Source organism: Adiantum capillus-veneris, chromosome 11 (genome assembly GCF_014529385.1).
Source record: "Adiantum capillus-veneris isolate H3 chromosome 11, ASM1452938v2, whole genome shotgun sequence".
NCBI lineage: Eukaryota > Viridiplantae > Streptophyta > Polypodiopsida > Polypodiales > Pteridaceae > Adiantum > Adiantum capillus-veneris.
In genome coordinates this window covers 46765534-46837622 of record NC_140941.1, presented here as the reverse complement: position 1 = coordinate 46837622, position 72089 = coordinate 46765534, and the positions used below count along the sequence as shown (strand labels likewise).

Sequence of the window (72089 nt, the reverse complement as noted above, 5' to 3'; positions counted from 1 at the left end):
AATGACCAAAACAAAATTATTTAACTTATTATCAAACAATCTAAAATATGGTAGACCTAGAGTGCTCTTACACATCAACAAACAAAAAAGTCCAAATTTCTTCTCATTAACTTTGATAAACATACATCTGTGAACACTTTACAAGGAGTAGTGTGGTCATAGTTCTTACATCCATTCCATGACATGGTATGCTCCTGGGGTGACCTGTCACATAAAAATATCTTTGGTAGGAGTGCCCTCATGTTAGGAAAGAGTGTGTTGCTGCTGATGAAAAGTTTTTGCATTGTCCTACTAGGGATCTCTTCATGTCAGCATAATGATTTTTGGTGTAGTGGGAGCCACATTGCCGCTGAGGAGAGCTTTGTGCCACCGTAAAAGCTTCATGTTATGCCAGTTCCTTGAGCCGTTCTTGCAAACAACGCCACTCAACTGGCATAGCAAGAGGTCACCTTGTAACAAAAACATGTATGAATTCAACATTTGCAAGCTATATAATGAAGACACTTGTTAAGTATATGTTGTACAAATTTGCAAGTATTTCTATCTAGCTGGGAATAAACAATATAAAAATATACATTAGGATGAGACTACCATCCCTAATAAGCATGGATTTGAAGCACCTACCTGTAAGATGTAACAAAGAAGACTGTTTTAGAGGAAAAGTGGTGACACTTGGCCTCTCTAACCTGCAGCCTTTCACTATTTGTGCATAAAAGAAACCTTTGTGCCAAGCACTACAAAACAAGTAGAGGCAACACCTTAGACTTCAAAGTTTATGATAAGAAGAACACAATCAAAAGTAAGAAGTATATTGTTACCTTGTATAAAGGGGTGTTTTATTCAAATATGTGATGGTATTGGCAAAGATATTGAAGAATCGTCAACATTCATCTCACCGATGCTACGATGTTCTTGGGATGACCTCTGCTCACCCTCACGTGCGGCCTTCGATGCAAACGTTGCGAACAAGCAAATATGTATGCATACGATTTGTGATGTCCTTGAGCACCATGGTAGTTGTTGCATGAGGAAGCAAAGGATGAAAAGAGAGAGGGGGGAGGGAGAGAGAGGAACATGGGAGAAGACAAGGGGGTAGTGGGGGAGAGAGAGAGAGAGAGTGGAGAAGGAGGAGAGAAGGGGGCAGGGAGGGAGAGGGAGGAACATGGGAGGAGAGAAGGGGACAGTGGGAGAGAGGGAGAGAGGGGAGGAGGAGGAGAGAAGGGGCAGGGAGGGAGAGGAGAGGGAGAAAGGAGGGAGGAGGAAGAGAGAAGAAAGGTTTTTTTTTTTGGGGGGAGTTTTTTTTTTTGAAAAATTGGACTTTTAGTGCTTGTAAGTTTTAAAAAATGTCAAAAAATACTTTTTTGATATGGATATATGTTGGGGGGAGTTTTAAGTCAAAAATAAGTAAAAATAACTTTTTTTTTTAAAAGTCAAATTTTGGCTCTTAGTGATCCACGTTTTTTATGATGTGGCCACACCTCTTTACTCCCTTCACTTTCAAAAAGCTAGAGAGAGAAGGTGACCTCTTAGGTCCACATCCTACATGTGTCTTAAAAAAAGGCTAGAAAAGCCTACTCAAAACTAGCTTCTTGAATGCCCTTGTTCCCTTAACCCTACACACCATTAGCCTTAATCCCTAAAAATTAGGATTCCTTACAAGGCCCATGCAAGGTTCATATTTCTCCTAATGCTCTCACTCACTTCATTCAAACCCCTTGCTCTATGTGCTTGGAAGTGTAGTTTTCTAAACTTGATGATGGCTACCTCACGTGCTTCTTCGAAGGTAGATGGGAATTTTAGCTCTACTTTAGCCTTTAAAAGTGGATACAAGCCAACCATGAATCTCTCTTTTTTTAGAAAGTTAGGTGCACCACCATGATTTTCTAATGTAGCCTCCCACCTACCCCATAGATTGACAAAGGTTGTTTCATAAGAGGGATAGTCTTCAAGTGATACCTGCTTATGTCCAATAAGACATTTCCATAGTCCTTCAGAAGTATCACCTTGCCCGAACTTGGAGAGGAAGCTTGCTCGCAGTCTCTCCCAGTTGGACTTAATTTGGGGTTGCAAGGTCTCATACCATGCTTTAGCTTCTGCTTTTAGAACCAACGGGAACGCTCGTAGCTTTACTTCCTCTTCATCTCTCCCGGATATGAGATGTGCCATCTCCAAGTTGTCAAGAAACTCTTGCGCATCTTCCACACTTCTTGCATAGAACGTTGGAAAAGAACTTGACATTTTTTTTAGACTTTTTGAAATTTCTTTTTTTAAAAGAAACTTTTCTCTTACGGGCCGCACAAGATTGTTGACACTATAAATCTGATTACATTAAAATGAAGATGTACACATCCATTGTTAATTCGTACTTTATCATAGGTAGAATAAATGGATTAATTGAAGCATTGATTTCATTGAGGCGAGTGGATCCAAATATCCTCCTTATGATAGATTGAAACCTGAACTTAGTTGCAATGATTATATGAATGGATTGCCAAGCAATAGGCCTAAAAGGTTCATTGTTTTGATTGTGATTCATGTGCTACTCCTCGTTGTTGGTTTGAAGACCTCGTTCCTTCATATGGCCCTTGAGCACCCCTTCACCACTCCTTGTTCCTGCCTTTAAAACAAAATGAAAATGTGAACATCAAAAGAAGTTTCATAATTGATGATTGGAAGTATAATTGGATTGGGTGATGCCAGTATTTCTCTAAGTCTTTCTGCACCAAACATAAAAACAATGCGTTGCTGGAAAAAGACTTTTCTATCTATGTGAACATTTACTCTAATGTGTTGTGCAAAATGAAATGGATGGATGGTAACTCCATTGTTCATCACTAAAAAATTGAAGGTAACTTGGAAATATGTTCCTCCGTGGGGGCACCACTTTTATGAGGGCGAGCTTTTTGAAATGGGGCCTCTAAACCCAAACCAATGGGCCTACCCTCACAAAATGTTTGTAAAGAGGTACGCACACTACTTGGGGCACCACCTTCTTTTGGGAGTGGAGAAGGAAACCAATCAAAATAACATTTGCACTCACCCACTCAAGCAACACACTTTGAGAACCCTTACTCTATGTACACTTTGGACACTTGACACCATCAACGATTATGCAACCCAATGTCGTGCATCAAATATAAATATGCAATTTGTGAAATAGCATTCACCTTCTCCCCATAAGAATACCCATGATACATCCAAACTCCTCTTCTCTCTAGGACTCATCAAAAAATCATGCACACAAGACCTGCCTCTCAAAAAACACACAAGAGAATCACCTACATCGAACTAACACACTTTGCATAGAGAGCTCATCTCCATCTATGCAAGGCCGTGACACAAATAAAATCACCATGAGAGGTAACCACATGCATATGTAATGAAGCAAAAGAGAGTTGGAGTGAGAAATTCATTTAGACCAATTGAATAAGTGTGGAGAAACAAACCAATGGTAAATTGAGAATAGAACACTTGCTTGATTTCTTGCACACCTTTTAAGGGGAGGACAGACGCTGGCTAACCATCACGAATTGCGACACTTGAAAGTTTTGAAGATGATTTAATGATCACTAACATAACCATGAGAGAGATCATGATGTATTTACAAGTTATTGAGGTGCTACAAATGATGTTATTGGGTTGATGGAGTAAGAGATTGTAGAATAGAAAGAGTGGAGGATAGAGTTGCACTTCCTCCAAAGAGGAGGGTTAGGAGGGAGGATGTGAAAGAGGGAGAATTGGAGATTTCTCTACTATTGTTCAAGAAACAACATGAAGTTGAAAATATAGGTGTGTGTCATTGAGTCTCTCCAAGGGGGCTATTTATAGTTGTATAGGAGTGGGATTATGCTACACTTAATTAGGGTGAGTGATTAGCCCTAATTAAGTGTCCTTTGACCACTCATTGAATATTGGACATAAAAGGGACTATTTTTTCACCAAAAATATCATTTTAGACCGTGAAGGCTCCATAGGGGTGCATAATGTAGGTGGGCCCCACCATGAGGCCCTACGGGTGGCTCCTGCGGGGTATCTCAACTTGTCTGTCTTGGCATTTAGAAAGCATATTTAGGTTGGTCCCATCACATGCAAGTGATCTTGAACACTCATTGCTCTTCTAGAAGATGAGTAGGGGAAAAATAAGATCTCACTCTTTTGATTTACTTGGTTTACAGTTCCCTTTTGCTGCGAATCTGACAGATTTACACTATTTTGACCATAAATTTTTACCTATAGCTCGGAATGGCATGCTTCAAAAGGTAAATTTGACCTTCTCAACATGTTTGATATGAATTTGGACTATTCTTCATGCCCATGCACCAAGGAATTCGGTTTGGAAGGTCCACACTAGGCTAGGGAACCTTTTGCTTCCAAGTCTTCTTGTATGGGTCCTTTGCTTGTATGCATCCAAGGGGAATCATGCTTTTTCAAAAGGCTATGATGCTTAAACAAATAGAGGAGGGCCCAATATTATTTGCTTGTGAAAAGAATATACAATTGGAGTCTTTTTGAAAGGAGAAAAACTATATGTATATTCTTAAGAGATATTGGGCCACCTATGTAGGGGGCATAGAAGACTTGTAGAGATGGACCATAATCTTTGGTAAAGACAAGTGGAGAGTTGATTTCCATGGTAATTTATCTATATGGGATGGAAGATGGATATATTACTTTTCTATTGCTAATTCACAAGAGGTAAGAAAGTTTGGGGGTAGATAGTTGGTTATTGTATGCTTACTTTTATTTACAAAGCAAAAAAGAAAAGGGTGGTAATATAAATATATGACTAAGGTGACATTTTTGGGAAGAGTACAATGTACGTGTCGCCACAAAGGTTAAACGAAAAGGGGGAATTTACTCTAGATAACTTAATAGCGTAGAAAAATATATACACATATGAGGAAGAGGACGTTGAGTAGGCTGAAAAATGTTGCAAAAAGATGGTTACCATTTTATGCCACTCACTAGCATACCATGTATGTAAGTGTTAACCAACTAGCTTTGTATGCTATTTAGAACCCAAGACATGCTAACTAGCATACTCCATATGCTAACTCGCATAGTCAATATGCTAACCAACATAGTCCATATGCTAACTAGCAAAAGTCTATAGCTCAGTATGTTATTGATCAACATATACATGTTACTAAGCACTAGAGATGCAATGCAAAAAATGCATAATTTATGGTACAAGTATTTGATTGATCACCTAAGGCTCGTCTAGGAGGTGCACTAGGTGTTGTATGTACCTTTTCCTCCCCATCCTCTTTCAACAAACATCCTTCTTGTTCGTTGAAATGTGAGTCTACACTTTACAAAATGTGTAGAAAAATTCCTCAAATTTCATCTGTGATATGGCTATGATGGTGTTTCTTGTGACATGCAACCAATGAAAACAATCAACCATCAACATCGGGCTTCGCCTGTCGTGATCTTGCCTTGTGCAAGGTGCGACGATTGACATTTTGGACCCTGGCAATTTTTGCAATAGGCATGTTTTCCTTTGAATTCAACATTATCTGCAATGCTGCATTTCTTCAAAAACAAATCCTCATTGGAACCCGGCTGCTTGACGGTAGCCAGTGTGCTGCGGACATTGGAGACAATTGCAATTTGTACAGTAGCCTCCTCCTCGAAAGACTCATCATGGATTGCCTGAACATGCGGATGTTGAGCAACAAGATTCCAGATTTCCCACTTTGCTTCTGTACTAAAACCTTTAGTCCTACTCTTGAAAGATCTCACAATCTCGGAGGAGATTTTCTTTTTCTCCTCATCGTTGAGGGCATGATGTTGTCGCTCAAATTTCATTTGATTCTGCTCCCGTTGTTTCCTCTTTCTTACTCTCTCATATTCCCTGATTACAGAAAGAGCTGGATCTTGGGAGTGGTAATTCATTGCCTGTAGTGGCTCTCTTCTGCTTTTTCCTGAGAACTGTAGACGTGCATAATATGTTACGTACTTAAAATCACTTGAATGTATAGCCGTCAACACTTGATGTTGTAATACACACATACTATGAACAAATTCCATCACAAAACTATAGATGTGACCAACAAAACCAATGACTTCATTTGGAGTGGGTGGGCTACACATAAGATTTGCTTACCATCAGATTACAATATGGCTCCATTTCCAGCATTGGAGCTAGTGGCAATAATGTTGGCTGCTGGTTCTCCATTCTGTAGGTCTATGTCAGAACGAGAGAAAGAGCTCAGCTTTGACAACTAATCTCTCAGGCAGGATCCCCGATGCAAGGAACAAACGAGACAGAGAGAGAGAGAGAGAGAGAGAGAGAGAGAGAGAGCAAGACTCAGAAAACCACTTGCTAGTGTGTGTGTGTGTGTGTGTGTGTGTGTGTGTGTGTGTGTGTGTGTGTGTGTGTGTGTGTGTGTGTGTGTTGCTGTGTGTGTGTGTGTGTGTGAGAGAGAGAGAGAGAGACTCCCCACATCGTCTTTAATAACTGAAAACAGAAGCACATGAGGAGGGAAAATAATTTTTTATGGAACGTTTGAAATTCAAGGGACTTGCCCCATCCGTTTTCAGTATATGCTAACAAGCACAAGTAACTAGCACTGTCCGGGACAACATATTCAGTGACACATTAACATGCTTCTACCGATCAACATTTAGCTTTGGCACCTCAACTGGTAATGTTGCCACACATGGCATATGAATGGAACCTACAACTACACCATAGAAGTTGTAGCTTTTGTAATCAAAAAAAGTTTCTTGCATTATTAACAAACTCTATTAATATGAATAGACATGGAGAATAGAAAACCAACCATTATGCACGTGCATCGACTTTGCCAATTCCAGAATACTCTGCTTACAAGAAGGGTTGGCACATTCTTTCTCTGACTCGGCCCAGCCAGCAAAACACAAAGCATGGTATGCATTACCACACGCTAGTGTATACACACACACTACTTTGAAAGCCACAAAACCTAAACCACATGTAGCACATGCTCCTGGAACAATCATTGGCTTGTCGATGACTCCCATGCTTGCCAGTCGTGGGATGTAGCAACATTGAGTCACCTCTCTTCACTTGATCCAGCAAGATCTCACAAAATGTGACTTGAGTAGCACATGTAGCTTCTGATGCTGCCATCTCAATTAGTTCTTTCTGCACCACACTTGACAAGTAAATATTTGTCAATATCAAAAAAGTACCAAGGATACACTCTAAGTACCTATGAGAGTACCAAGGACAAGCTCAAAGTACCAATCACAAGAACTTACCAAAAGCACATATGGAAGGAACTTTCCAACAAAGGCATATGTACTTTCCCATGGTACAAACACATGCATGGTACTTAGCAAAAAAAATACATGTACTTTCACAATGTACAAACACATGCATGGTACTTTGGAAGCAAGGCATATCTACTTTCAAAGTATCGACCTATGAAAGGTACTTTGAAAGATAAAGGCATATATTTTGTCAATGTACCTATGATAGGTACTATAATCTCTACCAAGTAATAAAACAATATGTACAAAGTGCCTATGTGGGTACTCTTGGTTGTACCTTGAATTTGAACTACCATATAAAAAGCTACCATGTTACTTAGCTTCACAAAGTACCTTTAATACTAGTCTAATGGAGGAATTTGTGATTTCCACCACCATCACTAAGATTTGTGAACCATTGGTCACAATAAACTCGCGTTGGTACTTATAAAAAGTACCATGATCTACTCAATCACAAACAAATGTTGTATTTTGAGAGTTCTACCTATTTGCTACCATTTATAAGCTCTATGAAGCACCAGCAGTGCCTCATTGGTAACTACAAAAAGTACCATGGTGTATATAATCACAATCACATGGTAGAATCTGAGAGTCCTCCCTTGTTTCTACCATCTAGGCTTTGTGAAGCACCCATATAACTCCATTAATACTTATATAAACTACCATGACATATTTAATCCTTGTGTCAAGGCTAGGGACTTGCTACGCGCCGTGTGCGAGCCACAAAGGCTCCTAGCACACAGTCATACAACAGACAAGCTCACAAGGAAGAATGGTGTGTCACTCACCTTCCTGCGTAGTTGCGAATGAAGGATTCCCGCGCCACGAAGAAGAGGGAGACACCGCTACGCCGCGCTCAACCGCCTCGCCGCCGTCGTGCCGCCGCAACGCTCGATCACACACACACTCTCACTCTCTCTCTCTCTCTCTCTCTCTCTCTCTCTCTCTCTCTCTCTCTCTCTCTCACACACACACACACACACACACACGTACACACACACACAAGGAGATGGTGAAGGAGAAGGTGGAGATGGAGCAAGAGCAGCTTCTATTGCACAATGAGAGAATGAGTAAAAATTAGGTTTAGTGGCTTTTATATGAGCTCACCCCATTCACACTTGGGCGCCCATACTTAGCCAACTAACTCCTTGAATATTCCAGTTAGAGTGCGCCTGTCATCGGCGATCACCCTTACCCTATTCCTATTGGTCCGACAAGCCCGGTACCTGACTCTAAATAATACAACGTTTATAGATCATAGGGTGTCCGTGTGCCGTGAGGGTTAACATGCCCCCCTTCCTGATGTAGATTCCGTCCTCGGAAGCTATCCAATTGAAGCTCGTTCGTCGAGATGGGAGAGTAGTCGACATGGATGTGCGTAGCCTTCTTCAATCACTGCAAAATCAAACAACATTGCCACAGTAATTGCATTCTCATATACAATTAAAAATCATATGCAATTTTAGACAGACAAATTGATTGGTAACAGAATTTTAGACAATTTGTCAGCAATAAACATTAAATTGGAATATAATCAAATGCATAAACAGATGTAAAGGTAAAAAATTAAACAAGTCCGGGGTCGCTAATTTAACGGTCAAAAGGCACTAGAGCTCGACTATTAATACCATGGGTAACTTCTCAATTTTTTCTGGTCAATTAAGTTGTTTAATCGCGAGAGCCAAGTATTTGATGTTCGAGGGCTGACTAGAGGCTATACCTAGAAGACCTTGTAGTTAAGCTACGATAAAAGGAATTTTTCATGAAATCATCGCCTGACTGATTACCTTTTCTTTGACCCCCCAAAGTCTTTTCACATTGATTCAATTTTGATGTGTGTGCTTATTTTGTATGCCTTGGGTTTTTTGCTTTTCAAGGAAAAGCGCCCACACTGGGAACCTCTAGGGCTCTAGTACCATAGGCGATACATGTGAGTGAAGTACCAATTTAAGCAGGGATTTCTCTTCCAGCTTAAAATTTTACATTGTGGCACTTTGATTTTTTGTTTGTTCATTTTCAACATTTTAATTTTGTAACTTTGGGGGGTCATATAACATTGTTACCCTCCCCAGGCTCATCACATTAGTAAACTCCCTTTATAATACTTAAGCTAAAGGTCAATAGGGTTAAGCCCACTAGAAAGCCCTAGTACATTTCACACAATGCTGCCTAAATCGGATTAAGAACCTAAGTAACCATTGCGTATTAGGAAGGCATTCCCCATGGTATTAAGAGAAGATTTCTAATACCTAGCTTGGTCAAACTACCTTAATCGGACTGCTTGATTTTTAAGCCTAGACAAGTGATTATGACAAAACATTACATTGAATTAAATGTTTGATACTAAGCAAATGCGCTGAATATTCTGCTACCAATCACAATCAAAGCAGACAAACATGGATGCAAAAAGATAAGGGCAATGTTAATGGACATAAAACACCTGTTTGTGTTGATGGTCGCGCTTGATTTGAAATGTGAACGAGAGAAAGGTTCCATGAAGGTCCAAATCCTATCAACATCAACACACTCATGTACACACTAGGGAACAAAAGGAATACCTCCAGGAGGCACATTAGTGGGAAAAGGTACCAACACTTATTGAACACAACAAAAAACATAAGGAACCCTAACCTAATTATTTGCACTCCCCCTAAAGAGTCAAGGGATTAGGATATTGTAGAGGTTGGGGGGAAACCCTAAGGCTAAACCCCTATCCTCGTCGTCGAGATAAACAAAGTCATCATCCATGAGACCATATGTGTCATCCGTGTAGTCATGTAAATTTTCTTCTTCATCATAGGTGCCCATGTTTACTAAGAAGGTCACTAGACGCCTATAGTCATCTTGGTCAAAAGGGTAGGTTTGTGCAATGGGAGAAATTCTCTCTACTAAGTATGGATCAGACGTGGTCAAGAGACGTATCAGCCATTCTAACTCCTCAAAATTCCTCTCACATACTAGCGTACTTATCAAATCCCATTCACATGCAAGCACTGGAAAGACCATGTGAAACATTTGTGAAAAGTAACGAGGGTACCTCTCACCCAAGGCAGGAGTGGATGACTCTAGCGTACTAGCCATATCTGTACACGAAAATAGATGATGGTTAGAGTGCAAATATTACAAGGGTCGTGTTCTTGTGCATAACTTGTTTTTATGATTTGTGTGATGGCTCTTGCTCTTTTACTTTTTTATCTTGTTTTTGTGAGTATAAGGCTTTATATATACATTCCCTAAGAACGGAGATTAAGAGGTTAGGGAGAAAGGTTGAGAGGGAAGCAAGTGAATGATGGATGTCCACAAACACTCCCCCCTTCCTTGGGTAGATCATACCGTTTGAAATGAGCTTGTCACCCTTTGAAACCAATTGTTCCAGTTGGTAATAGGTGAGGATTTTTGCCAGTAGTTTTCTATTACCCTAGGTGCCTCGTCAAGTTGCAAGGGTGGTAAGGTACTCTCCCAGGATCGAACTTGAAGTGGTTTATCAGGTGATTCTTGAACACTGGGAGGTGTGGATTCTTTTGTAGCTTCATTCAGGTCCATTACTATAGATGGAGGCTGTGTAGAAGCTTTTACCTCTATGGATGTATTACATGAGGAGCTAGAAGCTTCATGGAACTCCCCCCTTCCTGAGCTAGGTGGAATAAATTGGGTTTGCCTTGGAGCCCAAACTAACTCTGGACTAGGTGTGTAGCATTCTGTGATCTTTCCCTTCCCACGGTCTGCCATTGGCTTTAGCGTTACACTGTTTGATTCATATGGATTTGTTGTCGATAGGGAAGGACACATTTTACGTTTAGGTACCCAAATTTGCTCATTTCCATCATAGTATCCTTGGGCTTTTAATAGTCGTTTAGGAATCCAGCGCCACGTTTTCTTACATTTCTTGGAGCGAGTGGGACGTTTCTTACGAGGCTTCCGTTTTTTAGCATCAGCCATGGTTACTAAAGAATCTTTAGGGACCCACTTGTATGCTTTCTTTGTTATATTAGGATGGTTCTTGTGTGTCTCAAGCTTTCTTTCAACTACATCAGTTGAAGATCTAGAGAGTTGGGCTATGGGGACGTATGGTTCAACCTCCTGGACATGCAATGTCTTGGGTTTTATTTCCTTAGGCAATATCTCAGGGACTATGGCTTGAGTGGTAGGGATAAGAGTTGGTTTTTGCGTTGTGACACCCCCAGTCCCCCAATCAATAGTGCATTTGGTGGCTATCATCCACGTGCGTCCTAGGTTTATATTACCCTCCATAGTTCCAGTAGGCATGACCAAAAAGTCTTGAGCTACAATTCCATTGTCATAACTGAAAAAAGTGTGTCAGATTCCAAAAACCGTAGTTTTTTTCTTGTTGACACCCTTGACTTGGATAATACTCTCAGATAGAGGTGGCTTCCCTAACTGACACCACACCCCATAGGATAGCAGATTATATTTAGCACCCGTGTCCAATAAGGCGTTATATAGCACTTTTCCATAGGCACTATTTAACTCAATAAGGTATCGTAGAGGTGTGTCAGAGTCCAACCAATCCTCTTCGATTTCCACGTGGAATGCATTTGTGACTCCAAGGTTAGCCTCTCGTTTTTGTCTTATACGTTGTTGTCGCTCCTTAGCCTCAGCTTGAGCTTGTATCTTGTTTAACTCGGTTTGTGCTTTGGCGGCCTTCTTTTGATGAATGGCCCGTAGTTCTTCTTGGCTTAAAGGATGATAATATCTTTTGAATTTACTCCCATTGAGGAATCCAATGGTTTCAACTCCATCAAGAGTTTCCACACGAAGGGTACCTTGTGGGGTAATTTCACATACTCTATATGGTCCTTTACCAGCATATTTCAACTTTTTCTTCTCTTTACGTACTCCATACATAAGGACTTTATCACCAACTTTGATGTCCTTGTCCTTCACATGGCGATCAAACCACTTCTTTCTCCTATCCTTTTCCACAAGAGCATTTTGCACAGCCAACTGTCTCTCTTCGTCTAGTTTTTCTAAGATATACAAATGCTCGGTTAAGGGGTTACCATTCCATCCTTCTTGCAAAGCTACCCTAAGACTAGGAATGACAAACTCCCAAGGCATAACCGCTTCTTGGCCGTATACCATTTTGAATGGCGTACAATTAATAGCCACTTTATAAGCAGTACGATAAGCCCATAGAGCAGATGTCAACTTCAAATCCCAATCAGTGCGATGAGCTTCTACCGTCTTGGTTAAAATAGAGATTAGAGTCTTGTTGGTGCTCTCGGCTTGTCCATTAGCTTGCGGGTAATAAGGTGTAGACTTATGGTGGGATATCATAAAGGTCGTGGTAAGCTCTCTTATTACCTCATTTATAAAATGGGTACCATTATCACTAACAATTTCAAAAGGGCAACCAAATCTTGTGATAATGTTCTCAAAAAGAAACTTAGCTGTTGTCCTCGCGTCAGCTTTTTGTGAAGCCTTAGCTTCAGCCCACTTTGTTACATAGTCCGTAGCAACTAGAATATATCGAGATTGAGTGTTGCGAGCTGCGGGACTAATTGGACCTACAAAGTCTAAGCCCCATTTTTCAAATGGTTGGGTTACTTTAATAGGATGTAAGGGCATTCTGTCTTTGCGCTGTGTGGTCTTGTAACGTTGGCACTCATCACACCCTTTTGTAAAAAGTGATGCATCCTTAAATAAAGTTGGCCACCAATAGCCTGATTGCAGCACCTTTCTAGCAGTCAGGTCTCCTGAAAAATGTCCTCCTGCTATGCCCATATGTGCTTCTTGCAAGATATACAAATATTCATCCTCGCGGGCACAACGCCTAAGAATATCGTCCTTGCCTAGTCTATACAGAGTTCCGGCAATCAAACAATAGGGTTCACATTCTTTTACTAGCCTTCGAGCGATATCCTTACGAAGTTCCTTGGGTGGAAAACCATTAACTAAAAATTTAACAATGTTCTCACTCCATTCAGGCATAGTCTCAACTATGAATAGGGAAGTATCGGGTAATTCATCATCAACTCCTGTAGGGGCTTCACCATTGGGTATGCGAGACAAATGATCAACCATGACGTGCCTTTTATCGGGTCTCACTACAATCGTGAAATCAAACTCCAGAAGAATTAACAACCATCGTGTGATACTTCCTGTGGAGCATGGCTTGTTTACCAGATACAGCAACGCTTGATGATCCACATAAAATACAAACTTGTTTGCCAGAAGGTAGTAGCGAAATTTCTTTACTGCATAAACCATTGCTAAACCTTCTCTCTCTGTAGTGGTGTAGTTCCTTTCAGCATCGTTCAATTGACGGCTTGCAAAGCTAATGGGATAGTCCAATTTATGTTCTCCTGGTTGAGTGAGAACACACCCAATAGCAAAGTTTGATGCATCAATATGCACATGGAAAATGACATCCCAGTTAGGTGTCCTTAAAATCGGAGCACTTGCTAGTGTTTTCTTCAATTGTTCATAGGCCTGGTCACACTCTTTAGTCCATTTAAATTCAATGAGAAGCTTGTACAAAGGACGTGCTATCTCAGCGAAAAATAAAATAAACCGTCGATAATAACCCACGTGTCCCATGAACCTTTGAACTCCCTTGTAATTGGTTGGTGGTGGTAACTCTAGAATCACTTTAATTTTGCTCTCATCGGTTGAGATACCATTCTTAGATACTATATGCCCTAAAATAACTCCATGCTTGACCCAAAATTGGCATTTGAACGGGTTCAATGAGATACGATATAACCTACACTTTTCAAACACCTTCCGCAAACATGATAGATGTTCTTTCCAAGAAGAGTAAACACAAAGGTCGTCTAAGAAAGCTTCACAAAACTCTCTCAAATATTCTTTAAAAGCAGTGTTTATTAATCGTTGGAATGTAGCAGGGGCATTTGTTAAGCCAAAAGCCATCACACGAAATGCAAACACGCCAAATTCTGTGATGAAGGCAGTTTTAGCTTGGTCCTCTAGCGCTATCGTGATTTGGTTGTAGCCTGAGTACCCATCTAGAAAGCTATAAGCTTCCTTGCCTGCAACTCTTTCGAGTACATGTTCGGAATATGGTAGGGGGTAATGGTCTCTTCTAGTAGCTGCATTAACTTTTTTGAGGTCCACGCACACCCTGAGTTTCCCATTCTTTTTTGGCACGATAACTATTGGAGACACCCATTCAGAGTGTTCAATAGGATATATGAACCCACATTTGATAAGATTTTCTAGTTCTTCTTGAATGATCTTTGCGTACTTAGGATTCATCGGGTAGGGTCTTTGTTGTACGGGCTTCGCAGTGCTAATCATAGGGATTGTATGTTGGACCACAGAAGGTGGAACACCTTTCATATCATGGTATGTCCAAGCGAATACGTCCTTGAATTCCTTGAGAAGCTCTTTGAGGACCGCCTCTTCAACTTCTGTGAGGTCTTGGGCAATAAAAACAGGTTTTGATTCTTCACCGGGGTCGGCTAATTCTATTTCTTTAACTATTGCCGGACCATCATAGATTCCATTATTCCCATCGATAGGTATTCTTTGGGCTTTTGTGTACACAACCTTTGCTTCCCCTGTGGTGTAAGATTTGAAATGTTCTGGTGCAGGATGCAAGTCTGTGGATTCTGGTTGTGCTTTGGTCTGTGCTTCCATTTCTGTTTTCTTGTGTTGTCGAGCTAACTCTTGGTTTTGACGCCTCCTTGCAGTGCGGCTCAACTTTGGCTTGTCTATGATCTCTAATTGGGCTATGTCATGGGGTCGTGGTCTACACCACATAACATTTTGGAGATATTCACCCCAATCGTCTACCAATTTTCGATGAGCATCACATGCTCCTATATAACTGAGCCATTCTGCTGAGGATCTCTTCTTTTTTATCCTAGCACGTACATTGGCTCGATATCGACGCCTCTTAAAGTTTTTCTTTTTCTTATTTGAGACCTGCTTTTGATTTGCATTTAGATCTGGCTCACTAAAGGAGTCCTCGTTGGTGTCCTCTTCACTCTCGGAGGAGCTATCATCGGTTGATGTGCTCGGTCCTTCCGAATGTTTTGACTCTGAACTTGCTCCACTCTCTAATTCATGAGATTCAGAATCTGTTTCACTCTGGGAGTCCGTGTCTGAGTCGTGTTGGTCAAAGTCTTCTATTCAGCTGTCGGTGTCACTGTCAAATTGGTCTACAATTGCCTTGCCCTTAGAAGATGCATGTATGGCACTTATCATGTTCAGAGGTGAAATTTGTGGTACCTCTTCCCCCTCTGGTGTGACCCAAGTGGTTCCTCTATTTCCCCAGGTATCTATGGTTGCAGCTAGGTGTACCCAGTCTACGTTGTCTGATTCCGTCATACCCGGTAACACATCCATGTAAGGAGAATCTTGGCCAATGTCTGTATCCTTCTTACAAGTGTAACAATATTGTAGTGGGGCCGAGTGAACTGTGGTGTCAGAGCAATGATCAATAATGGTTTTACTCCCTAAGGGGTGTACCTTACTAGTCACCAAATCCACTCTAAGGACAGAGTCTTGGAATTGCAAATAGACATGATTTTTAGACCAATCATGAATCATTTGTGCTTCCCTCATGAATGGTCGTCCTAAAATCATTTCATATGACATAAGGTGTTTAGAGAAATCCATTACAATGAACGTATGTCGTACCTTGTGTCCTAGAACTTTGATCTTAAGATCCTTGAGCATCCCCATAGGTTTGGCTATGGTACCATTTCCATCTTTACCACAATGTTAGTAACACTGAGGCGGGGTTTTCCCATGGATTCCCAACAATCTTTTGTAACGATGCTAACTCCCGCACCACCATCAAGAATTCCCTTTATAGTTAATCCCTTGGTAGTGATGGGTAGGGTCGCATTAGACTCGTCGCCTTCAAAATACTGCCCTAATTCGTTAATGGGTACCTCGATCACAGACTCGTGTCCATCTAAGTCAAGTGATTGCACATGATTTTCCTCATCAATCATAATCGAGTCAGGCCTATTTGGTTGCGCAAACTGCGGTAATCCCGTTTGTAGCTCTCCGTTAAGGAATGCTCGAAGTGCAAGGAATAACTCAGGATCTCCATACAGCTTTGCTATGATCGTGGTTCGGACCTCAGAAGACATGAAGTCCACTAGTTTGGCAACATTCATTGGCATTTTGCAGGGTGTAGGTCCTTGACTAGGAACTGGTGAGGATGGAATCTCATATTCCTCAATGGGATCAGGTATTCCTTCGTTAAACATCCTTTCCAACAAGAAAGGTGTATGCTCACTTTCTGATGTCCCGTCCTCACTCCCTTCTTGGATGATACTAGATATGGCTAACGGTCTATGGTTCATGTGGGGTGGATGAACTTGCGTGGGAAACACTGTGTCATGAATTTTGACATGCATGGGTTCTGGTTCTAGTTTCCTTTGAGTCTCCTCCACTAAACCTCTTAGATGTTTCACCTGCTCAATCTCGTCTACTGGGTTTGGGTACGTCCCAATCTTCTTTTTACGATTCTTCCCTTTTTGCCCCTGCGGTTTATCTTGGGGGTCTTGGATTGGATTTGGAAACACTTGTGGTGTTTTCAGAGGCTCTTTATGGTTTTCTCTTATTCGGTTTTCATTTGGTTCCATGTTACGGTTTTCTTTGTCGGTCTTTCCCTTTGTGGTATTGGTTCTAGTCTCCATTGTCTCGATTGAATCTGAATCATCCTCGAGGTCATTCATATACACGGGGTCATCTCCTGTTCCTATGTTTGTTTTGGAACTTGGCTTTGAATTTCCCGTATTCTGCGACCTCTTCCTTCGTGTCTTCTTTTTCTTTGCTTGGATAACTGACGCGGTATCTCTCTCTTCGAGGATATGGCCTGGCCCTTGAAGCATGGACCGTGTAATCGCATAAGCGGGTGCGACGGGTGGTATTGGCGATGTCACACTAGCAATTTCGACCAAATTTAGGGGTGTGATTTTAGGCGCATTTGGGTTATAGGGGCATTGGGCAATCAAGTGATCTATGCCACAACGATTACATGTGAGTATTGGCATTGCAGACGTGCTCCCTTGATTCATTTGCATCTGTGCAGCATTCTTTTGCAGCCTAATAGGGCACTCCGCTGCCCGATGTGGTCCACCACACTCGTAGCATTGAAGAGGTGGCCTCCTAGCCTGGGTGTTGATATTTTGACCTCTGGATGCGAGAGCAGCAGCTTGATAAACCGGCTTGACTTGCCCCCAACAATCTTCCATGTAGTATATAGGACACTCTTCCAATGTATCAAGTCCGTAGGCAATACTAGTGTCTATTTCCTCCTCACAGCCATCTGCATAAGCATTAGATGGCTCGCAACCCACTTGGTTCATAGGGGCGACTCTTGGATGCGGGGGCTGCGGTCCTAGCACAGGAGGTGGTAGCGGTGTAGCTTGTACAACATTTTGAGATCTAGGGACCATGTGTTGCGGTAGTTGCTCAACAGGTGGAGCAGGCATCAATACAGGAGCTCGAGGTGCATCCGTCCAGGCTACAGGTGGTCTATTTGCCATCATACGTTTGATCATTAAACAATCCTTAGCTTGGTGACCATACCTACCACATGCGTTGCAAGTTCCATTAAATTTTACTCTAAACGTAGGGCACTCACTAGTGCTATGTGGACCTAAGCAAATGGAACACCATTGTTGCTCCCTTCTTGGATACATGTGACTATTTTGAGGGGGTCGATTATCCTTAAGAGACTCTTGGATTGCCTTGGTGAGGTCTGTCAAGAATGTCTCAAATACCTTTGGCTCATTGGCAATGGGCTTTGCAGTCATGGGTTCATACTCAATGGCTTGTGAGCTAGTGGATCTCGTGTCAGTAGACACCCTCATGCCTGCTATCATCAAGTTGTCCTCTAATTGGATTGCATTGGCAGTGACATCTTCCCAGGTTGTGATACCTCTAATCACTAGTCCATTATAGATTCCTTCATTCCTCAACCCTCGAATGAATCGATCAAGCAGTTGGTTATTGTTGAAGCGCTCATTTACAGGGCAGCGAGAGTTTAAGTGCTTTAGACGACTAATGAAGTCCCTTACTGACTCTCCTTCCTTACGTTCGGCCTTCTGTAGCTGAGATGCTACACCCCAAAGCACACCTTCTCGTATGTACTCCTTTAGAAACAACCTTCGAAGGGTAGGGTAGATTGTTTTCTCGTCCACCCTTAGGGTTCTATACCAATCTCCAGCCTTCCCACTTAATGTCAAGCTTAAGGCATTGCACTTATGTAGTTCGTTGCGTTCCCCTAAGGAATCACATACTTGTTCAAACACTTCAATGTGTTTTCTAGCATCTTCGTCCCCATTGAATTTTTGCGTGAGTTTGGCAATTTGTACTGCCTTACTTCTAGGCTCTCTATCAGATGCATGATGCATATTTTCCGCGATAGATCGACCTATGGTTTGAGCAAACGCTGCCAAGTCACCTATGTGAGGAGGCAGGGCCGGTGGAGGTACTCTTGGAATCATATGTGGGAGAGGAACGGATACCGGTCTTGGCATATGTGTGGATGATGCAGGATATGGAACATAACCGGGCATAGGTCCACTCGGATAAGGGCTAGGGAGCGGCACTCGAGGAGCATAAACAAGTGGTACAATTGGAGGTGTGGGGGCCATGTGTGCATAAGGGGCTAGAGGCACATACGGTCGAGGCCCCATATTAGGTACTACGACACTAGGTAGTGGCACTGCGCTAACCGTAGATGTCATCGGTACATTCTCTGTCACGCCTATCCGCGGAGTGAGCACTGTGTTTTCCTTAATAGAGGGTTGAGCCAAGTTAGGGAAGCTAAAGTTGTCGCTCGGAGGCTCAGATTGCATAGAGACCCCAGGTGAAATGGCGTAAGATGGGTCCATGGGACTCATTAGAGGAGTCTCCATTTGTGATAGAGTAGGCTGTTGAGCCTTGCTCGTATCCAGAAATCTCATGGGGCCAGTTGAGAGTATATTTACCCCTCGGTTTTGCCTTTCCGATTGAATAATGCCATGGATAACATTACAGATCATTTTCTGTTGATCTTCGATGCTCGTGGCACTAGAGGTGGATTGTACAATCTCTATCCATCCTACATGGTAGGCGTGGCCAGAGTGTAGATCCGTCAACACCTCAGTGTGGAGGTCGTATGTCCAATGATCATTAATGAACAATCCTTCTAGAGTCGACGTGTTAACGGTTTCTTGTGAGGTAGAAGCAATGTTGCTCCCCGGGGTTTTACTTGTCACCAACGGTACTCTAGAGGTAACTTCTGAAGGAGGCAGCTCGACAGGGCCTTCTTGGTAAGAAGTTGGCAGGATATCCACATGGACACTCTTTGGGGGTGTGGGGTCCACGTGCGATGTGAAAGGAGAGTCCACTTCCCCACCCCCTTCGTGTGCTTCATTTGCATCAGGTTCCGAGCGAGTAGCTCTACCTAATGTTTCCATGAAACGGCTAAACATACTAGTACTAGGCTGTGGAGCTTCGGGAGGTGCATGGCCTTCTCTCTCAGTGTTTTGGGTAGGGTATGCTTCCATGATTTCTGAGTCGGAGGAGGAATCACTAGCGGCTATTTTAGGGTCTTGGGTGGTGCTACCTTGTGTCCCCGCTGAGGGTCTAGAGCCTATCGTGGATGGGTAATGGATGTCCGTATGAACAGAGGCACCCTCAATATGCTCGTGTTCTAGCACCCGCCCAGAGCGTAAGTGCATGTGCTTTTGATACCCTAAGGTGTCAAAAAGCTGCTCTAGGAGGCCTTGTGACTAGTTTTTTGCGTGTTTTTTGTTTGTTTTTTTGCTAGATTTTTTAGAGCGTGTCGTGGAATGGTCCATGTGATAGCTCGAAACGAGCGTATCGCTAGGAGGGACGCGTTGTGCTTTACAGCCCACCGTTTGGTTCTATTTTGCTTTAGAAAATCCCGAAACAGTCTTTTCCTAGCTGGGGAACTAAGCTCCAAATAGCAAGTCTAAGGGTGCAAGTGGGAAGAGAAGGGAGGAGAGTGGAGGACTTGCCCCACAGCTCTCATTCCCTCTTGAGGGGGTAGGGTATATATATAAGAGTGAGTCTAGTATATATCATAAGACTGAGGACTGAGGCCTGGGCCTGGGCTTGGGCTTGGGCTTGGGCTTGGGCTTGGGCTTGGGGAAATGATCCCGATCGAAATTTTAGTGATCCCCCAGTCACTCACGCTTAAATATTTTCGATTTTTTCCCGTTCGTTTTTATAACCTCCCCCTCACTCACGTTTTTATTTTTTGATTTTTTTTTTTTTGGATATTATTTGATACGCGTTTTGGTGCGCGTTGACCTCACCTAACTATTTACTGTCCCACCTACCTACTGACCTGCTAATCAGTGGTTCACCTAATTACTAACCTACTTAATTAACTAACTGTGCGCCTAACTGTGCACAAACCAGAAAACACAGAAAATGCAGAAAATTGAAACTTCACAGAACTGTGCAGTGCAAACCAGAAATGCAGAAAACGTAGAAACGCAAGAAATGCTAACTGTGTAAGCTGAAATCTGAGCTTAACAGAACACAGAAAACTTGAACGCAGTCAACAACATTGTGTCTTTCTCTACTGTTTTTGCATAACAACAATAATCAAACTTAAGCCGCGCCTTTCCTACATAAAAAATAGCTTCAATACAATTTACAGGTCGCCATTGGAGCTTCACGCGCAGCAGCTCCCCGGCAGCGGCGCCAAAAATGTCAAGGCTAGGGACTTGCTACGCGCCGTGTGCGAGCCACAAAGGCTCCTAGCACACAGTCATACAACAGACAAGCTCACAAGGAAGAATGGTGTGTCACTCACCTTCATGCGTAGTTGCGAATGAAGGATTCCCGCGCCGCGAAGAAGAGGGAGACACCGCTACGCCGCGCTCAACCGCCTCGCCGCCGTTGTGCCGCCGCAACACTCGATCACACACACACTCTCACTCTCTCTCTCTCTCTCTCTCTCTCTCTCTCTCTCTCTCTCTCTCTCTCTCTCTCTCTCTCTCTCTCTCTCTCTCTCTCTCTCTCTCTCTCACGTACACACACACACACACACAAGGAGATGGTGAAGGAGAAGGTGGAGATGGAGCCAGAGCAGCTTCTATTGCACAATGAGAGAATGAGTAAAAATTAGGTTTAGTGGCTTTTATATGAGCTCACCCCATTCACACTTGGGCGCCCATACTTAGCCAACTAACTCCTTGAATATTCCAGTTAGAGTGCGCCTGTCATCGGCGATCACCCTTACCCTGTTCCTATTGGTCCGACAAGCCCGGTACTTGACTCTAAATAATACAACGTTTATAGATCATAGGGTGTCCGTGTGCCGTGAGGGTTAACACCTTGTTAAATTTCGGAGTTTGTGTAGTTCCATCTACTTGTGCCTTGTTAAGTACCAAAAAGATTCCATTGCGGGACTTGTGGAAAGTACCATGTAAAACATAATCAGAGTCAAGTGTTGAATCTTAACAGTTGTAATTTTCTAATAGTATCCCAAAATTCTATGAACCACTTAGAAAGTTCACATGGTACATTGCACTTAAAAACCTAAATGCAAGGTTTAGTTTTAATACACAATGTATCGATCTTGATACATACCTCTATACGATCAACATCGTCTCTAATCTTTGAGTTGCTTGCATCTGCCCCTAGAGCTATCAATGCACTTGAGAGAGCAATGATCTTTGCATCAATTACCATCACCTCATATCAGATGCACCATATGATCCTCCCTCCATGTTGTCTTTCAATGTTTGAAGCTCAGTCAATTGCCCTTGAAGCACTGCATGTTCCCTCTATCTTCCACATGCTCTAACTTTTCTCTTGTAGTTGCACTTAGGCTGCATTTAGTGTGGTTTTCACACTCTCTAGTGTACTCTTTCTTGCAGCCAACATCTGCTCCACTTGCGCCAACATTTGGAGGTTAATAGAGCTGCAATTCAAAAATGAGTGAGGGCCCAAACTGTAGGAAATAGAAGCTATCCCCCCATGGTCACTGAGAGCCTTCGGAGTGGATTCTATGGTCCGAGTCACATGTTGATCCTTCTCATTGCAATCAATCTAGTTCTTGAGCTTTTTGTCCATCCCGCCCGAAAGCTTCTTGTAGTGATCTAGGACCTGCTCACCAAAAACAACCCATGCAACCTTCCACTGACCCGTTGGACTCTACATGGCAGTTGGGCATCTCTCTTATACAAACAAGGTTAAAAACTTGTGCATGATTTCTTTGTTGGTTGGTATGGCTTGATATACTTTGTAAAACAATAACCTACATTCTTTTCATATTCAAGCCGCACCATATGCAAGAAGATCCTGGCATCCTTCTCTCTTTTCTTTGTGAAGACTGCCAGCCAATCCTCATCTGTCACATTCTCATCATACAAATGTTGGTACAGCTTGCCTTCCAAACTTAGATTGTACTTCTTGTGTAGGTCATGTCGTGTAGAGCAAAATCTGGTTTTCTTGGGATATTGAGCCTTCCAAGATGCTACTGTTGAGCACAAAAATTCAGAGGGAAGGGGAATAGTCAAAACACTTTCACCGCCATGTAAATCTATGCATTTAATGTAATAAAACTAATGAAATGTGGGCATGGGAAAAACACTGGCAAACCTTTAACATCTAATTCTTTTTACCAAAAAGTACTAATTTAACATATTCATCCATTTAGGAGAAGGAAATGGGTAATTACCATTGCTCTTATCGGAGGCAAGAAAGGTGTCCTTTGATGAGTAAGGACATGTGTATCATGTTGTGAGAAACTATGAAAGAGGAGATCAAGTATTGCAATCAAACCATGCAGTAGGATGGGTGCCTAGGGAGGGTACACACCAAGGTCCAAGAGGATGGCCCTCAATTTATGTTATGAAGTTTTATTGTACAACTTACTCCTCCGACCACTCTCTTACACTACAACATGGATTATATATTTGTGTGTTTGCTAGATTATGACACAAATGACAAATTTAAGGACATGTGAATCATGTTGTGAGCAACTATCGAAGAGGAGATCTTTGTTTGACCTAGAAACTAGGTTAGCACATGCAATGCATCCCTTGATTTTTTTTCCTTTTTTTTTTTAATGTTGTGTTGTTGTTGTTTTTGGTTTTGGTTTTTTTTGTGTGGGGGGGGGGGGGGGACTTGGTTGTGTACTTTTTTTTCTTTTTTTAGCAAAACTCACAATTGTGAGTAGATCATATTGAACAGCCCAAAAAATTACAAGGTCTTGTCATGCTCTTGTTGAGCCATGACATCATCCAAGGACTATAATTACATCAGCTATCAGGGCAGCCACCCCTACCAACCCACCCCCTCCTCCCTGACACACAAGGTCCATAATCTTGTCTTCTGAGATCTTTTATTTATCGATGGCCAAGATTTTCCCCCAACCTAGGCATTCCATATGCTGAAAACAAGGCACACGTAGTCCTAGACCAATCCTCCGAGTGTTGCTTGCGCCCGAGCGTCCAAATTAGCACTTTGCTTTCTTGAATAATTTCTGCGAAGCTTGCCACCTCAAAACCTCCTTCAAACACACGGTGGTTCCTTGTTTGCCATACATTATGTAAGAAGAAGTATCTGACGATTTGAGTGTTGACGAGGAGGGCAGGACTACCTGAATTCTTACCTCCAAGGAATAGGTCAGTCTTGAAAAAACTAATTTTCCATGTTCTTTGGACCCACTTGCATATTTTCCCTACGAGGCCTTTGATAGTTGGGCAGTCCATGAATAGGTGGCCTAGATCTTCACTAGCCATCCTGCACCCCAAGCATCGATCTGACCCAATCCCTCTCTCCTGGTGATGTACTTATGTTGAGGTGAAATAAGGTAGAGATTTTGTTTACGTTCATTTTAATACCATCTTCTACCCCTACCTTTTACCATTGGTTTTGGGTCAACTCTTGTTGTTGTCGCCTTAGCACTACTCTCTCTCCTTCTTAAACATGTAGGTATATGGTTGAATTGAAAGTCACTATTCTATTTCCATTGATGGCCCTCTTAAAATTGGCTTTGTGGCGTTTACTTGTGAATAGGTTGTGTAACCATGCATTTTCTCAACCTCCCAAGGCTTGCTCTCTACAAACCAACGCCGAAGGAAATGGGCTGGGACAAAGTGGTTGGCAGGCCAGTCTGGAAGCCACTACCTATTCATGAAGTAGCAACATTATATTGAGGTGTTTATAGAGGTTTGGAAATCACGTTGAGGGTTTGTGATCAACTATAGGGGATCGTGATAATGAGAAAAACATCTGGCATCATTGGCTATATGCTTGGTGGCACCCACCGATAGCTATCTGGGTTTGTGTACGTCTTCGACATGTCCTCGATGGTGGATCCATGGACATCCGGTGTTGATCCCTTTCATTTTTGGTGGATGGCTCTTGAGTGGCCGATGATGGAGCTTTTGGATCCCCCTTCTTGAGGAATGGTGCAAATATGGTTGATTTGTGGCTCTTTATGTGCTACGTCCTATCCAATCCTTCTCGGGAGGTATCTGGCCTTGTGATAGAAGGCTTGCCACTTGTGGCCAAGCAAGAAAACATTACTAGTCTCGATGTTATGTATATGGGTCTTTGTAGTTAACTTATGGTAGTGGTGGGGCGACTCCTTTGTTCTCCATTGGAACATTGGTTTTTGTCACAGTTGGTTTCCATGGGTAGTTATAAGCATGGATTCATTGTATTGATGCTTTTTCTTAATATAAACTCCAATAGAGAGAGTAGCAAGCAAGAGGGTGATGTGTGTGTGTGTGTGTGTGTGTGTGTGTGTGTGTGTGTGTGTGTGTGTGTGAGAGAGAGAGAGAGAGAGAGAGAGAGAGGAGGTGCCATGGCGTGCAAGATCAAAGAGAGATCAGAGAGATGTGAGAGAGAGAGAGAGAGAGAGAGAGGGAGGGAGTCTTGTCGTGACTTGCACGAGAGAGAGGGGAAATGGTGATACATTTGAACAAGGAAGTAGATGAGGAGAAGTGGAAGTTGCGAGGGAAGAGAGAAGAGTGCAGAGACTGGGATGGCAAGGGTGGTTTTGTTGGTGGCTCTGATTACCAAGCAGATGATTAGAAAACGCAGGTTGTTTTATCTGAGTGAAACATTCAGCAAATGGAAGGCGGAAAGACAGCAGGAAATGTCGAGTAATAAGTTGGACCTACCCATCGTTTTCTAAGCTAACAGGGGGTACAAGGAGGTATTTTGCCTTCAAATTCTCAAATTCTAAGAGAATCTGAGAGTCAACTTAATTGAGTTTACATAAACTTGCCTCGGAGAGAATGTTTCCTTGGGGAAAGGAAACAAGGATAGGGTAAAGGGTAGGCTAGGTAATAAGCAATTTCTTGGCAACCTCCTTGATGTGAATCATCTTGTGATCAATGCAAGGAGGCAAAGCAGCTGCTTTTCTTAGGGTTGCTAAGGGATCTATCTGTGATAGTGATGCCATCATCCTGTGGTAGCGTTGGCGGCACTAATCGGGTGTCGGCATAGATAGAGATCTACACACTGAGTTTGCGCCCCCCCCCCCCCAATTGCAGCTTCAGTTCACTGTGTTTTCATACGCGGGCATCCCGCTTCGCTCGCAACTGCCATGTTGTCCTTTTGTGGGAGCCATACCGGCTCTTGGCTGCGCTCCCTCCCCCCGTCACCTTGTCGACATCGCCCAACTCCCCCACCAACCTTTAGCTCGTTGCGTGCGATAGTAATCGTGATTATCTTGCAGCCTTAGTTAAAACCATGATTAACATTTACTTCGCAGCATGCGATAATAATCGCACTTACCTTGTATAGAGAGAGAGAGAGAGAGAGAGAGAGAGAAGTTCCCCAATCTAAGGGTAGTGTTCCTACGCATAGCTTGCTATGGAGTTAGTCAACCTACCCATGGCCGTCGACATTAAAAAAAATTCGCAACTGCTCACGGCAACAAAGATGACGATGGAAGGGGAAGGCATACAGATGGACGAAAGGGATGGTTCGACCTCAAAAAGGTTGGGAGTAAAACCACGAGCAACGCTTACTACTGTAATGACGGAGGAAGCAATGATAGGAGATTTGTCCCAAGTAGGTAATAAGACCTCGTTGACTAAGCAAAGCTTCTCTAATAAAGGCATAGGAAAAGTGGTAGGCCAAGAGTCCCCTACCCAAAGGCTTAAGTTTGAAGTGAAGACTCTAAAAGTAGGTATACCTAAAGGGTGCTTGTTCTGTGGATTCGGCCAAGGGTACAGCTGCTTGGACTTCTAGTGGTGGGAGCCATGAAAAGCTTAAGAATGAAAAAGGCATGGCTCGAACAAGAGTTGAAAGAGGTTAATAGTCAGATGGTGATAGGCCCAAACAGTAACAAAAGGACTAGCTCTCAGGGCTAAAACCAATGGGCTATCTGAAGAAGGGCTTGCAAATCGAGCCTTTAGTGCACTTAAGAAATCTCTTCCGTATAGCAGGTGGAGATTGCAGAGGCTATCACTGTAGCGATTCCTTCGGCATTTATTAAGAAGCAACTTGCCATGCAAGCTAAGCTCACGCTTGTTTTTGGCTTCACTGGGAGATTTCCAAATAGATACAAAACGATTCAATGGATTTAGAGTCCACAACTTCATGAGCATGGCGGTGCAATAGAAAGTATCACTTACCTCCCCAAGGGTTTCTGCTCAGTTAGATTCAAGAAAGACTCTAATGTCTCAATGGTTCTTGATAAAGGTCCCCTCATTTTCAACAGGACAACAGTCGGTGTGGTACCATGGGAGCCAATATTTGACTCATTAGAGTCTCTCTACGGGACTCATCTTGTCTGGGTCGAATTTTTTGGCTTTCCTGGTTGGCTTTGGTACAACATCAGGATGCTTTCTAGTTAGTTGCGAACCCCGCTCTTTGTGCCTAACAGGAGGGTTCTAGGCAGGACCTCCAAAACGAGTTTGTATAGGTTGGAATGTGTCTAGATCTCCACCAAAGAGCATGGTGATCAATGTGGGAGCAGGACTTATAACAATCCCTCTCAACTTCGGGACTTACTTTGGGGCTTGCTTCAAATGTAACAAATTTGGGCACTTTGCCAAGGACTATCCCATGAAGGCTAAAGTAAGTACCAATCCTAAAGTGCAAGAGTCCAACCTAGGGAACATCAATCAAGTTCTTGTTAGGGAAGCAGTTGTGGAAGAGAGTAAGAAATAGACGGAAAAAAATGAAGAGACAAAAGCGGGGGAGGAAAAAGAGGCCATGATTTGCAATAAAAATGATACGAAAATGAAGGAGAAGTCAATGGAGAAACAGAGTATCACACCGCAAATCCCTGAGTGTCCAAGCAAAGAAAATATTTTTTTCTTTCCATCTACTGCACATACACTTCTAGTAGTTACAACTACGTTGGCCGTGCAAGTTGTAGGGCTGAAGAGGATCAAGAGGCTGAAGGTAGTGGCAAGAGAATCCATGACACTGGAAGTTATTGGTGCATTGAAAGGGAAAGGCACCCCCCCCGCCCCACCGAAAGAAGAAACGTCTCCCATCCCTCTCTACAGCCCCTTTGGAGTGCTACTGGGAAAAAAACCCCTAGACTCTAAAGAGCCACCGGATCCTCCTGGGTCCAGGACTATGGTGAATGGCGGATGTTGAGGAATGTGGGACGGGTGTTTAACTTCATTCCTATCTTATTGGAGACATGGGGAGAACCACGAAGATAATTGTCAATCCATGGGACGAAGCTGACTCGACTAGTGCATAGAGGCTACAAGAGGTTGTCAATCTCTTGGAAAACAATAAACAACTGACATCTAACTCAAGCTACACTCAAATGACAGAAATCACCAAAAGCTAATCACTCATCGGCAAACAAATCACAACCGTTACAACATCAAACCACATCCAAACGTTACGAAACTTCTAGGACATGTTTATAAGACCTAAGCACACATGCTTATGGTCTCAAATTTCACTTTAGGCAGGTGCAAAAATCATGAGTATTAACAGCAGTGAGTTTTTGACCTAGTCGTTTTTTACCCAGAATGCATATAAATGCTTAGTAATGATGCCCCAATACCCCGCCTATACTTAGTTTATGATTTTGAAGCTTAAATTCCTACTTATGATGAAATTAGGCTGAAAGTCGACGATGCCAAAAGCTACGGATTACCATGAAATGCTTACGTCAATGCGTAGAGCTCTTACCTGCGGTTGCAACGCAACAGACGACACTGCAATGTGACAACTGGGAAGGGAGTAGGAAGGGCGAGAAGGCGAGAAGTGAGCGCCGTTAGCTCACGTTGTGTTTCTATTATCCAAAACTTATCAAAAACTTACAAAAATTGGCTTTTATACCTTAGCCAAGGTTTTTGTGGTCAAAACTATTAATATGGGAGCTCTAACTAAAGACAGGTTAATACAATCTGGAAGCTTGTAGCCCCGGCTCATCAATTACACTGTTTATCTGGAAAGTAGGAGTTACATATTCTCGATTCATCAAAATAATAAGTGTTTTTACAATAAAAGCATCAAAAAATATTATCCAAGTTAGCTTGCTGCTAACATTCCCCCCCTCCTCAATTGTGTCATCCCTTGATATAGCTTCATGGACTGAAGTAGTCTCTGTGTAGACGGCTAGCGAGACGGTCTTTAAGCGCATGGAGTGCTTTCTCATATCTGATTCTTCTCTCTTTATCCGGAACCTGCAAGAATTGCATGGTGACTCTGTTTTTAAGCTCAATGGCTGAATAGCCAACAAATCTGGATGTAAGGTTACTAATCAATGGCCCTAATATCTTCGTTTGCCAAGTGAAGAAACCTATATAGAATGCTTCCTCAAACACCAATATATTGCTAGAGGGAAAAAACATGCATCGGGCGTAGAAGCCGTAAAGGACTTCTTCGGAAGGCTATCCACTTAGGTCATAACAAAGACCCTTATTGCCTTCAAGGAAAGATATCCATGGCACTCTTGCTTGCTTTGTCTTGTGAAAAGCTTGAATATATGTGAACAGCATTGTGCAAATCTTATATAACATGGCACATAAGAGATCAAGAAGGCTCTTGAAGAAATTCATGGCGCGTGTTAGGGTTTTCACCATGTATTCCTCTGTTACCGGTCCCTGCTCTAGAGCTGGTAGATGTGGATAGTTCATCCATGTCAGCCTCTTCTTTTTCAGTGCTTCATATGCTTGCCAGGTCCTTACCCTTGGTACATGACAGAATGTTGGGTCTTTGTGAAGGGCTGCAGGTACTCTTGTCAAGAGAATCAGATATCTCAGATTCTTGTTCAACCAGCTCTTTCTCCAATTGGGGTGGATATCCTCTGAGCCTTCTTCCTGCATATCTTTGTATAATCTTTCATTTACCTATAATAGCTCCACTTTGATCAAGGGATATGGCAGTGATTGTTGATGCCATTGTGCATTGATTTGGTTGAGAGTGAGTTGAGTTACATTGACTGAGTGGAGAACTCTCAACTCCCAATCCATCGTTGCTTTTCATTCGGCATTTGTTTCCTGGGCAATCTGCTCTTTGCATCTTCCTCGGCTTTAGAAAGTTGGACCATGGGCACTTGCTCAGCTTCAGTAAGTGGTACCTGAAAATCCGCTTCTCCTTCTAGCCCTTCTGTCGGCTGTGTTTCCATCTCTGTAAATGAGACTGAGGGTATGTCAATAGTTGGTTGCTCAGAGGTACCTGCCTCTTCCTATGTCTCTAGTTGTCCCTCTCTCAGCAGCAGCTGATTAACTCTCTTTAATTCATCTATCTCTTTGAGCAGTTGCTCTTCTCGTTGTATCCGCATCAGTGCAAGGTCTCTTCTTTGTGATTGCTCTAGCTTCAGCTCTAGCTCGAGATCCTTGTTTCTCTTTTCCAAAGTCTTATAGACTTCATATGTACCTTTGATCGAGGAGACAGCAGGATTTTCCCTTATCTATCTCAAAAAGGCTACCTAATCATTGATCCTTTGCTCAAAGTACTGTATAGAAGCATTTACTACATCGAGCTGCACTTGGATCTTTTCTATTGACAGAGTAGTGGTTAGGAGTTCATTTGTTACCTCTGTCAGCTATTGATCTTTGGTCTTGCAGGCATCGGATAACTTGGTTAGAAGCTCTCCCAACTCCTCCATTTCTTTCTGCTGCTTCTCTTTAGCAAGCTGTTGCTGTTCTGCTTCATCTTTTAGCTCTTTCATCTGTCTAAATTATGTTCATTCGGTCATCTAACTCTCCTTGTAGAGCATCAATAACTAATTCTAGCTCCCTAGACTTAGCACTGCAGATAAGTAATGATGTTCGCTTTTTTTTTTGTCATCATCTATGTCTGCTTGGCATATTCATTAATCTGTATGATGACTTTGTCATTCGCTTCCCAATCTTCAGGCTCTGTAGGTTGTCTAGAAGTTTCAGCCGTTTCAGTGTGTGGCTCTTTGGGCGTTGTTGTGGTGGCTGCTTGTGGTTGCGGCGGGGGTTTTACTTGTCCTTGAGGCGTTGCGGCTGCCTCAGCTGATTCTACTGCTTGAGGCTTCGTGGATGCTTCGGCTGTTTCTTGTTTGGGTGGTCGTAGAAGGGTCTACCTCAGTTTGTTCTGTTGGTTTTGGTTGTTCAAAACTTGCTACTGCATGTTCCTGGTGTTCAGTCTCTTTTTCCTTGGCTTCCTTGCCCTCATTGGTTTTAGCTGTTGGTGAAGGGTTTGGGCTTGGCATGGGATGGTCTGCCTGCTCCGTAGTGGGTGAAGTGGGCTTTGGAGACATCTCCCCTTGGTCTTCATGTGTCTCACTTTGTTCCGTAGCCTCCGCTTGTCTTTGTTATTCAGCTGCATCCTCCTTTGCTTTCCTTTTAGCTTCTTGAGCTTCTTTCAACTTTAGGGCTTCTGCTTCTGCATACAAGCATTCAAGAAAATCTGTGGGATCCTCTGCTTTTTTCCTTGTAGGGTTCTTGGTTTTGGATCCCCTTATCTCTCTTGGAACCCATCTTTTAGGGTCCTCACCTGCAACATGGCGGCTTCTTTCATAAGTTTTTTTTTCTCGGCAACCAACTTCACTCCATACGAGTTGGTATATGGCAAGGAAGCGATCCTGCCTGTGCATGTGCAGCTAGAGGTTCTCAAAGGTTTATGGAAAATTGATAAAACTCATCAAGATATTTTGCAGGATAGGATTACAAGTCTCGAAACCTTGAAGATGGATAATGAGGCAGCGACAGATTTTTATGTGAAGCAACGAGAAAGGAGGGTAGCAAAGTTCAACCAACATTTGCCAGCTAAGCAGGTTGAGAAGGTTGATCTAGTGATGAAGTACGAGAGTTATCTTGACTTCACCTTTCAGAAGAAGTTCAAGAAAAAGTGGACAGGGCCTTACAAGGTTCATGAGGTTTTTCCCAATGGTACATATGCACTAGTCAGGTTGGATGGTCGGTTTCTTAAACACAGGATAAATGGTCTTCGTCTCAAGCTCTACTTTGAAAGGGAGTTAGTGCCAGCGGTGCATGAGATTCTTATGCAGGGGGTGGGGAAACCCACTTGAAGGTTTGGCAATAGGGTGCAATAAAATTGTGTACATATGGTTTTTTAGTTTTCTCATAGTGTGTGCCAGGTTTTGCAGTTTATAGTGGAATAAAGCTTTTATGTGGTTGAGCATAAATGCTCAACAGGAGGGTGGGCAATGATAGTGCAACCAAAGTGTGTCGACGCTAGAAGGTGGCATGGACAGGTGTGTACAGGAAAGCAAAAGCATGGCAAAGGACTGAAGCAGCTAGGAAGATCTGGGGATGGTAGGTGGCAGCGGAAGTGTATGCATGATGCGGCTTATAGGCCAGGGAATGCTCCATAATGGGCTAATTGGGGTAGCAGGTGAAGGAGATGCAAAGTGCAGTCTGTGGGTCTAGAAATGAAGAGCTTGAAGTGTTGAAGGAACAGGTCCAGACGGCTCATCAAACCGAGCTACGGAGCCCAAGTTATTGAAGGTTGAAGTTTCAGTGGTTTGCAGATTCTTGCCGGATAGGGCAGTGGGAGACAGGTGGTCCAAGTGGAGCTTAAGGTATAGGTGTGTAGAGCTCAATTCATGGAGCCTACCCAGATTTTCGGATTGCGGATCGGAGCCCTGGTTTGCAAGATATGGTCAGTTGAAGTTTTTCTAGGGGTCCGGTCTTAGCCCACTTGGCCGCATTGGAGAATGTGCCATCTGGCATCTTCTGAGCCTCAACGAAGTTCTAAAGCAGGGTGTGCGCTGTACGGAGCTAGCAGGAAGTGACTGCATGTCAAACGAAGTCCGGATCAAGGAGTGATGGCAGTCTGAAGCTGGGGTGCCTTTGCCCAAAGTTGATGGCAAATGATTTGGGCGTGTTTTGGCGGCCTCGGATCTTGGGCCTGGAAAAGTCGAGTAGCGGTGCGGATTATGGAGAAGCAAGGAGGCAATGCAAGTTTTCACCCGGGCTTTGCGGCTCAGCAACCTGACATTGGAGCAGAGGAAGAGAGCTAGGCAAAATCAGGCTAAAAGTTTTTTTTGGTTAAAAAAATAATAGGGGTTTTTTGAAGTTCAAAAGGTTGGGCCTCTCGGGCCGCCACGTGGCAACCTGTAAATCCCACATGCGCAGTGAGCATGGCCATTGTCACGGTATATAGGATGAGGCATGGCCCTCCCATAGGCATCCAAGAGGTGTGAGGGGAGCTCCCCTCCCCCCTAGCCATGGCGTCCGTGGGTCGGCGCTGCTGTGGCGCTGCGTGGTCAGTCCGGCGGCGATTTTGGGCGGAGCAGGCGTGGTGGCGCGCCCATGGGCGGCCGCACGACGGTGGAATTCTATGATGACGTGGCAGTGGATAGGGGACAGTGCCCACGTCGTAAGCGGAAAAGTTTTTTGAGGGGAAGGGCCCCCCCCAATAGCGACAACGCTATTGCCTCGACGAGGGGGAGGGGTCCCGCTGCAAAGCCAGTAAGGGCAGTTGGAGTGCAAGGATAATGGAATTCAAGGGCCAAAAAAGGAGAAGTCCGGCTGGCCAAAAAGGGAGAGGACCAAAGCCCAATGTGCACACCAAGCAAATATTTCCAAAATGAACTATGCCATGTGTTGGCAATGCAATCCAATTCTAAAAGAAGCTCTAAGTGAAGGCCACGGGAGGTGAAACTCACCCTTTTTCTTTTTTTGGACCTCCTAGAGGTACCCCTATAAAAGGTTGTAAATGCGAAAATTTAAGGGCTTTTTTGCCTGTGTGAGTAAGTGAGCGTTGGAAGCTTGTGTGCTGCTAAGCTTGCCATTGAAGCTGCATACATCGGTTGTACTACTCTCTATGCAATAATACCACTCACTTGCCCCAATCTCGTGTGTTGCTTCTCCCCATCCCCCTCCTCTTCTCTCACTCTTCCTGTATTGGCCATTGCTTACAGAGGGTTTGCCTGCAGCTTGAAGGGTGCTACCAAGAGGGCAGATTAGGAGTGTTTTGTGATTCGGAAAGGGTGAGTTGAGCAGTGTGGGTGCATTTGTGTTGTGGGTGTTTTTTGCAAGGTGTGAGGTAGTTGTTTTGTATGTTAAAGCGGAGTTGTTAGTGCAAATAAGCCAATTTGATGGTGTTTTTTGAGACGTTAGGGGTGCTGTGGAATCCCTGGGCTATAGAAAGGCAAGTATTTTATGTGATGGGTGTGTTCCCTATTCCCCCTCACCAACGTTTAAGAGGCACGGCCGCCATCCATAAACCATAAATATGATATGAGACTTAGTCTAAACTAACTAGTAATCTTGTGAAAAGTACCCAATTAATCGATTCCATAGCTTTCAGGGGTACGTATATTTGGCCATCTCGACTCTTGGCACCATCAATCTCTAATTTCGCTTCTCTTAATGCGAGAGAGTGGAGAGTTTCTCGACTAATCAAGACCACCCATCTTTGATTGGCAACCTGAGCTAGCCCCCACTTTCCACCTCACAGTCACACTTTTTAGCTTGTTTTGTAATTACTACCACAGTGTTTTACATATATAAACAATGTTCTTTTCTTAATTCCAAGCATAGGTTCTTTCATCCAGCCCTTTGATTTAGGTGTTGGAGAGGACACTACCAACGTTATCTACATTGATAGTCAGAGTGCATTGGCAGTTGCAAGGAACCCAATTTTTCATGCTCGCACAAAGCACATTGAGGTGCATTATCACTATGTCAGAGAGAGACTCTCAACAAGAGAGATCAGCTTGGCTTCTGTGCCGACACAAGATAACCTTGCAAATCTCTTCACAAAGGCATTGCCTCATGAGAAGTTTGAAGCTTTCTACAAAGCTCTGGGATTGCTTCTCTTTGTGGATTGATCATGTCCTTAGGGCATGGTACTTCCCTATACACTATGTGCTATCTCTCATTCACCGCATCACTCCCCTGGGGTGATTTGTTACCATATATGTGGTAGTGATGTGTGTGAACACACTTAGGACCGTCAGGGCACTTTTTTCCTCACTAGGAGGTTTTTACTCCCGTTCATTGTATATACACCCATCATTCTAGGGCTAACTTATCTTTCTATTTGCGCACTAAGCAATACACTCTCTGATGTGTGCCTTGAGGATCCCCATCTTCTCCAAGTTGTGTGTGCATCCATGCAACCCTGGTTCCAACAATTTTTTGGTTCTCTACATGCATGACAAAAAATCACTTTGTGTCTAAAAGACTTCTCAACTATATCTAATGCACCTTGGAGGGTTTTCCTTGTGGCATAAGGAGAGGGAGTGGAGGGGAAAGTGGAGGCCAAGGCAAAGAAAGAAAGAGCGGGAGGCCCTAGCATGGGGGGATTGGGTGCCAAGAAAAGGGACTCTCTCTTTCTCTCTCTCTCTCTCTCTCTCTCTCTCTCTCTCCAAGGGAGCTCTATCCCTCCCGCGTTCCAATCCCTTGAAAGCATGCTATTTTTGGCTTTCTAAAAGAAACCCTTAGGGTTGTGTTGGGTTAGGGAGATTTTCATTGTTTTCAGTGCATGATGGAGACTTACCTTTCATTTCACATCTTGACATGTCTTTACTTTTCTTACATTCTATTCTTTTAGAGTGCTGAAGTGAAGCTTCTTGCATAATTTTAGTAAATTTTACACACACACGTATATGTTTTTTTTTGCATTCTATTGTTTTGGAATGCTAAAGTGAAGCTTCACCTTGCATAATTCTAATAAATTCTATACACACACATATATTAATTAGTTCTTTTTATTTCACCTTTCATTTCATAACTTAACATGGCTTTACATTTTTTTTTATTTTATAGCTTGATTCGAGTCAGTGTTAACATTCGAGAAAGTCTCTTTTATTAAGCGGTTGTTGATCATGTTTCCTTCTCACAAAAAAAGAAAACTGAAAATACTAGCAAATTTTTTGAGATTTGCAAAATTTTTGGACGACTCTCTCAAGAATATTTCATCGGTTTTTCTTCCGTTTACCATGGTTTGCAACTAGCTAGTCTCGATTTTCAATCGGCTCGAGACTAAGCTGAGGCAATCCTTTCTCAAACACTGATATTAGTTTAATTCAACCTAACAATTTTATCACTTTCTTATTGTTTTTGAAAACCATCGTGACCCTTTCACTTGTTTTGCAAAGTCTAGACACATCTCGAAGTTTCTTTTATAACTACTAGTAAAACGGTGCCGCCTTCGGTGGCGGCATGGCCCCTCTTACCCTCAAACCCCTTACTCTTGACAAATCTCATAAAAGCAGATCAAGAAAACTGAAGCTCTCCTCTCAAGGGCTCTCGCTCTCTCTCTCTCTCTCTCTCTCTCTCTCTCTCTCTCTCGTGCACACACACGTATGCATATTGTATTCCTCGTGTGTGTTGAGAGTTGGTGCCTGCTCATTGTCTTGTTGGCCAAGCTCTGCTCCACTAATAAGGATGACACGAAAATGTCATTTGCCATCCTAGCAATTGCTCCACTATCACCCCCGTCCCGTGATCTCCTCATCCCAAACCTAAATATCTCTCTCTCTCTCTCTCTCTCTCTCTCTCTCTCTCTCTCTCTCTCTCTCTCTCTCTCTGTGTGTGTGTCTGCTTCAGCATACACATCACAATTGAAAAAAAAATGGGATCTACTATATTTTAACCGGGAAATTTACACAACTTCAAAATACCGGCAAAAGCTTCAAAATTTGGCCTTAAAAATTTTAGTGTAAATGCCGGCAAAAGCTATTTACAAAAAAATGAAAGTTATGCAGTGAAAGGTATGCCTTTTGTCTCTCTCTCTCTCTCTCTCTCTCTCGAAGTTTCTTTTTCCTCAAAAAACTTAAACTGTTGTCAATTCACATGTGGAAACTCCAATGGCTAAGGACATAGGTGGGGTAAAGCTTGACTTTTGTTCTTAGCTTATAACTATCTATACCAAATAAAGTGGAAATGACAATTCTCTGAAGGGCGAGGTTGCACGTAAGGGTTATTATTGAGTGTGGGTAGTCTCCACAACCATGAAGTGTTAACAACTCTTTGAAAGAAATTGTCATTCCTGTCTTCTTATGCTTATCTTTTCAGGAGGTCTCTAAGGTTTTGTTGCTGTATATCCTTCAACTTTTTTGTCCCTTTTGCTTTTTTCATTTTCCATCAATTTATTGGTAGCATGTCTGACTTTGTATTAGCTCCAAAGCAGCGGGGAGAAGAGAGAGTGGGGATGGGGAGGGGGGGGGGGGGGGGGGGGGGGGGGGGTTGTTTTGAGTTATCCCCTCTCTAACTAGGGTAAAACCCCCAACTTAAGGCCACCTAAGAGGCATTGCAAATTGTTGTCAGCATATTCCACCGTTTTTAAGTTGGATGTGTGCAATTGGAAGAGCTCATCAATGTCTACCAACATTAAAAATCTCGCCCACAAACGGTGCTTCGACGACGACGCGCAATAACATCGAAGATTTTATGTGTAACAAAAATGGACGTGAGTTAAAAGCCACACCAAGGGGGTATTATGAGACATGGCAGCTAGCAAGGCTTGAACCTCGATCCAACGGCTATGATTTAAAGTTGAGCTCAGCTAACCACCTCGCCACAAGGCCACTTGTGTCCCAATATTGGACCTTTACAATTTTAAACTTGGGGGGTTCAGGGTCCCATTAGAGGGGGTCGGTTTTTTATTGGCCCCTTTACCCTAGTTGAATTTGCAAAACAAATGCATCACTCCACTCGACACCCGCATGTGCGTGAGATTGGGAAAGCCAAATCAATCAATTCAATAGCTTTTTTTTTTAATGATTATCCGCTTCCATGTGGGGGTATCTCAGACTCCAAAGGTGCCCTTGTAGATTGCATGCTATAATCGATGTCGTAAAATTCACATTGGGGTTTGTATGTGCTTGCGACACTTGTTGAACATTATAGGGTCAGATGTGATGGAAAAAGAAGTCAAAACACATCAAAAGGTGGAGGTGGATAGTTTGGAATCAACAAATCAACTAGTGGCAGAGTTAACTTTTTAATGGCATTTTACCTTGGTTGTGTTTTTACAACAGAAGATGAGTTTTCCTTCAAGCAATATACTAAATTATCCCAAAAAAATATGTAAGAATTTTCCAATTTGGTGCCCACAAAAATTAACCATGAATGTGGATAAAAAACCTTTGTTCTAATCAAGTAACTAATTCATTCTACTGGCTCTACTACTTTTGTTTTTCATTACATAGAATCTCCCCAAGATCCTTTAGCATCTCCAATTAGCATGTCCATGCACGTCACCATTTAAAACCAATGTTAATGAGTAGCATTTGAACTCATCACGTACATATTGTGAAACTCAACCTAAACCACTAGGCTATATACCTGTGCTCATCCTTGAGCTCCCTTTGAGCCATAAAAAAAAAGGATACACCCCCCCTCTAACCCTACCCTACCCCCTCTTCTCCTTTCGCTTTTTTTCCCCGCCCTTCCCTTTTCCTTTTCTTCCCTCCCCCCCAAACTAATTAATTAATGACTTCTGAAAAAGTTGTTTTGGCTCCCTACTCAAGGAAAAACGGATTCACTTCAAATTATGTCAATTCTAAGGTTTAAATTTGGAGTATTTGCCGGTATTTACACTAAATGTTGTAAAATTTTACCGATTCTCTTCAAGGCAAGGCTGGAATCTAGCTAGGATTAGTTTGCAATTTTAGTTGAAAAAATACACTTAACCCTAGTTTTGTGCACAAGAAAGCATGGATCCACATATTGCCAGGCACTCCAGCATTCAAATGGATTTAAAGAATCGGTAGACACATTTCCAAGATATCTGTGTAATCCATATTGCTGATCCAATACCCCTATATTTGATTTGTTATTTCAATAAACAAATGTTTACTCGGTGAGCCAAAGGTCCTTTTTGGACTCTTTGAGCGCACAAACGACCACGTGGCCCACATTAAAAAAGCGCTGCTTTTTTAATTATTATTATTACTTTGTGTTGCGTCGTGCACGTCGTGCAGGACTAACAATGAGGCAGTTGAGCCCACAGTTGGCCGCTTGGCCTGATCTAGGCCATTAGCTTGGACCTCAATCGACTGCCAAGAGCCTCACGTCAGGCCTTGCGCAAGAAATACAACCTACTTTTTCAAGGCTCTTGCTGCAGCGGTGAAAAGTTGCCTGAGGACTTCATCCCCCGAGGAGACAACTCCGCCTTCTTTGCGTGCAAGCCATGGGCCCTTCATGAGGAAGTTGGCATGTTGGCAACGGCCAACCACTGCTTCACGAGGAAACAGGTAGCCGCAGCATTTGCATCTCGATGCCGCTCAACACGGGCCTCGATGCAAGGCAGCTCTACATCCGTTGCATCAGCACCATGGCCACCTCCTTCAGAGCAAGCGTTGCAAAAAACATTGAGGCAGCTGATCCTGATCATATCACTATTATTATTCCAATATAGAAGCGCTATCATGCCTTCCTTGAAGAGCTCGAATTGCAAATCGCCCGCAAGGTTGTACTCCTGCACGCTGCTTCCAATATGCTTCACGGGCACTGCATTGCTGCCTGCCCCTTGGATGAGACTGTCTTGCAATCGATTCTAACCCTAGTGTTTCCCTCCAATATCATGCCATCCCTCGAGCTTATCTATGCCCACCTGCAACATTGAAGCTTCCAGTAGCCTATCTCTATCCGCCTGCGCTACCGCGAAGACATTGAAGCTGCCATCAACACTTATAGTGGTGTCATAAGTCCAATTGTGGATGCAAGTGAAGATGCTAGTGATCAGTTGAAACCACCTGCCACACGTAGGCCACCTGGGCGTCCTAAAAAACTTCGTATTAGAACTGAGGATCGCTTCAAGGAAAAGCGTATTTTCACATGCTCTCGTTGTGGTGGTCTTGGCCACAATGAACGTTCTTGCAAAGCTCCAATTGCAGATTGAATATGTAGCTGGGATGTGGCTTCATTTTGTACGGGAAAGTCACAATGCGTGTGAGGACCTTTCTTTCTATTTTCTCGATATGTGGCTGGGATTTGGCTTCATTTTGTGCTGGAAGATTTGACTTGCCTTCATTTTGTGTCAAAAGCTTTAATGCATTACTCTCAGCATGTAAGGGATTTTCTTTCCGATTATAGCGGGGATTTGGCTTCATTTTGTGCTGGAAGATTTGACTTGCCTTCATTTTGTGTCAAAAGCTTTAATGCATTACTCTCAGCATGTAAGGGATTTTCTTTCCGATTATAGCGGGGATTTGGCTTCATTTTGTATGAGGAAGCCATACCACATTTTCCTTGCGATTTTGCATTATATGTAGCGGAGATTTGACCTGCCTTCATTGGGTGTCGAAAGCTTGAATGCATATGAACGATTTTCTCTCCAATTTGCTTAATTTAGGACTTGGGGTATTTTGGGAATTTTCAATATTTAAGGGTATTTTGAGAAATTTTAGGTGTATTTTGTGGGCAGATTGGGAATTTTGAAAATACGAGGGGCATTTTGGGAATTTCATCAAATTAGAGGGGTATTTTGGTAATTTTCCCAAAAAAAAAGTCACCTATCGCCACTCGGAGCTTTGGTCGGACTGTTTAATATTTTCTTATCTTTATTCCTTTGTGACAATTGAGACACATTTTTGAGTGCTTAGCATGTAATTTGTCACAAATTACCTCGCAAAAAAAGTCAATTATGTCTAAAACTAATGAAGCGATTCATCCCCAAAGCCTACATAACCAACTGAAATTCTAGTTTTAACATCTTATATTGATAGACAATCTGTCTTCTTACGAAAACCTACAAAAAGAAATATATCTTTGGAGAATTTTAATCTCACGACCTGGGGTATTTTGGGAATTTTGAAAATTTTCAAGGGCAATTTATGACAAAATATTGGGGATTTGAGGGGTGTTTTGGGAATTTCCACAAATTAGAGGGGTATTTTGGTGATTTTCCCTTAAAAGAAACACCGATCTTCAAGGAAAACTTGAAATTCTCCCTGTTTTTGGGTCAAAATTTGAAGCTTTTTCCGATAATTGCACTAAAACTTGTGTAAATCTCCCAATCACTCAAAATCTAACCCAACCTCGGGCAACAGTCCACTCCTCGTCTCCAGCTGGATGCTTGTCTTGTGTGATGCAACCTGCCTTGCCTAAATTCAAGCAACCCCACTCACTGCCAATCAGAAATTGAATCCCACCTCCCCTTGGCACCGTCTCTCCCTTTGCCTGTGTTGTCCGCCTCCTCTTCTGCATTGCGCCCAAAACTTGCCATGGCGGAAAGGTATTTTGGGAATTTTAAAAATTTGAAGGATACTTTGGGATTTCCACAAATTAAAGCGAGGAGCAGTATTTTGGGAATTTTTCCTTGAAAGAACTATAACACTTTAGTAAGAGAATGACCAACCTAGAGAGTGAATGAGAAGCTTTTAACAATCTAGAGAGAGAGAGAGAGAGAGAGAAGGGGCTAGGTGGCAAATGAAAGGGTGGTGAGATTGAACTTAACGATGGCATTACTGTTGTTGGTATTGAAAGAGGTGGTAGAGATAATGGCATATACACGAGCAAACGGGAAGTGGCTAGTGCCGTCGACAATTCCAATCTCGCGCTCCCACAAGAAAATGCAGTTCAAGCTGTGGAGGCAGCAGTTCAACGGGTATTTTGGAAATTTAGTCATCTCGAAGGAAAAGTTTGGCCTTTCCTTTTTCGTTTCTCTTAAGCCCAAGGGATCTTTCAAGATTCCTATTAAAAAGACATGGGTACACACTTGTTAAACGACATAGAACTTAGCACAATGATATTCTAAGTCACGTATGTATATGGGTGTGTGTTGCTAGGGGGTTGATGTGTTTGTGGAGAAAGAAAGAGATAAGAGAGGGAAAAATGAAATGAAATGAAATTATTAATGGGTACAAAATGCCTTAAAGATTTATGTAGCCAAAAACTATATGGTTGTCATATGATTCCACATGTACGGTACAAAAAATACAAAAGACTAAGGTAAAATAAGATAAAGTGTAAACATAAAAGCGGACCAACAGAGAAACAGGTACCATGATATCACAATAAGTACCATCAAACAAACCCTCTCATTGACCACCACATCACAACATCAACCTCCTCCTCAGCAAAGAACCTCATAAGTGCCGCCCTATGCATCTCAATTATGGCCTTGATGCAATGATTGTAGATATATTAATGACATGAATTGTGAGAAAGATGAGATATGTACCAATTTTGTAGCTCTATCTAGAAGAGTGTAATGTTGTCAGTCCAAGGTTCCTTCTTTGAGTAATAGGCATGATAGCAACCTCTTCCTCAATGGCAATACATCTAAGAAGCCCCACGATAAGGGTAAGAAAAAATTGAAATTCAAACAGCATAATGTAAATCATCATCACCTTAAGCAATGTCCTGATCTAAAGCTAAAGTGGCTCAATAGAAGAGGAAAATATGGCTATTTATAGATGCTCCTTCTGATGTGTAGGATACAAAATGGGTGTTTGTATTGTAAATAGACTTCGTGTGAGGGAGATATGAACCAATACGGTAAAAGGGTAAACATAACTACTCTGTCATCTAAGTGCTCAATTCATAATTTAAAAAGCTTCCATTCGTGTTACAAAAAATGGCCTTTATACTTCAGCCAAAAGGTCAAAATGGGATTTTTTCAATTGGAATGACTCTAATTTGACAATCTAAGTGCCCACAATAAATCTGATACAAGCTAAAAACTCATGGCTAGGCTAGCATTTACATCTGTAAACTAAACGATTTACGTTCGCAAAAATAAACAATTTAAATCAATTTTCAAAACAAAGATATGGAATTCCACTTTTTGTGGCATGCGTTATCTCAAGAGCTAACATTCCCCTTTCCTAGTCCCTGTCATTTGTGGGCTTCTTATCTTTGCGTGAGCATCTTCAAAACTCTTTTCCAGTTGATATGGTTATAAGTGTGCTATGCTTTCCTTGAGTGATTTCTTCTCTCATGTGTTCCTACTGTCTCTCAAACATTGCTCCTTTAATGATCAAATAATCAAATTCCCCAATTCACATGTCAGTGCTTTTTGTTGCAGACAATCTTTTCCATGGTTGATCATTGAAATCCACTTCTAAACATAATTTCTAGCATAAACATGTCCAAGCATTTAGAGTAATGCACATAAATAGTCAAAAGAAAAATTTTCAAGAATGTTAAGAATCGATGGATGGGACTTGAGAAAGCCTTAACTTCTTACACTAGGTAGGCATCGTCATCTTATCACATTTCTTAGCCCAAAAGGACGCATCACAACATCAACCTCCTCCTCAGCAAAGAACCTCATAAGTGCCGCTCTATGCATCTCAATGATGGACTTGGTGCAATGATTGTAAATATATCAATGACGTGAATTGTGAGAAATATGAGATATGTACCAATTTTGTAGCTCTATCTAGAAGAGTCTAATGTTGTTAGTCCAAGGCTCCTTCTTTGAATAATATGCATGATAACCTCTTCCTCAAACAGAAATACATCTAAGAAGCCTCACGATAAGGGTAAGAAAAAAATGAAATTCAAACAGCATAAGATAAAGCATCATCACCTAAGGCAATGTCCTCAGCTAAAGCTAAAGAGGCTCATAAGAAGAAGAAAATATGGCTATTTATAGATGCTCCTTCTGATGTGTAGGTTACAAAATGGGTGTTTTCATTGAAAATAGACTTTGTGTGAGGGAGATACGAACAACAAGTACTTTGTCATCTATGTGCTCAATTCATTATCCAAAAAACTTCCATTCATTTTACAAAAAATGGCCTTTATACTTGAGCCAAAAGGTAAGTATGGGATTTGGTTGATATGGTTATAAGTGTGCTATGCTTTCCTTGAGTGATTTCTTCTCTCGTGTGTTCCTGATGTCCCAAACATTGCTCATGTAATGATCAGGTAATCAAATTCCCCAATTCACATGTCAATTCTTGTTTTTGCAAGCAATCTTTTCCATGGTTGATGTCCGAAATCCACTTCTAAGCATAGCTTTTAGTGTAAACATGTCCAAGCATTTAGAGTAATGCACATAAATAGTCAAAAGAAAATTTTGCAAGAATGTTAAGAACCGCAATTTTTAACAATGTGCATGACACGTTTTTGGCTGTATAAATCAAATTTCATGTGCACTTGGTGGTTTATTTGCAACTTCAAGTAATTTGGATATCTGAAGGTTGGTGACTAACCCAAAAATAGATTTGGAAAATTTGACGTTCGGAAACTTGATGATAGAAAGTAATTTTGGGTCTAGATTGCACCAAACGTGATAAGCATGAAGGAAAGTTAAGAAGCATGATTCTAAAAAATGCTTAAAATTTTACCTAGAACCATGTCCACACATTTTGTGCATGTTCTAGAGCATGCTTATGCAATAAAAAACAAGTGTGAAGTTCAAGAATTGCCCCTATATAGCTGACTTGTTCTGAAAGTCTTTGAATCTACGATTTTTGTCCCTGAGTGATGATCATATCCCCAATTTGTTCCAAATAGGTGCAAATATCCATAATCAAATCTGATAAAACATGTGGTCGTTGAGAATTCCCAATTTGCCTAAAATGTTAGAAATCGTGATTCTAAACTTTTGACAGTTTATTAGACTTTGACATTTGAACATAATCCCTATTGCTCATAAAGTCTAAGGATGTCGTCTTGGAGTGATTTGGACTTCCCCATGCCATGTTCTACTTGGAGGACTCTAAAATACACATCTTAATCTCAGTGATGGCATATTGATCCAAATTTTCCTTTGAAACTTTTCATAGCTTTCTTACACCATGGTACAACTACTCAGACAAAAAATTTCATATTTTGCACACATTATGCCACTTTATGCATTTTCTTGGCAATTTAGAGTGTTGTTTAGTCCTTATATTACTAACCCTATAATTATTCATCTTTTTTCTATTCTCTTTGATGAAGTAGTTTTGTTGCCCTTGATGCCTACATCTATTGTTGGCAAAGCATATCTAAAACCTGTATGTTCTCACTATGATTCTTTTGCCATTGAATACCTATAAAAAGCCTCCTTCTTACTAATGTACAATGTAGAAGAAATATGTACTAGAGGATAGTGGTGAGAGTTTCCATACTAAGGTCTAAAACCTGGATGACCAAACAAAAAAATCCGTTGGGAAAAAAGCGCCTTTGATATACTCTAATATTTCAATTGAACTCTTGGTATTTCAATACTTGTTCATACAATGTGAGTGCATGGGGAAACCAAAAGAAGAGTGCAAGTGCTAATTATGAGACATTCTACATGCATACAAGAGAATTTTCATGAAAAGCATACTGTGCAAAAATGGAGTTGATAGGTGCTTCAAGAACAAATGTAGCACATTTGACATACAAAGACGTTTCAATAGCTTTCACTTTTTCAAGAAGGGTTTCCGATATAGTAGCTTTTCCATTTATATCTCAAAGTTCTCAATGTGTGAGTGTCTTTTGGATTTTTCTTCTTCACTCCACCAGACTTAAGATACATAGACTTCAACTCTTATGCTTACCTATACTAGCATAAGCAGCTCACATTAAATATGCTCACCTCTGCTAGCTTGAGTAGTATTTATAGTAACTAAGATGTTTACACTATAGAGAATATTACTTGATTAATCTTTGGGACTAATGTGTTGCTCATTTATTGGCTTAGCTTCCCGACTCTAATTATGCCAAGGAGTGTTTTTTTCATCTTGGTGACTTAACTCAAGCTCTCAAGCTTACTACAAACATGTCATAAGGAACTAAATTGGCAGTATAGGTTTCTTTTTTCATTCCTATTTGATTGTTTTTGAATCTACAACTTGCATGGTGGTCTTGTCCTTCTTGAAATTTGAAAACTCCATTGTTCGCTTTACTCTCCAATAGGCTGTTGTATAGGAGCCTTTGATGATGGTGTAGACCTCTCTTCATGTCCTTTGTTTAGATCTTGAATTAGCTTATGAGAATAGTTTTGAACCCATATCCACATGTTACCTTGTTAAAACCCTTGTGCTTTAAGTATCTTCAAGTATCTATGGCTTTGGTAGAGGCTTTGGAAGGCTCCACTTCAGCTTTACCTTTCTCTTGGTATGTGGCCTTGACAACATTAGGGGTTAACATTATTAAACCTTGTAACCTTAAAGTTTCTACATTTGACTTCTTATTGCGCTCTTCTACCAAAAGTACTTGGATTTTTAGCTTTGTTTGGCATGAAGAGGATAGATCCTCTGTAGCACTAGCTTTGTACCATCCATCATCCTTCCTCTGATCTTGGTGACCCGTTATGTCACTTGAGTAACTCTTTGTCATGATTTTTTTAGTTTTTATTTTTGCAAAACTCACAATTTGTGAGTGAAATGTATTAATCACAGAATAAATATTACAAAACAACCTCAAGCTCAAACCGAGCCTTGAGGTGCTAAAGATTACAATCTGGATGTCAACCGCCTCTCGCCGAGGCTAATCATAACCAGCTTCACAAAGTAGGCAAAATATAGTTCTAGGCTTTTACTTATCAGAGGTCAACAACATGGCATGGGTAGCCCTAGACCAGTCTCCTGAGTCTTGCTTGCATTCGAGCATATAGATCATCGCTTTACTTTCTTGTGTAATCTTTGAGAAGCTTGCCACATCAAGATCTCCTTCAAACACACGGCGGCTCCTTGCCCGCTATGTATGGTGGAAGAAAAAGTACTTGAAAGTCTGAGTGCAGATAAGAAGAGCACGACTACCAAACTTCTTGCCACCAAGGAATATATTAGTCTTGAAGAACCTGATCTTCCATGTCCTTTGGACCCACTTGTAGATTTTCCTTGCCACGTCTCTGATTGCCTGGCATTCCATGAATAGGTGGGGCAAATCTTCACTAGTTATCCTACACCCCAAATCGGATCCAATTCCTCTTTCCTAGATCTTTACGCCTGTCTCATTAGAGCACCCCACATTACCTTCCACAAAAATATCTTCATAAATTGTGGTCACTTTGGCTTCCAGATGTTCTCCTAAAAGTATTTTCCATCTTAAATTGGCCACTGAGGTCTGGGGAAAATAAAAGAGAACAAGTGAAATTAATTAGAGTACTCGTAGACTTAGCTCAATTAAAGGTTTGGGACCAAAAGGAAAGAAGCCTACAAAAGAGCAAGAATAATTTCTTTTTAATTCATGTCAAAGATACACATCAAGAAAGGATAAATCTATCCCAAGCAACCTTGATCAAAGGTACAGGACCAAGGGGGCTAATTAGAGAAATTCTAAGAGTCTAAAAATAGAAACTAACTATGTAAATTTCAAGTAATTAAATATTTCCTCATTAGAATTCAAGTATGAATTTTGGAAAGCCTTAGAGTAAAACTTAAACTTACCAGAGATAGTTGAAATTTAGCAAATTTTGGGACCAGCTTCGTGGTGCCTCTCGAGAACTTTGGAGGAACTGTGTTAAGGTCTTACACAGGAGGTGAAACTCCAAAGCTTAAGGGTAAGTTTAACTATACCAGAGTTCGTTCTAATTTAGCAGGTCTTAAATTAAGAGGTAGACTCTATCCTGTGTCGGCTTCATAAAGCCACCAAAGGATAGTACAAAGGTCTTGCACATGAGCTAGTTAAATTAAAGGTAAGTCTATGGTTTTTAATTAATGGAAGGGAAAAGCAAAATTCTAAGGTTAGATCAACCCTTCCTTATTCAAAAAGTTGACTCTAGTCCTTCTCGTTTAAGTTTGGCTAGGCCACATGTCCAAAGTAGCTCACACTTGCTTTATGGGGAGTTGGATAAATGTGTGTGTGTGTGTGTGTGTGTGTGTGTACACTTTCCAAGATAAGTCAAAAGAGAAGGGGGCTGAGTTTTTTTCAAGATAGCAAGGGAGAAAAGTGTTAGATCATGGACTACTTTCATTTTTACTTTTCATTGGTCTATGTAGTAAGCATTCCATATGAATATTTTTGGCAAGTAGAGGATAGCGAAAAGGAAGAGGGCTCATGGGATTTTGGGTCTCTCTCTCTCTCTCTCTCTATCTCACACACACACACACACTTTGAAGTGCAAAAGAGTGGCTAAGCAAGTGATCTCTCTCTCACTCTCTCATAGGAGCTCAAGACATCTTCTTCATGCTCAAGCACTTGGCTTCGTATGCAAATCCAAGCAAGTCAATTCATCTTCTTTATCTTCTTCTTCTATATTATTCTAGCTATGCTAAGATCTTGCTCATGGAGTAAGCATATAAGAAATTACTACTTCTTTGATTGAAAATGCTTCTCATCAACCTCATCTACCTCCATCCTTGTCGTTCTTTCTCTCTGTTGGGGTGTTAAGGCCATGGAAAGTAGGGTTACACCATGGAATCATGAAGCTCATCATCTTCTTGGTTCAAGGAAATCTCCGCAAAAGCACAAGTTTGTATTATAATCAAAGCTCTCATTGCAAGAATTATAATACAAAGTCCTTTTGGAGGGGAGACCGACTCCAAGAAAATCCGATCCTTAATAAGTTGTCAATCTTAATTTTGTTATTCTCTTCAAGTTAAGTGCATGAATTAATGTTCTAATGTCTGAATGATGCAATGAAATTAGCCCTGTCCTATGTATAGTTATCCCCTAAAGAACCCTCTTAAAGGAAAACTCCCCTTTCATAATATATGTATAGTTATCCTCTAAAGAACCCTCTTAAAGGAAAACTCCCCTTTCATAATATAATTCCGATGTGTTTGTAAGAAATTCTAGATTCTTTGACACTCTTTACTATATGCATCTTCATATATGCATATATAAGGTGCTTCCTCCCTAATAAACACAAGTACCACATGTCATTTGATTTTGTGAGTTTGGTTATGTATGGTATTGCCAATGTTGGAACTACCAAATTTTGAAGATGGGTCACTTTTTGCTGCATCTAATTGTTTTTTCTTTTCTTGAGGTATTACATATATACCTACCTCATGTACACATTACAATGGCCTATCCTGCATTTACTACGGAGTTGGTACTTCTTGAGCAGAAGCTAAGAAAAAATTTGTACTCAAAATGATCTTCATCTCCACTTTAAAAATGATATTGAACTCATTCAAATGAGAGGCAACAATGCTACCTTCTTTTACCCTCTCATTGAAGATTTATTTCATAAGGTAAACCTTATTTGTAACAATTCCTTCTCATAAGTACGGCATACCTTTGTCCAAAATGGTCTTCTCATTGATTACAATAAAATAAACAAACTACACAATGTAAAGTCTAGTAAAAAACTTTGCCAATGCATCTAACTCAAGCCAATTTTTGTCAGACATGTAGGGTGAAGGTGCCACTTAGAAGATGGGTCCCTTTTTAGGGACCTGTGGACCCCTAAAGATAAAGGCACTTTTGTTCCAAATTTCAAGCAACAACGTAGACATGCTGGAGTGGTTATGGGGTACGCTCATAAATCTTGGTCGTCAGATTGAGTGTTTGAGCCTTGTTGGCTCCATCATCTATAAATGCCCCCCTGCAAGTGCTCCTTTTGGTGCTCGACTTGTTACACACATTTTTGTTGCCTGTGCTGATCTTCACCTATGGACTTCATTTCACACCGAGGTTTTTGCTGGAGAATCCTGCTATACGTATCGCTTTCTTTTGTGTTCCTCCATACTCGATTTGGTGCAAAAATGCACTCACAAGGCCTCGACGAGTTCATTTGCCTCTAAATCGGGACGTCTATCCTAGCAGGTTTAGATTACAAACCAAACACTCGATTTAACTGCTTCTTTTGGACAAGAACATCTTGAATTTTCTCTTTTACAAAAACAAATTGCTACCACGAACTTATGTACATTGTAAAGCTCTTAATTCAACATAAAAGCTGCCATATTCAAGCACAAGATTGTGACAAGCTTACCTTTTCACACATTTTTACACAAAAATAGAAATATTCACATCGCACACATAGTTCACGTTGTTAGGGTAAAAGCCTCTATGCCTTGCCCGACCGCCCAGGCTATGGGCACCCGCCCACTGAACATCACCTTATTCTTCTACATATATCAAGAATAAGGAGCTCCTCACTATGAGGATGACTCCACCCACACACCTTGCACTCCTTCTCCTTCTTCACCTTCCCGCACTCACCGCACCGCACGCATTTCGCACTGCATGGCACTCTTCAACTGGTATCTGAGCCATGATGGCGATCGACGCACGTGCACCGGCTTCTCGGCGATCGACACGAAAGCGATGGAGCTCATCGGCTATGGCTAAGCTTGGAGCTCAAACTTGAGCTCGGCGGGCAGTAGGTCTAGCAAGGAGAAACCAGATCGGAGGAGATCCGGCGGATCTTGGACCTTGGCGTTCCTACCGCATGTGCAACCCCCCTTTGATTCATGAAGGTTGAGAGCATTGGATAGATTTTCAGGAGCTCACGAGATTGAGAAAAGCTTGGCAATCGAGAAGCTTGCGGGTGGAGCCGAGTAGCAACACATGTGACCAAGGAGACCAAGGAAAGTTTTGGGATTTGTAGAGCAGGTCGAATGCAGGGAACAATGAGCTTTTGTAGAGCTTGAGGGAACAAAGCATTGAAGGGAGTTGAAGCAATCGAAGAGAATGGTGAACATTTAAGAGTTGGAGGTTGCATATGAAACTGCAATGCTCACACACAAACAGAGCTCAAGGAGGTGAATCAGGTAGAAGTCGAACAAGCTTAATAAGAGAAGTGGATGAGAGTCAGGGCATCTGCAGTAGATAGTGCTAGCAAAATTGAAAAGTAAGGCCATGTGCAGGGGAGGTTGAAGCCATCGAAGCAAGAGAAATCTTGCAGCACTGGCAAAATAAACAAGAGGAAAAAAAGTGATAAAATCACGAGGCCTACCCTATGAAAACCAATCTTTAGACAGAAACTCATTAATCTTTAAGCAACAAAGATCAATCAAGAATTTTTATACAAGTGTATTTTGGGAATTTTTGAAATTTTAGGGGTATTTTGGGAATTTCCACAAATCAAAGTCACACTAGTTTCACCATTTTGAGAGAATTAGTTCCATTGTACATTGCCGCTGCTCAATATTGCTTTCTTTTGCACCCCTCCATGCTCAAAACAGAGTAGTACACCCAGCCCTGTCGCTCGCGAGGAAAGTTGGGAGGGTAAGATGCAACTGTCCGACGTAGAGAGAGAGAGAGAGAGAGAGAGAGAGAGAGAGAGAGAGAGAGAGAGAGAGAGAGAGAGAGAGAGAGAGAGAGAGAGAGAGAGAGAGAGAGAGAGAGGGAGAGAGAGAGAGATGCGCATACTAGTCCTGTCACCTGCTCCGATGCAATCAGGAAAGGAAATTTTACGATGCCTTTTTTCCAAACCATGCACGCATACGTAAAAGTTAAATGTTTACAAACTTTGTAAAAGATGCTGCCCCAGCCTTGTCCGGACTGGAGAGAGAGAGAGAGAGAGAGAGAGAGAGAGAGAGAGAGAGAGAGAGAGAGAGAGAGAGAGATTGTTCTGATTCTGTTCTTGAGAAAGGAGCTATGCACGCAGGCACTGAGAGCTGCTCACGACAGACAGAAGACAAGAGATAAGAGTGTAGGGCCCTCTCGACGTTGGTGCCTTTCCAAGCCTGGGTCTATCCGGCTAGCGTTCAACAGCTCGTGTTAATACTGCATTGTTGCAAGTGCAGCTCAATGCTCATACACTGAACTGGGAGATCAAAACAATGTGTCATGCCTTTTGAGTGGAGGTGGTTTAGGTCCCTTCTTGGTCCTCTCTCCCTCATAGTGTTGTAGAGAAGGCTAATCTCTCCCCTTCTCTCTGTCTCGTTCATTCGCTCACGAAGGCTACTCGTCTCTCTCTCTCTCTCTCTCTCTCTCTCTCTCTCTCTCTCTCTCTCTCTCTCTCTCTCTCTCTCTCTCTCTCTCTCTCTCTCTCTCTCTCTCTCAAGAATCGTGTTGGTTCCGATAGCTGGGAATAGGCATGGTCAACAGCTCTGTTTTGGTATCCAAGCAGCAAGCCATTAAGACGGGTAGGCCACCCTGAGCTCAAATAGAATAACAGAGAGCTCTCTAGACACACGCTTTGTCTCTCTTTCTCTTTGTGTCTCTGAGTCTCTCTCTCTCTCTCTCTCTCTCTCTCTCTCTCTCTCTCTCTCTCTCTCTCTCTCTCTCTCTCTCTCTCTCTCTCTCTCTCTCTCTCTCTCTCTCTCTCTCTCTAGCATGATAGGTTGGACGCAGTTAGAATTCTTTATAGAATGATGTAAATTCCAATATCTTATTCATATTCATAATCAACTTTTCATCATTGCCTTTACATGTTTCTGTCTCCAATGAAAAGTCTCTAATTTATCATTCAATTTTGTCTCTGTAATGAGTATGTTGTATCTGCCTCATCCAATAAAAATTGTGCAATTTTTAAAAATATATTCCCCTTTTTCATTAGCAAAAAGGGGAGTCATCACTATGGCCTCACCCCTTTGGGGTAGGCCAAAAAGAAGCAAGGGAATCGACATCAACTGAGGAGCTCAATTGAGAGCGAAAGGGGGGAAAGTCGTAGTCGTGAGTTAAGCAAAAGAGCAAGCAAAAATTTCTTTTTTCTTTGTGTTGTGGTTGTGTGTGGACACACACACACACATCTACTAACATAATATGGCGGAAGGGGGAGCCCTTTATACGTGTCGCAATCTGTGACCTAAAGGCTAAAGTCCAAAACTAAAAAAAGCCTTTTGCACGTGATAAAGAGGGAGAGAGGGGGAGAGAGAGAGGCTGCCGAAGGCGGCTGGCTGTCCTAGTTGGAAATTAAGAAAGCGTTGGGAAGTTGGAAGCAAAGTGAGCACACACAGGTTGAAAATTGAGCAGAGGGAAGAGGGAGATAGAGAAGGGGAAGAAGGATTTTGAAAGAGAAGAAGCCATTTTTTAAAATCCTTCTCTTAATGGTGTGTGTGTAAGGGCACGTTCACACACACACACACACTCTCGGTGTAGAGCAAAGTGTCGGCTTCCATGATTGCAAGGTTTTGGCAACCTGCAACAATCGGTACAAAAGCGGAAAGAGAGAGCTTTGAACCTCTCTTGTTCGTGGAGAAATGAGTCACCGTGCGTGCACTCTCGAGGCGTGCCTACATAGACATACATTGGGTGTGAGCGTCAGTGAGTAAACTCGAGCATTCCCTGACACCAGATCAACTCTCCTCCAACGATAGCGCGGCTACGACTTCAACGTTTCTCTCGGCATCAACGGCTCGTCATTGGCTTCAAGCATCGATAGCTACAACATCGGTAATTGCTTCTATTTGGCAGTGGAAGACGGCATCGACCATGTTTTTATCGGCTTCGACACAGCAAGAGCGGGCGCGAGCGATTTGGCTCTTCTCTAGCGTAGCTTCGCCAACAACTTCCTTCCCACTCTCATTTCGGAGCGGTTTGGCTCCAACGGTTTTCCCCGGCTTTCTGACTTTGACATATCAGGAGATAGACAAGCGAGAGCGGAATTGCTCCTCTTGTGTGCATTTGGAGCGACTTGGTTCCATAGCATCTCCTTCCCCCCCCCCCCCGCCCTCCCCCCCTGCTGACGGTATTTTGGCGACATTGTGGTCACACATGTCACATTAGGCATCGTTGTTTCAGATGTATGAGACAACATTGGAGATGTATGCGTGGTGTATATGAGGTTTTGACACATGCTAAAGTTGTGGCTTCATATGCGAGTGACGGTGATGTGACATTTCCCTTTAGCGTTCCTCCTCCTTACATGTCTTCTAGAGGTGGCACACCTTCTCGTTGGTTGCTAGATGACGATGCAGCTTTCCACGTCACACCACATCGTGACTGGTTTAGCACCTTCTCTATGGGACCTTTAGTTGTCTACACTTGACTGATGGTTCGATGTTTGACATTGTAGGTGCAGGAGATGTTTGCTTGTCATTGCCCAGTGGTGCATCATATACGCTACGACATGTGCGCTATGTTCCTTAACTGAGAGAGATCTTGATCTCAATGAGATGGCTAGTAGATTATGGGTGTTAGATACTACTTAGAGAGCAGTCTTTCCAGATGCATTGCGGTTCATTAGTGATTGTTAGAGGAGTCCGCAGTGGCTTGGTATATCATATGCATGTATCTGAGGTTCGAGACGACATGGTCTCAGTTTTGTTGTTGGCATGCTTTGAGCAAGAGACGAGATGTGTCTCCTTCGCGAGTGAGCTCCACCATGCTCACAAGATAGAGCATTTAGCCGTGTAGGACGCGCCAGTAGACTCTATAGAGATAGAGATCGAGCGGCAGTGCTCTAGTGAGACACATCACGTGTTGTCAGAGTCTGTGCGTGTATAGCAGGTCTGCTCATGCAGAGATGACAAAGATGGAGTCCTTTCATATGCTCATGCTAGAGGCTGATGAGTTGATGCCATGATGCACAGTTATGCCTATGGGTGAGAGGGATGTAGCCATCCCAGTGTCGGCGTTGACTTATCCATACACGATGAGTAGTCCTGATGATGCGGTACATGTAAATATCGCATGGGACTCTAGGACAACTAGGTTTGCGCATATTTCGTCGGCGTTGGCGTCTCATGTACTACCTATGAGTGTCGAGGCCCGACCTAGTAGTTGCAATGGGAGCATTTGCAACATGGATTGTCAGTCATACGATGACTAACACTAGCATGATAGATAGTGGAGTTTTGCAGACCAGATAGAGTTGTCTGCTGGATTTACATGCAGGCTCTAGCATGGGTACGTACATTTGCCTATCCCTAGAGCTGATACGGCTGCATGTAGATCAACTAAGCAAGCCAGTGAGCATAGGTTAACAGAGTCTCTCACCTGTTTTCTTGTACATACTAGTAGTTTAGCTAGTACGACCCACTTATCGGCACATTCGTCTTTAAGTGGGAGATTGTTGGGGTAAAGGCCTCTATGCCTTGCCCGGTCGCCCAGGATATGGGTGCCCACCCACTTACCATCACCTTATTCTGTTACATACATCAAGAATAAGGAGCTCCTCACTATGAGGCTGACTCCACCCACACACCTTGGACTCCTTCTCCTTCTTCCCCTTCCCTCACACACTGCACCGCACGCATTCCGCACTGCAAACACTCTTCACACATTTGTTTCACATTCATTTCGCACTTAAGATTGAGCAGTCCCATTAAATCTTGACATCAACCATTGATTGTGCTTCAATTAGTCCCCTCAATATTTGTGGCGTGTCAAATAGAGAGGAGGCACCAATTTCGCTCGCGGTTGCCAGATGCGTCCCCACCCTTGATCCCCTCAATATTTGTGGTGTGTCATATAGGGAGGAGGGGTATGTTGTGTATTCCGAAAATCATGGGCCTTTTTGCAATCCTAAATATAAGCTTTTGGAAGAGTGTCTACACACGTTCTACCAAGCCAGCTCAATTCTACCGAGCATAGCCTTTTGTAACTATGCCAAAATCCGCTAAGTTGCAAAAGCCTACAGAGAGTGCCTTGAATGTGAGGCCTGCAACGTTTGTTTCAGTTGACGTGTTAGCCTACACGAGGACATCATAGATGGCTTTGTTGACTCTGCCAACATCACCATAATCTGTGCATCAACCACCTAGAAATCTTTCGAAGCACAATAATTTGCACATGACCACTTGAAGGCTCAATTGCCACCTCTGATTGCTTGGTAGGTGCAGTTAACTGAAAACTGCACCTCACGTGACCATGCCCTTACATTAGAAGACACGCAAATCTGGATGAATAGTTTAACACACACAAAACATAATTGGTGCAGGCAGCAGCAGTTGTGGGAGAGAGAGAGAGAGAGAGAGATAGACTGCGCACATGCTTCGTGCCGGCTGTTTGCGGCGCAGTAGAATCTTCACCGACCGAATTGGGGCTTTTGCGCACATGCACCGGATGTTGAGACTTCACTGGCCACCGTCGGCCGCCAGTCTGCGCACATGCAGCCGACCGGCCCAGAGTCAACGTCATTTTCGTCAACCTATTCCCGCCCTTAGCAACAACTGCAATGCATGAATGCAATTACACGGTATGAATGCGCAACAGCATGAATACCTCAAGTTACTAGTGATTTTCAATTTAGCAGAGCTTCGACATCTTCAAGTAAATAACCAGAGACCCTAAGAGTGTTTACATGTTACAGACCTTGTTCTCATCCATTAACAACTTCTTAAAATCCATAAAATTGCCCAATGATTTGAACCAAGACGTTATTTGCATCCATTAACAGCTATTTAAAGTCCAACAAATTGGCCAATTATTTGAACCAATAACAAAAATAGTCCAGGAACAGGAAAACATGATGGTAGTTGTTTGTACTTGGAAAAGCAATGTGGAAGGGAACATGATATCAATACATAAGGTTAAAAACACATTCGGTACAAAAACTACGATCTAGTTTTGTCCGCAATCTTCAGAGAAATACTGCATCCGCTTGGCCAAGAGCAACCTGAAAACAACAGGCAGTCAGCACAACGAAAAAACTAACAAGCAAATCACAAAAAAAAAAGCTTTTGATGCAAGAAGGAAAATTTATCGTTTACCTTCATAATTTTATTCGACTATCATGTCATTTTGTAGCATGTTCGCTTGCCGTCGTATGCTTTGCAAGGCATGGTTTCTAAATAAAGCTGCTCTGACATGCAAAGCTCTCTCTCTCTCTCTCTCTCTCTCTCTCTCTCTCTCTCTCTCTCTCTCTCTCTCTCTCTCTCTCTCTCTCTCTCTCTCTCTCTCTCTCTCTCTCTCTCGTGATTCTGAGTTGTAATGCTCACCGCGCAGAGGCTCGCCAACATTTGGATGAGGGTCAACCTGCTCATTTGGTTCGGCCTCCCCTCGTAGCTGCACAAAGTTGTGCAAGAGGCAACAAGCGCCTATCACTGTGGGTGCTATTTCCAGATCGACATTCAACTCGCGAAGTATGCACCATCTATTCTTCAATATACAAACACATTCTCCACTTTTACTCTACCTTTTGAAAGATGCCTATCAAAGTGCTGCTTTTGAATTAAGTGTTGCCCACCTTTTGATCGAAAGGGCTTCACCAAAAAAGTTGTGGCTTTGTAAGCTGAGTCTGCGATCAAGTAGGGTCGGATGCATTTGCCTTGCAGTTGAACTGTGGATTGGCGATGGCTCGACCACTCTTCAACTTTTGGTAAAGACTGCATTCCTTAAAGTGCGTTGAGTCTTGCGTGCTGCCGGGGGCAACACATACAACACTCCAAAAAAGCTTACGGGAGTCTACGATCCCTTGGAGAAGAATGTTAGGGAACCCATGCCTGCAGATGTATTGGGGAGGAAAATTATCCTTTGATGACTTCCTTTGCAGCCTGATATGTGTTCCATCTATGGCACCTGCTACTTGTGGAAGCCCTGCAATAGCTTCAAATCCATCCATTATGTTTTTCAGCCTATCACCCTCAGGAATGCAAATATGAAAGCGCTGCAACATGCTACGTTGTCTTAAAATGCGACATATAATCATAGTGTATTTCCGTATAGTGGACTTCCCGACAGGGGAAAGACAAGTCATTGATCTAGAAGAATGGCCATGTGCTACTCTTCACAATACACATGCTAGTGCTAGATCACGAGCTATGGGAGTACGGACAAATAAATCACCATTGCAAGGCAATAAAGGCTCCACTATGACTAAGAGTGCATTGAAAGACTCATAAGACATGCGATATTAAAATAAGTACTTGTGCCGGTTATTTAAATTGGCTTCTGACCATAGCCGGCAGTGAATAGAGGTCCAGAAAACCTCCTGCCGTGGAAACACCCACCATTGTCGAGCCCCGTAGCGCCAGGCATCAGGCTCCAATAAACTCAGGAAAACTCCCCAAATCATGAAGTACATGAAGTACAACATGGACTTCAAGTGTATCTTGTGCTTCCCGTATGGTAGAGAACGGCGTTGCCAAAGTTGTTGATCTTGCATGCATATAGCAAAGGATTGTAGTAGCCAAAATATATGCAAACTTTTCATCCTACACCGACAAGACTACAAATATAATTTCCAGTCAAGTATTAAAGTCACTTTGAAACGAATTGAGGTTAGTAGTGTTACCTTATGCAGTCATAAATCCAGCTACTTTGTTGCAGCCTGCTAAAAAATGCAGCTACTTCGTTGCAGCCTGCAAAGCAAAAAGCATACACTCATGAGCTTCATGATAATTAAAAAGGATTGTAGCATTCCTATAGAATATTTCATTTACTTACTAATCCCGGACTTTGGCTAAAATCTTGGCAAGCTCCAATTGAGTGGAGAGGTAAATTTGTTGCCGTTTTGTGTCTTCCTCCTCGCGGATTCAAAGTAGACGCTCTTCTAGTGCATGCCTTGATGCCTCTAGCTCTCTCAATGTTGCATAGTGTTTATCTTCCACATCGCGAAGTGTATCGCATAACTTGTTCATCCCCTCACCCATTGTTTGATTCACTACTCCTAAGAGAGACCGCTTTGACTGCTTTGCCTTGCTTCCACTAACTCCCTCTAACTCTGTGAAGTCCATGGAGCTTATAGGATTTTGTGATGTACTACCACTCACTCCAGAATTAGTCCCCACTTCCTGTTCAAGCTCATTCAAGATGTCTTCATTTTCCTTTGCAGGCCCATCGCTGTCCAAACCCCCCACCAAGCCAGTACATCTAGGTGTCTTGCACCACATGACATCCAGGATGTCAAAGAATGCCCACGTGCTTGGACTTGCGACAGTGGAAGATGATTTCAACTTCTCCTTTTTGTACATCTTCTTGAGGGTATCAATTCGATTTTTTGTATTCTCAGTGTTGTAAGTGGTATCCATCTCAGCATTGAGATTCAAAACCACGGCCTCCCAGTCCTTAAAGCGGAAGTTGCCCTTGTTGATGTGATTCCATTGTTCGTCGTAAATTCTTATTAGAGCACGGGTAGTGTCATTGTCCCATGTGACTGACATTTGCCTAGGCCGCTTAGTTGCCTTTTGAGACACATTGCCACTCGATTGCTCTTGGCTAGTGATCTTAATTGGTGGTTCAATATTAGTACCACTTGGTTGCTCTATCCCAATTGTCATGTGCACATCTTGTGTTTCAATCATGACCTTAACAACCTTAGTAGGATGTGGAGGAGGAGGAGCTATGGATCCTCCATCGGGCATATAGTCCATGGTACGGGGGGGGGGGGGGGGGGGGGGGGGCAAATGTGTTCATGAGGTTAACATCTTGAGACAAAGGGACAAACTCCTCACAGTCATCATTAGATGGAGAGCACGTGTTGCCAGAAATGGGCCAAGGGGGCGGCGTGGATAGTGTCCCATACATAGGAACAAGTCTGACAACTGTTCCTCCAATGGGAGGATCCAGATACCGAGTCTAGGAATGAGTAATTCGACCACAAATTATGGAAAGAAGTGATATGCAAGAAAACTGACTATGGAAGGATGCATTGATTGAATGCATCAATTTATCATCTACCTTAGGCAATTCCTGTTGAGGCACTCGCACACCACGAGAAGCGATTGGGTTGGCCTTTGGTCGAGCAGGAGGACGCTGGCCTGCGTAAGCATTCATTACGGGCAACATCTGTAGCATGGTCGATTGCATTACCCATTGACAACCTAATTAATATAGCGCACAGTAGCTCGCATTTCTTAATTTTTACTAAATAATGTAAAATAGACATGCAGCAATTGACACGTGCATTAAGATGAGTTTGAATGACAGTATGTTATAGTTAAAATTATCAATAGGAATACCTTGAGTTACAGCTGTGAACACAGTTAAGTCCTGCTGCTCGTTTATGAATGTCCTGCGCTGCTTGATTTTCTTCGTGCTGGTTGCTTTAGGCCGCTTGGGGGATAATGCGCGTAGAGCTTCTGAATTAACGCAATCAACATTGGTAGGAATCGTTTTCGCTTTAACTAAACGAGCTACTGTATGCAACTTTACCTTAGCAACTCGGTTGCAGTTGATGTAGTATGAATACTGCAGTGCGGACGCTAGGAGGTATTGCGTGCATGGCTGCAGGATTAGCGCAATCAGTAGAAGGCAGAAGTCGTCGAAGCTTTAACTACAGGAGCATCTACTGTAGGAAAGCTTACCTTAGCATCTCGATAGCAGCTGATAAGGGCTTCAATAACGCAGTGCAACGCTGAGGGGTCGCTTGGCCCGTGGTCGTCGCTGCAGTACCTCGAGCAGATGCCCAGTGTTGCAGGGGTCGCTTGGCCTGTGGTCGCCGCTGCAGTACCTTACGCAGATGCGCAGTGCCGAGAAGGGGACTGTAAAGCTTGGGGTGGCTGTAGTTGCAGCGATGGTTGCAGAAAGGCGTGCATTGCAGCCAGGCTCCAATGGCTATATATAGGCGGATGGCGAGCTTCGTACGTATGCTTACGCATGCAACCATGCTAATTATAGGCGTTCACTGCGGTGGTGCCGTTTCAAATGGCTAGGGGAGAGGGGTGGCGTTCCAGTTCCTGCGGTGGAACAACGTTCAGTAGGCGGTGCACTAAACTCCAACTGCGCGGTGGGCCATGTGAGAATCTTCACCGAACCGCGGCAAAAACTGAGCGCATGTGTGCACCCTAAGAGAGAGAAAGAGAGAGAGGTTCACTTGTCTAGTATAAAGTGGGTTCAATTATATAAAATGGGCAAGTTGAAGAGTATATCATTGTAAGAGGACTTTTTCTTCAGGTGGGCGAGAGCTCAAAAAGGTTCTAAAACTCGTGGGCATCATCGTAAGGTTGTGGGTTCTTCAGAGATCCCCGGTTTTCTGGTTTTCTCTTAAGCTCTAGAATTGCATGGCAGATTCGTGATCTGCGCAACCTTGCATAAGCGAAGCTGAAGGGGTTAGCTCTGCAAAGCTTTTCATTGGTGGGTTCTTGTCAGTCATTCTTAATTTGGGTTTGAACGCTACATACAGAGCTTGATCCGTGAAGCTGAAGGCTTCTCACAGCATGCGGATGCGATGAGGCATGTTTGCAACATTAGGCTACTTTTTTCGGTCCTGCTGGCAGTCGCGAGGTCTCCATGATGCAGAGAAGGATCTGTTATTTGTGCATGATGTCGGGTACCATCCTTACGGCGAGTTCTCCATGGCTTGTATGCAGGCCAACCAGCTCAATGAGGACTCTTGCCAAGTTGAAACTTGCCCAACCCTCGCAGGCACATTCATCGGTATCTATGATGGCCATGGTGGTCCAGAAGCTTCCCGTTATGTTAAAGAGAACCTTTTCCCCCAGCTCCTGAGTAAAATCTCCTTCTTCTGCTTCTCATGAGAGAGAGTCATTCTTGTTATGAGCCAATGATTACAGATTACGTCCCTTTATTTCATGATTTCATTCAAATAACTTTTTCAAGCTGTGGTTGAAGCCGCCTGAGCCTTGTGTGAATCTGCAAATTTCCATAGGTTCATGATTGTGATTTGAAATGATTAGAAACAGCCCCTTCCTCTAAATAACAAAACCGTCTTTCTTTCTGGGTAACGAGCTTTTGAGGGGACTAGTCTTTGTGAGATTTGCACCCTTTTTGATGCAAATGGTTGGACAAACATCCAAATTATGGAGGAGGTTTTGTTTAGCAATTCATGGCTACAAGGTTTAGTTTAGTTAATGCAATACATTTTACAACTGTGGGGGAGAATATCGATATGCCCTTGGTTGTGAATGGTTTATGTGGTGCATCGGTTATTTGCTTGAATGCTGTTTGGAAGTGTTCCTGAAAGATGCGAGGTGATTGATTCGTTATTTTGACTGACAAGGAGAGATGCTGAGGGTATCATTTAACTGGCCTTAGCTCATAAATTGTTTATCTCTATGTAGAACACTCTGTTGATGTTTGTACCTATAAACACTGGGGCTCATGATAAAAGCATGGACTTGTGCATTTTGAGAAGTGTCTGTGACTGTGTTTCTGGAATCAATTATCCTAAATTTCACATAATTGCTTCTGTTTGCAGGATTTGTAGTGGAGATGGGAGGCATGTCTGCTGATGCTCTTGAGAGAGCCTTCGAAACGACTGAGAGAGGATTTGAGTCTTTAGTTGCGGAAGCATGGCCCTCAAATCCTCAGCTTGCGACTGTTGGGTCATGCTGTTTAGTTGGAGTAGTTTGCAACAAGACGCTTTACATTGCCAATCTTGGAGATTCCAGGGCTGTTTTGGCAAGTGTTTACAAAACAACTGGAGAGGTTACTCCTGTACAGCTAACTGCGGAGCATAATGCTGGAATTGAGGCTGTGCGGCAAGAACTCAAGTCTCTCCACCCGGACGATTCAACTATTGTCGTGCTGCGGCATGGCATATGGCGTGTTAAGGGCATTATACAGGTGATCTGTTGTTTCTTTATTTAACAGGAAGGCAATTGTGTTTTTTTATCCCTTACAAAATCATCAACGTATGCCTTCAATAAGGGAAAGCCATGCTTTCATAGTCCCCGGGGGATTATCTATTTTATCAAAGAAAATAGTTGCATTGATAAGTGAATAATGCCACAATTTATGTTGTCACTTTGGAAAACCCATGCTTTTACAGTCGAGGGGAGTCCTGTAGCAATTGTCTACTTCAGTGTCAGAAAGTGACGTACTGGCAGGAGCAAGATTGTTCATTTTTTCAACTTTAAGCCAGAGAAACTTGTTGTCAAGGATATGGTTTCTAAGGGTAGTCTACAATCAAGGGAAACTTAACCTCCCAATGCACATTGGAAATGTATCTGTTTCAACACCATAGGTTGATGTCACTTATCGGACCTTTTGTAAAGGTAGATCGGGGCTATAGTGTAAACAAAGGTTCTCCAATATCACTGGGTTTCGGAAGTGGGTTGATGGTTTTATCAATCATTTGCAGACTCTGTGGTGATTATGCTTTTGTGATTGGTATGCAAGGTTGTTAAGGGCTCTTCTATGTGTTCAAATGGTAGTTATGAGACCAACCAAAGGTTATGGTTGTGCAGGTTTCACGGTCCATTGGTGATGTTTACTTGAAAAAACAAGAATTCAACAGAGAGCCTCTTTTTCCCAAATTTCGAGTACCGGCACTTCCGCAGCCTGTTTTGACAGCAGAGCCAGCGGTTTTGGTGCATGAGCTTCAACCCCACGATAGGTTTGTGGTATTTGCATCAGATGGTTTGTGGGAGCATTTGAGCAATCAGGAGGCCGTTGAAATTGTGAACAATTATCCTCATCGGGTACGTTCTCTATTCATTCTCTTTTAGCAATTTTGGTATATGATATACTGATGGAGAGTTAGTAAAGCAAAGCAATTATACGCATCACTGAAGCTATATTGGGGACGTTCTATTAGTATTTAGTCGATGCTCGTGGAAGACTAGCACAAGATTGTGTGCTTGTTGGTCTTGATTTGGTGTTTGTGTTTGTTGGCTTCCTAATTAGTGTGGATAGGCCATCCTGTCGTGCTTAACATGCAGATGTTGTCTTTGTGCCCCAACTAAGTCAACTCCTTGTGTATGGACATTGGTATACTAGTGCGCAGATAGCTATGCTGCAACGGCCCGTTGACATATAGCTTGAAAAGAATCTAATGCTAATGTGATAATTAGCAAATGGCTAGATTAGGTCAGTATGATTAGAGAGTGTTAATCCTTATGGTATGATCTGTTAGGGTTAGAGAAAATTAGTAGATTACTGAGTCGACAAGAGGTGCTCCTTATGTAGGAGAGGTCAAGAGATTAAGCATCAAGAACAATTTCCTTTTATCGCGAATTAAACATTTGGGGTCTTTCTTGATTCACCTAGGTTTTGTGGTAAGGTAGTACATCTTATGCATTTGCATGTAAATAGGGGTGAGGGAGGGTGAGAGGAGGTGCATGCTCAATTGTTTTAACTTTTGCAGGGAGTAGCCAAAAGGCTTGTAAAAGCTGCACTGAAAGTAGCGGCGAGGAAGCGAGAAGTGCGTTATGCAGACTTGAAAAAGATCAAGAGAGGCGTGAGACGTCATTTTCATGACGATATCACAGTTATTGTGGTGTTTTTGGATCACGAACTGATGAGAAGAGGTGCAGCCATAAATGCAGTGGCTCCGGTCGGTTTACTTGATAGTCATTCTGTGGCTATCGCGTGAGTCTGGTAATTCCCTGCTATGAAACCTTTTTACTAACCATCTCAAATTTGTTTTAACAGTACATTCAAAGTTACCAGTCTCAACTGCTACTTGACGCATTTTGTTTCTTCATATTGAAAAGATACAAAGTAAGATGGCCTTTTAGTTACTATCATATTTTAACTGATGGTTTTGTACAAACATAAATTAACAGTCAGCTGTAAACTTAATTCGTTATCGTTTTCTACAAAAGGTAATGTCTGTTCTTGGTTGTGTTTTTTGTGGAGGTGTTTTAGCCTACAGTGGTGATTTAAGATGTGTCTGACCTTTTTGAAGATAATATAGAAGAAAATAGAATTAACTTCTGATTATAGCATCTATTGGTGTCTTCTCAAATAGCTATTTTGGAATAGAAATTGGCAATGGTAAGCTAGTAAAGCAATCATAAAGACTATGATGACTAGTTGTAAACTTAGTTCAGTATCTTCTTCTACAATAGGTAATGTCTGCTCTTGAAGTTTTGTGCAAGTGTTTTAGCCTATGGTGGTAAATTTTGACCTTTCTGACCTTTTTGAAGGTATATATATCACTATGCTTTGTAATGAAGGCATTGAGGAAAATGCTGTAGTCGAGTTTTTCACTAAATGCACTGATTAGAGGTTGAACTCAGCTTATACCATAAAGTATTAACTTTGGAACATAGTATTGAATGCTAGTGCACCAGCCTTTGATGATCTAACTGTAGTGACGATCAATAAACCTGTGGTTAGAGGCTCTTTTCCCCTTGTCGGCTTGCCGATTCTAGCATGAAAAGGTAAAAAGGAAAAGTAAATGACAATGAGCAAATTAGTGTTAGAATTTGGAGATGCACTAGCATGGGCTTTTGTGGCAAATTAAGTATCTTGTGGTAAAATCTTGTTGGTAGAAAACTATCTTGTGGCCTCCTTCCAAAGTTTTTAAAGCATTCTCATTTTGCAGGAGAGGAACTCTTTGACTGTTTGCAAACTTTAACATATAACATAGCCTATCCCAGCAGTTGGCTCCCATGGCAATTGTATCGAGGAAACTACTGGCATTTTCTTTCCGAAGTGTTGTTCACATAGCATCATAGCTCTTGCAGGAACGAAGGAGTGCAAGTAGCCCTTCTTCATTTTGTAGACGTATCAAAGAGGCTGGAGCAAGGCCTTTACAAGGTAGTGGCATTATAAGCCAGATGTGGTGGAACCTGATTCCTGATATCGAACTTGTGATAATACAAGCTTTGTTGATATTCTCTTGTCATGTCGCCTAGCAGTCGATAGATTGAACGAGATTTTGTGATTCATAGTTTTTTTTTTGTTGGAAATAAACCAAGAGTTGTCCAAAGTGATGTCTTAAACTCTGTCTACTTCAAGGTGTTTTTTGATTGTTTGTTATGAAGAGCTAGTTAATGACTCAAATTGAAATCATATGATGTTCTTGGTGCATTATGCCATTGAATAATGAATAATTGTATTCTTGATGATAGATTTAGAATTATTCTCACCGTCTGTGTGATTTGGTGACTTCCAGGTTCAGTTCTCTAATTGTTTATTAGCTGTTCTCCAGTTGTTTATTTTTTCTGGACTTCTAGCATCATCATGAAGGTGAGGTATGTTCTGAAGTTTTAGTGAGTATGATGATTGAGGTGGTCTAGCACGCTGTGATAATACGAGTCTACATGTTTACTACGCATGTTTAGTGATTGTTAAAGCACCTATAGCTCCGCGATGTTAGAAGTCTAGAAAAATAAACAATTAGAACCCAAAAGATGCCAAATCACAATAGGTGAGTAATTCTAGATCTAATATAGCAAGAATACACTCACTACTTGACTACTACTACTGTCTCTCTTTTAAATAAATTCTTTTTCATAAGATTCCCCTCGAATAATCTGCCTAAACCATCTCCTCTTATCGCTTGCGCACAAGGCCACTGCAGCCATGGCTCTCTCTCTCTCTCTCTCTCTCTCTCTCTCTCTCTCTCTCTCTCTCGTCTTCCATGCTTGACTTCACATTCCTCTTCCCTCTCTCCCCTCCTACATAGCATTGTCGGCATGCATGAAGAGTCCATGGAAAATATATATGAGTGTGCTTTCTGAATAGAAGCTTGAGTAGGAGTCTTTTTCTACCGAGTACGAGCCTCATCCTCACCTACGCGCCAATTGTATGGAGTCCGCCTTGTCTTGGAATTGTTAGATAACATTCTCCTCCTCCCACTCTCTCCTCTCTCTCTCTCTCTCTCTCTCTCTCTCTCTCTCTCTCATTCCTTCATGCACGAACATCAGTTCAACTCGATGTCTCACCCACCACGTGGGATTGTAGCTTTGCATGGCCATTGCAGGTTTGCAATTGTTGGTGCCATTGATCGTTTCATCTGCAGAGGAGAATCTTGCTAGATTCTCTTTTTTTAAAATGAAAATCGTAGCACCTACTAGCAAGAATACAATTATTCATTTTTCAATAGGAGAATGTGTTAGAGGACTTGATAACACATCCTTATGGCTTCATAGAGAATGAATTTGAATACTTGCATACTTAAAGGAAACTCCAAGGAGATACATTCAATATTGCTCCAACATTAAAACTTTATGGTATAAGCCCAGGTTTAACCTCTACTTAGTGCATTTTATGAAAAATAGAATTAAGACATTTTCACCAATGCCTTAATTACAAATTGTAGTGATATATATATTGTCAAATGGGCCTGAAAGGCATGAATCTACCGCCATAGGCTAAAACACTTGCACAAAAAAACACCATCAAGAGTAGATATTACCTCTTATAAAAGAAGATACTGAATTAAGTTTACAGCTAGTCATCATAGTGCTTATACTTGCTTCACAAGCTTTCTATTCCAAAATAGCAAATAGCTAGCGGCGAAGACACGGATAGACAATATAACTATTATCTTCTATTAACCTTAATGGATTATCTTCAAAAAGGAGGAACAATCGATGGTACTTATATAACTATTATCTTCTATTAACCTTAATGGATTATCTTCAAAAAGGAGGAACAATTGATGGTACTTATCATTCGATATCATGAAGCAAAAAGTTCCTCACTATAGTCATGCTATCTATCATTTACTATTATGAACGGGAAATGTCCTCCAATGTAGCAAATGCTTGGTCATTATCTACAAAAAGCACTATAATCATGCTATTTATCATTTAGTATTATGAACGGTAAATGTCCTCCAATGTAGAGCAAATGCTTGGTCATTATCTATAAAAAGCACTACTTTTGTGGGTCGAATCAACATGGATATGAGAACTTTGTACTTGTTGGTGATGGGGGAATGCGATTGCAATCTCCCAAGTCAAGAACCTGGCGAGGGGATTCCCACCACTATGAGGCAATCGAAAAGTGAATGAATGAAATTCTTGAATTTGACAAGAATTTGGAACCTAGGGAATGTAGAATCACCCATATCATTCTTGAGTGTCCAAAAAATTTGTGTGAGAAGGGCAAGGCCTCAATGAGCTTAGTAGAAGTGCTCCGAAATGTGAGCCAACTTTACTTGTACATGTGGTCACTAGAGCTCAAGCCAAAATGAAAAAAAAAAAAGACAGCTCAAAGGAAAGTAAAATAATTTTGAAAATATCCTCAAGAGTAAGATGTCAAAAACAATAAGAAATGAACAACTAGTAGAAGAATAGGCTGAAGAAGCTGAAAAGGGATTGACTAAAAATCTAGAGCTAACTTTACGCGTTGTAGTGGAGTCATCCTGCCAATGATAGAGATTTAGTGCTAGTGGACAATATTTTGAGTCTATAAATTCAACTCTTGAATCTCATCAAGGTGGATTAAATTTTAGGTGCTAAATGGATGCATTATTCCAACCTTGCTCTTGAAGCTAGAAAACTAGGGGCTTATAAGAAATTGGTTGAAATTACTTGAGAGCTATTGGAAACTCAAAAATTTCAACCAGGAGACTGACTCGATGGAAGAACCCAAGACCAAGGAACTACTCAAGGAAATTAAGGAAGATGAAGTTAAGGTAGTCTCCTCCAATAAGATACATAATCAAGAACAAAAAAAAAGGAACCTGGTGGTTGAGGATATCAAAGATGGTATGGCTAGAATATCAATTTTCACTGAAGACTAGCTTGACTATCTTTAAAGTGTAGTAAGGTACATTAGAGATGGTAGAAAGCCCTTGAATTAGCTCCTAAAGAGGTATTTTGCAAATCTCTCTACCACACATTCCTCCACATATTAAATGACTCCTCTTCCTTCATAAACCTGTAACCCTTTTTTAGTTTTCATTTTTAATCCATCTTTTGCCGCACCTAAACTTTCACTTGGGTATTGTGGTCCGTGCTAGATCCTTAAGAAGATTGGTGAACATGATTACAAATTAGATTTGCCACCACATTCAAGAGTTCGCCCTATCTTCCATGCCGCCTACAAAAGCGGTTAGGACAAGCAGACAATGTTATTGATTCAAATATTTTGGTCGACATAATTGAGCAACTCGCTCAACCTCATGAACCATAAAATATTTTAGATCACCATAGTTTATGAACATGTAATCATGTTCTTCAACAAGTTCTCATCAAGTGAACAGTTAGGCGGGGGGAAGGTGCCACTTTGAAAAACATTAATGTGCTTAAACAGTGGTTTCCTACTTTGTTTTCAATGTTTTCAAGGTTGAATGCTCTTCTCCAAGGGGGGAGTAGTGTCAAGTTAAGACTCTTGGTTAGTGGGTAGGGCCCAGGAGGGCGACTGCATAGGGGCCCTCCCTAGGCGAATGTCTATAAAGCTAGGGGGCGGTTGACTGGGATGAGTGCTCGTCATCACCCCAAATGCTAGTGGCCTTTCAATAGTCCATATCAAGTGATCATATTCTAGTATACGCGCAAGGCTGCCATTTAAGAATCAACCTTTTTGGTGGCCTTTGCTTTAGCCCATTTAGTCAAGTAAACTACCACTACAATGATGCATTGAGACATTAAGGGAATTTTGAGGTCATTTTTGTGCCTTTTAGCGTGTAGAGAGAGAGTGGTCTCAACCAATGGTTGAAGAGCTTCCGTTACGGAACCTCTATTTTTGAAAACTCACAAAAAAGCAAATATTCTATCTTTACCGCAACTTTGAGCTGGTAAATAGCAATGTAAACAAGTAAAAGTGCAAAGGCATTCAATAGCTGTCGCTTTTAGAAAGACGTACTTCTCATATTATATTGTTTTCATTTTGCACGTCGTCATCATAAAACAACGTTTGGATTCTATCTCATGATCTTTTCCAGATTTGAACCGTTTTTTGCACATTCTGCTTATTCTTCTCTTGAACTCAGGCTAAACTTCTTTGCTCATTTCTTTTTTCACCATGGAATCTTCATCATGATCAAAACGACCAAGAACTTCCATTGAAGCCATTGTCACTTACAACATGACTGATCAAAATGGAGAATGGATTCCAATAACTATACACAAAGGAACGTGGATACTGATGCAACAGAACAAGAGAATAAAGTCTTCCACCAAAAACTCTTTCTTGGCGGGATGGAAGGGTATTGTTAAAGATTTCAGCTTTGGCGACAACAAAAAATCAATCAAAGAGGTGCTGGTGCAGCATGTGTACATGCATAAAGATCTGCATATTGACTCAGAGAGTTCTGCTTTGCCATTACATAGACCAAACTGTAAGTCTCTTAACTTAAATCCTTATTTGTAATGCATGTTGTATAAGGTTATTTGTTGTACAGATTTGTATCCTTCAAACATTATGGAATGGCAACCAGTAGAATGTGTTATAAATATTCTGGATGTGTGTCATGGATCAATTGGTGAAGAAATATACAAGGGAAGGACTAAGGGTTCACTGGCAGAGAATGGAATATTCTTCTTTGACCATTATTATGTTCCACCTAGAAGGACTGGAGAACTTGGAGCCACAACCAAGCTAGACTTGCCTGATTTCAAAAGTGGAGAATGGTCACTCCCTAGCTCAAATACAAGTGAGGGCTACAAGTGCAAACTGTTTTGTGAGATTCAAAAGTGTTTGAAAGCAAACATAGCAAGCAAACAGAGTAGAATTTCTATATTCATGCCCATTACAGTTTTTGTAGACTTCTTCTCTAATGCTGAAGTCAGAAAATCTAGAACAATGTTTTTAGTGAAAACTTTAGACTCAGCAAATGTACTTGAATTTGTGGATGAGGGTTGGAACACCAAAACAGTGAATGGAATCACTTGTAATGTGCAAGCTGTTGGAATTAGGGTTGCAGAGAAACACACACAACTTGAAGAAGACGAAGGAAGCTCAAGGTACACAATAGAGAGTGTATTCCTTAGTGTGCAATGGAAAGATAGATAGCCCTAGAGTGATGGGCGTATATACAATGCACGGGGGAAAAAACCTCCTAAAGAGGGAAAAAATGCCCCGGCGGTCCTAGTGTGTTCACACACATCACTACCACATGTATATGGTAACAAATCCCCCCTGGAGTGATGCGGTGAACGAGAGCTGGCACATGAGTAAAGGGAAGTGCCATGCCCTGAGGACAGGATCAGTCCACAAAGGGGAGTAAGCCCAAAGCTTTGCGGAAAGCTTCAAGCTTCTCACGAGACAATGCCTTTGTGAAAAGATCTGCAAGGTTGTCCTGTGTTGGCACATAAGCCAAGCTGATCTCTCCTGTTGAGAGCCTCTCCCTGACATAGTGGTAATGCACCTCAATGTGCTTTGTGCGAGCATGAAAAACTGGGTTCCTCGCAACTGCCAATGCGCTCTGACTGTCAGTGTAGATAGTGTTGGCAGTGTCCTGTCCAACACCCAAGTCAGCCATAAGGCGTCTGAGCCATACACACTCAACCGTAGCTGTGAAGACTGCCCTGTACTCAGCCTCACAACTCGAAGTGGCCACAGTAGGTTGCTTCTTGCTCAACCATGATATACATGAACTGCCAAGCATGAAACAAAAACCACTTGTGGACACTCGCGTGTCAAAACAACCAGCCCAATCTAAGTCTGAAAAAGCATGTAAGTCTGGCGGCAATGATCCCCCCTTGGGATAAAACAAGCCAAGATGTAAAGTGCCACTAAGGTAGCGGAAAATCCTCTTGACAGCCTGCCAATGCTTAGACCCTGGGCTATGCATAAATCTGCTGACCTGCGAGACTGCAAACTGAATATCTGGCCTCGTGTTGCATACATAAATGAGGCAGCCAACAGCAGTTTGGTAAAGAGTGACATCAGCAGGATCGCCAGCATCATGTAGACTCAACTTCAAACCTGTTTCCATGGGAGTGGCAATAGGTTTGCAATCCTCAAGTCCAAACTTACATAGCAATGTCTCTATGTAACTTTTCTGACACAAGGCAATACCACCATCACACTGCTTAAACTGTATACCCAAGTAATGATGCAACAGCCCCAAATCTTTCATCTTGAAAGTAGCATTCAAATCAGCCTTAAATTCAGCAATATGTCTCTCATTTGGTCCAGTGATCAGCAAATCATCAACATAAAGAACCACAATGAGAAATACATCATCCTCACGCTTTACATACAATGTGCTTTCTGTTGGACTGTTACGAAAGCCTCGTTTAACCAAATGAGTGTCAGCTTTCTCATACCAAGCACGAGGAGATTGCTTCAACCCATACAAAGCCTTCTTACATTTGCACACTTTGTCCTCTTGTCCTTTTATGACAAAACCGCGAGGCTGCGTTACATAAACTTCCTCAAATATGTCACCATTCAAGAAAGCAGTAACAATGTCTGATTGATGTACATCCCAACCAAAATGAGCTGCCAATGCACATAGAAAACGCACAGTAGTCATACGACAAGTGGGAGCAAAAGTCTCTTCATAATCTATGCCTTTTTGTTGTGCATAACCCTTTGCAACAAGTCGAGCCTTATGGCGATCGATCTCACCATCCGGCTTGCGTTTCAACTTGTAAACCCACTTGGTACCAATGGCCTTTTTGCCAGGAGGCAAATCACATAAAGTCCATGTGTCATTCTCTATAAGTGCATCATATTCTGATTTCATGGCAGCAATCCAATTTTCTGAATTCTGTGCTTCATCAAAAGACAGAGGCTCCTCAACATCATGTAAACTAGACACAGCCAAAGCATAACAATCTGATGCATAAGATGCATGGCGAGAGCCTGAACGAGTACGACTAGATAAAGGTGCATCCAATTTACTGTCACGCAATGTGCACCAGCCATTTTGGCATACCTCTAGCCTGCTCATTTTCAGCCCTTTCCTCATCAAGTACATCATGTACATCTGCATCAGTAATAGGCTGTTCTAAAACATTTTCAGAAACCCCCATAGGCTGTACATTTGCCTCATTGGAACTTACATTCGTATTTCCACCACTGAAAAGAGGCAACAAAGTGTCATAAATGTCCTGTGAGCTTACATTACTGTCTCTAGTACATGACAGCAAGGGTTGAACAGAATCTTCCACAAACACTACATCCCGTGAAACCAGAATACGTTTTGTTTGCGGATGATACAACCTGTAACCTTTGCTTTCAGCACTATAACCAACAAAAATACATTTGACAGCCTTATCATCCAATTTTCTGCGCTGCACTTGTGGCACCAAAGCATATGCCAAACAGCCAAAA

At 42.1% G+C, this 72089-nt stretch overlaps 1 protein-coding gene and 3 pseudogenes across 1 annotated transcript; 2 read left to right on the top strand and 2 right to left on the bottom strand.

Moving 5' to 3' along the window:
* The first annotated feature begins 31150 nt into the window (after nucleotides 1-31150).
* On the top strand, nucleotides 31151-39263 carry LOC147447193 (uncharacterized; annotated as a pseudogene).
* Nucleotides 39264-55086: 15823 nt separating this feature from the next.
* Nucleotides 55087-56895, bottom strand: LOC147447192 (uncharacterized; annotated as a pseudogene).
* Nucleotides 56896-57664: 769 nt separating this feature from the next.
* On the bottom strand, nucleotides 57665-58745 carry LOC147447191 (uncharacterized; annotated as a pseudogene).
* A 1364-nt stretch (nucleotides 58746-60109) lies between these two features.
* Nucleotides 60110-64747, top strand: LOC147447190 (putative protein phosphatase 2C 79). The gene is made up of 5 exons (XM_086523072.1): nucleotides 60110-60668; nucleotides 61378-61745; nucleotides 62369-62602; nucleotides 63268-63500; nucleotides 64453-64747. The coding sequence occupies exons 1-4, from the start codon at nucleotides 60395-60397 to the stop codon at nucleotides 63493-63495; spliced, it is 1104 nt and encodes a 367-aa protein (XP_086379198.1). The 5' UTR covers nucleotides 60110-60394; the 3' UTR covers nucleotides 63496-63500; nucleotides 64453-64747.
* Nucleotides 64748-72089: the final 7342 nt, after the last annotated feature.

Excerpts from the sequence above, each read along its gene's own strand:
- LOC147447190 (XM_086523072.1), top strand. The coding sequence starts at position 60,395 with ATGTTTGCAACATTAGGCTACTTTTTTCGGTCCTGCTGGCAGTCGCGA. Across the intron at positions 61,746-62,368 it reads GTGTTAAGGGCATTATACAG|GTTTCACGGTCCATTGGTGA; the intron begins GTGATCTGTTGT and ends ATGGTTGTGCAG. Across the intron at positions 62,603-63,267 it reads TGAACAATTATCCTCATCGG|GGAGTAGCCAAAAGGCTTGT; the intron begins GTACGTTCTCTA and ends TAACTTTTGCAG.